Consider the following 72,089-nt stretch of genomic DNA (forward strand, 5'->3'; position numbering starts at 1 on the left):
GAAGGACAGGAGAGAGAGAGTCTTCGGACGAGAATCAGGCAGGATATGAAAAAGAGGCTTAGGACGTAAGTCAGGCAGGACAGGAGAGAGAGGCTTTGGACGAGAGCCAGGCAGGACACGAGAGAGAGTCTTGGGACGAAAGTCATTCAGGACAGGAGAGAGAGGCTTGTGACGAGAGTCAGGCAGGACAAGAGAGAGAGGCTTAGGACGAGAGTCAGGCAGGTCAAGAAAGAGAGGCTTGGGAAGAGAGTCAGGCTGGACATGATAGAGAAGCCTGGGACGAGAATCAGGCTGGACATGAGAGAGAGAGAGAGGGGCTTGGGAGGAGAATCAGGCTCGATAGGAGAGAGAGAGGCTTGTGACGAGAGTCAGACATGACAGGAGAGAGAGACTTTTGACGAAAGTTAGACAGGACAGGAGATAAAATATTGGGACGAAAGTCATGCAAGACACGAGAAAGAGGCTTGGTACGAGAGTCAGGCAGGACAGGAGAGAGAACTTTTGGACAAGAGTCAGGCAGACACGAGAGAGAGGCTTGGGACGAGAGCCAGGCAGGACTGGGGAGAGAGGCTTGGTACGAGAGTAAGGCAGTAGAGAAGAAAGACACTTGGGACGAGTCATCAAGACAGGAGAGAGAGGCTCTGGACGAGAGTCAGGCAGGGCTGGAGAGAGACTTTTGACGAGAATCAGGCTGGACATGAGAGAGAGAGGGGCTTGGGACGAGAGTCAGGGTGGACAGGAGAGAGAGGCTTAGGCCGAGACGCAGGCATGACAGGGGAGAGAGGCTTGGGAAGAGAGTTAGGCAGGAGAAGAGAGAGAGTCTTGGCACGAGAGTCAGGCAGGACAGGAGAGAGAAGCTTGGGACGAGAGCCAGGCTGGACTGGAGAGAAGTAGGGGCTTGGGACGAGAGTCAGGCTTGACACGAAAAAGCGGCCTAGGACGAGAGTCAGGCTGGACAGGACAGGAAAGAGGCTATTGGGACGAGAGTAAGGCTGGACAGGAGAGAGGCTTGGGGCGAGTGTCAGGCTGGACAATAGAGAGAGGCTTATGACGAGAGTCAGGCAGGACAGGAGAGAGAGGCTTGGTAGGAGATTCATGCACGACAGGAAAGAGAGTCTTCAGACAAGAGTCAGGCTGGAAACTAGATAGACGCTTAGGACGAGTGTCAGGCATTACGGCAGAGTGAGGCTTTTGACGTAAGTGAGTCAGGACAAGAGAAAGGGGCTTGGGATGAGATTTAGACAGGATAGGAGAGAGAGATTCTTTGGACGAGAGTCAGGAAGGAATTGAGAGAAGTTCTTGGGGCGAGAGTCAGGCAGGACAAGAGAGAGGGGCTTGATACGAGAGTCATGCAGGCCAGGAGAGAGAGGGACTTGGGACGAGAGTCAGGCAGGACAGGAGAGAGAGGCTTGGGACGAGAGTCAGGCAGGACAGGAGAGAGAGTCTTGGGGCGAGAGTCAGTCAGGACAGGAGAGAAAGGCTTGGGATAAGAATCAGGCTGGACATTAGGGAGAGAGATGGGCTTGGGAGGAGAGTTAGTCGCGACAGGAGAGAGAGGCTTGTGACGAGAGTCAGCCATGACAGGAGAGACTTGGGACGAGAGTCAGGCAGGACAGTAGTGAGAGGGGCTTTGGACGAGAGTCAGGCAGGACAGGATATAGAGGCTTGGGACGAGAGTTATGCAGGATAGAGGAGAAAAACTTGGGACGAGAGTCAGGCAGTGCAGGAGCGCAAGTCTTGGGACGAGAGTCAGGTAGGACAGGAGAGAGAGGCTTGGGACAAGAATCAGGCTAGACATGAGAGAGCGAGGGGCTTGGGACGAGAGTCAGGCTGGACAGGAGAGAGAGGCTTGGGACGAGAGTCAGACATGACATGAGAGAAAGACTTGGGACGAGAGTCAAGAAGGACAGGAGAGAGAGTCTTTGGACGAGAATCAGGCAGGACAGGAAAAAGAGGCTTGGGACGTGAGTCATGCAGGACAGGAGAGAGAGGCTTTGGATGAGAGCTAGGCAGGACAGGAGAGAGAGGCTTAGGACGAGAGTCATGCAGGACAGGAGAGAGAGGCTTGTGACGAGAGTCAGGCAGGACAAGAAAGAGAGGCTTAGGACGAGAGTCAGGCAGGTCAAGAAAGAGAGGCTTGGGACGAGAGTCAGGCTGGACATGATAGAGAAGCCTGGAACGAGAATCAGGCTGAACATGAGGGAGAGAGAGGGGCTTGGAAGGATAATCAGGCTCGACAGGAGAGAGAGGCTTGTCACGAGAGTCAGACATGACAGGAGAGAGAGACTTTTGACGAAAGTCAGGCAGGACAGGAGAGAAAATCTTGGGACGAAAGTCAGGCAAGACAGGAGAAAGATGCTTGGAACGAGAGTTCGGCTGGACAGGAGACAGAGGTTTTGGACAAGAGTCAGGCAGGACACGAGAGAGAGGCTTGGGACGAGAGTCAGGCAGGACTGGGGAGAGAGGCTTGGTACGAGAGTAAGGCAGGAAAGAAGAGAGAGGCTTGGGATGAGTCATCAGGAGAGAAGACAGAGGCTTGGGACGAGAGTCAGGCAGGACTGGAGAGAGACTTCTGACGAGAATCAGGCTGGACATGAGAGAGAGAGGGCCTTGGGACGAGAGTCAGGGTGGACAGGAGAGAGAGGCTTAGGCCGAGACACAGGCCTGTCAGGGGAGAGAGGTTTGGGAAGAGAGTTAGGCATTAGAAGAGAGAGAGTCTTGGCACGAGTGTCAGGCAGGACAGGAGAGAGAAGCTTGGGACGAGAGTCAGGATGGACTGGAGAGAAGGAGGGGCTTGGGACGAGAGTCAGGCTTGACACGAGAAAGCGGTTTAGGACGAGAGTCAGGCTGGACAGGACAGGAAAGAGGCTCTTGGGACGAGAGTAAGGCTGGACAGGAGAGAGGCTTGGGGCGAGTGTCAGGCGGGACAATACAGAGAGGCTTCGGACAAGAGTCAGGCAAGATAGGAGAGAGAGGCTTAGGATGAATCAGGCAGGACAGGAGAGAGAGGTTTTGGACGAGAGTCAGGCAGGACAAGAGAGAGAGACTCTGGACGAGAGTCGTTCAGGACAAGAGAGAGAGACTTGGGGCGAGAGTCAGGCAGGACAGAAGATGAGAGAGGCTCTTCGGACGAGAGTAAGGCTGGAGAGGATAGAGAGGCTTTGGACGAGTCATCAGGACAGGAGAGAGAGGCTTGAGACGAGATTCAGGCAGGACTGGAGAGAGAGCCTTGGGACGAGAGTCAGCCTGGATATGAGAGATAGAGGTGCTTGGGACGAGAATCAGGGTGGACAGGAGAGAGAGGCTTAGGCCGAGAATCAGGCATGACAGGGGAGAGAGACTTTAGACGAGAGTCAGTTAGGACAGGAGAGAGAGTCTTGGGACGAGACCAAGGCAAGACAGGAGAAAGAGGCTTGGGACGAGAGTCAAGCAGCACATGAGAGAAAGACTTGGGAATATAGTCAGGCAGGACAGGAGAGAGAGTCTTGGGACGAAAGTCAGGCAGGACAGGCGAGAGGCTTAGGAAGAGAGTCAGGCAGGACAGGAGAGACAGGCTTAGGACGAGAGTTAGGCAGGACCTGGGAGAGACGCTTATTTTGAGATTCAGGCATGAGGGGTGAGGGAGCCTTTAGGAGAGAGTTAGGCAGGACAGGAGAGGGAGGATTGGGACGAGAGTCAGGCAGGACAGGAGAGAGGGGCTTGAGGAGAGAGTCAGGCAGGACAGGAGAGAAAGGCTTGGGATAAGAATCAGGCTGGACATAAGAGATAGAGGGGCTTGGGACGAGAGTCAGGCTGGAAAGGAGAGAGAGAGGCTTGGGACGAGAGTCAGACATGACAAGAGAGTGAGACTTGGGACGAGAGTCAGGAAGGAGAGGAGAGAGAGTCTTGTGACGAGAATCATGCAGGACAGGAAAAAGTGGCTTGGGACGAGAGTCAGGCAGGACAGGAGAGAGGGGCTTTGGACGAGAGCCAGGCAGGACACGAGAGAGAGGCTTGGAACGAGAGTCAGGCTGGACAGTAGAGAGAGGCTTGGTACGAGAGTTAGGCTGGAAAAGTGAAAGGAGCTTGGGACGAGAGTGATGCAGGACAGGAGAGAGAAGCTTGGGACGAGAGTCAGGCAGGACAGCAGAGAGAGGTTTGGGACGAGAGTCAGGCCGAACAGTAGAGAGAAGCTTACTACGAGAGTCAGGCTGGAAAAGTGAAAGGGTCTTGGGACGAGAGTGATGAAGTACAGGAGAGAGAAGCTTGGAACGAGAGTCAGGCAGGACAGCAGACAGAGGTTTGGGACGAGGGTCAGGCTGGACAGTAGAGAGAGGCTTGGTGCGAGAGTCAGGCAGGACAGGAAAGAAAGGCTTGGAATGAGAGCCAGGCAGGACACGAGAGATAGGGTTAAGACGAGAGTCAGGCTGGACAGGAGAGAGAGGTTTGGGACGAGAGTCAGGCAGGACAGAAGAGAGAGGTTTGGGACGAGATTCAGGTTGGACAGGAGAGAGAGGCTTGGGACGAGAGTCAGGCAGGACTGGAGATAGATGGACTTGGGACGAGAGTCAGGCAGGACAGGACAGAGAGGCTTTGGACTAGAGTCATGAAGGACAGGAGAGAGAGTCTTGGTGCGAGAGTCAGTCAGGACAGGAGAAAAAGGCTTAGGATAAGAATCAGGCTGGATAGGAGAGAGTAGGTTGGGACGAGAGTCAGGCAGGACAGGAGACAGAGGCTTGGGACAAGAATCAGGCTGGACAGTAGAGAGAGAGAGAGGGGCTTGGGAGGAGAGTCAGTCGCGACGGGAAAAAGAGGCTTGTGACGAGAGTCAGCCATGACAGGAGAGACTTGGGACGAGAGTCAGGCAGGACAGGAGAGAGGGGCTTTGGACTAGAGTTAGGCAGGACAGGAGATAGAGGCTAGGGACGAGAGTCAGGCAGGATAGGACAGAGAGGCTTGGGACGAGAGTTATGCAGGACAGAGGAGGAAAGCTTGGGACGAGAGTCAGGCAGGTCAGGAGCGCAAGGCTTGGGACGAGAGTCAGGCAGGACAGGAGAGAGAGGCTTGGGACAAGAATCAGGCTAGACGTGAGAGAGCGAGGGGCTTGGGTCGAGAGTCAGGCTGGACAAGAGAGAGAGGCTTGGGACGAGAGTCAGACATGGCATGAGAGAAAGACTTGGGACGAGAGTCAGGAAGGACAGGAGAGAGAGTCTTGGGACGAGAATCAGGCAGGACAGGAAAAAGAGGCTTGGGACGTGAGTCAGGCAGGACAGGAGAGAGAGGCTTTGGACGAGAGCCAGGCAGGACACTAGAGAGAGGCTTAGGACGAGAGTCATGCAGGACAGGAGAGAGAGTCTTGGGACGAGAATCAGGCAGGACAGGAAAAAGAGGCTTGGGACGTGAGTCAGGCAGGACAGGAGAGAGAGGCTTTGGACGAGAGCCAGGCAGGACACTAGAGAGAGGCTTAGGACGAGAGTCATGCAGGACAGGAGAGAGATGCTTGGGACGAGAGTCATGGTGGACAGTAGAGAAAGGCTTAGGCCGAGACGCAGGCATGACAGGGGAGAGAGGTTTGGGAAGAGAGTTAGGCAGTAGAAGAGAGAGAGTCTTGGCACGAGTGTCATACAAGACAGAAGAGAGAAGCTTGGGACGAGAGTGAGTCTGGACTGGAGAGAAGGAGGGGCTTGGGACGAGAGTCAAGCTTGACACGAGAAAGCGGCTTAGGACGAGAGTCAGGCTGGACAGGACAGGAAAGAGGCTCTTTGGACGAGAGTAAGGCTGGACAGGAGAGAGGCTTGGGGCGAGTGTCAGTTAGGATAATAGAGAGAGGCTTGGGACGAGAGTCAGGCAGGACAGGAGAGAGACCCTTAGGACGAGTCAGGCAGGACAGGTGAGAGAGGTTTTGGACGAGAGTTAAGCAGGACAAGAGAGAGAGACTCTGGGCAAAAGTCATTCAGGACAGGAGAGATAGACTTGGGGCGAGAGTGAGGCAGGACAGAAGAGAGAGGCTCTTGGGACGAGAGTAAGTCTAAACAGGATAGAGAGGTTTGGACGAGATTCAGGCACGGCACAAGAGAGAGTCTTGGGACGAGAGTAAGGCAGGAGAGAAGTGAGAGGCTTGGGACGAGTCATCAGGACAGGAGAGACAGGCTTGGGACGAGAATCAGGCAGGACAGGAGAGGAGAGAGGCTCTCGGGACGAGAGTAAAGCTGGACAGGAGAGAGAGGCTTTGGACGAGGGTCAGGCACGACACGAGAGTCTTGGGACGAGAGTCAGGCACGACAGGAGGGAGAGGCTTGGGACGAGAGTCAGGCAGGATAGGCAAGAGAGGCTTAGAACGAGAGTCAGGCAAGAGTGGAGAGAGAGAGTTTTCGGACGAGAGTCAGGCAGGACAGTAGAGAGAGGCGTGAGACGAGAATCAGGCTAGACATGAGAGAGAGAGGGGCTCGTAATGAGAGTCAGGCAGGGCAGGAGAGAGAAGCTTTCGACGAGACTCAGGCAAGACATGAGAGAGAGGCTTGAGGAGAGACGTAGGAGGGACAGGAGAGAGAGAGGCTTGGGACGAGAGTGAGGCAGGACCAGAGTCAGGCAGGACAATAGAGAGAGGCTTGGTAGGAGATTCATGCAGGACAGGAAAGAGAGTCTTCAGACGAGAGTCAGGCTGGAAAGGAGATAGACGCTTAGGACTAGTGTCATGCATTACAGCAGAGTGAGGCTTGTGACGTGAGTCAGGAAAGGAGAAAGGGGCTTGGGATGAGATTCAGACAGGATAGGAGAGGGAGATTCTTGGGACGGGAGTCAGGAAGGACATGAGAGAAATTCTTGGGTCGAGATTCAGGCGGCACAAGAGAGAGAGGGGTTCGATACGAGAGTCATGCAGGACAGGAGACAGAGAGGCTTGGGACGAGAGTCATGCAGGACAGGAGAGAGAGGGACTTGGGACGAGAGTCAGGAAGGACAGGAGAGAGAGGCTTGGGACTAGAGTCATGCAGGAGAGGAGAGAGTCTTGGGGCGAGAGTCAGTCAGGACAGGAGAGAGAGGCCTCGGACGAGAGTCAGACATGACAAGAGAGTGAGACTTGGGACGAGAGTCAGGAATGAGAGGAGAGAGAGTCTTGGGACGAAAATCAGGCAGGACAGGAAAAAGTGGCTTGGGACGAGAGTCAGGCAGGACAGGAGAGAGGGGCTTTGGATGAGAGCCAGGCAGGACAGGAGAGAGAGGCTTGAAACGAGAGTCAGGCTGGAAAAGTGAAAGGGGCTTGGGACGAGAGTGATGCAGGACAGGAGAGAGAAGCTTGGGACGAGAGTCAGGCAGGACAACAGAGAGAGGTTTAGGACGAGAGTCAGGCTGGACAGTAGAGAGAAGCTTAGTACGAGAGTCAGGCTGGAGAAGTGAAAGGGGCTTGGGACGAGAGTGATGCAGGACTGGAGAGAGAAGCTTGGAGCGAGAGTCAGGTAGGACAGCAGAGAGAGGTTTGCGACGAGAGTCAGGCTGGACAGTAGAGAGAGGCTTGGTACGAGAGTCAGGCAGAACAGGAGAGAGAGGCTTGGGACAAGAATTAAGCTAGACATGAGAGAGCGCGGGGCTTGGGACGAGAGTCAGGCTGGACAAGAGAGAGAGGCTTGGGACGAGAGTCAGACATGACATGAGAGAAAGACTTGGGACGAGAGTCAGGAAGGAAAGGAGAGAGAGTCTTTGGACGAGAATCAGGCAGGACAGGAAAAAGAGGCTTTGGACGTGAGTCAGGCAGGACAGGAGAGAGAGGCTTTGGACGAGAGCCAGGCAGGACACGAGAGAGAGGCTTGGGACGAGAGTCATGCAGGACAGGAGAGAGAGGCTTGTGACGAGAGTCAGGCAGGACAAGAGAGAGAGGCTTAGGACGAGAGTCAGGCAGGTCAAGAAAGAGAGTCTTGGGAAAAGAGTCAGGCTGGACATGATAGAGAAGCCTGGGACGAGAATCAGGCTGGACATGAGAGAGAGAGAGAGAGAGGGGCTTGGGAGGAGAATCAGGCTCGATAGGAGAGAGAGGCTTCTGACAAGAGTCAGATATGACTTTTGACGAAAGTCAGGCAGGATAGGAGAGAAAATCTTGGGACGAAAGTCAGTCAAGACAGGAGAAAGAGGCTTGGGACGAGAGTTAGGGAGGACAGGAGAGAGAACTTTCGGACAAGAGTCAGGCAGACACGAGAGAGAGGCTTGGGACGTGATTCAGGCAGGACTGGGGAAAAAGGCTTGGTACGAGAGTAAGGCAGGAGAGTAAAGAGAGGCTTGGGACGAGTCATCAAGACAGGAGAGAGAGGCTTGGGACGAGAGTCAGGCAGGACTGGAGAGAGAGACTTGTGACGAGAATCAGGCTGGACATGAGAGAGAGGGGCTTGGGACGAGAGTCAGGCTGAACAAGAGAGAGAGGCTTGGGACGAGAGTCAGAAATGACATGAGAGAAAGACTTGGGACGAGAGTCAGAAAGACAGGAGAGAGAGTCTTGGGACGAGAATCAGGAAGGATAGGAAAAAGAGGCTTTGGACGTGAGTCAGGCAGGACAGGAGAGAGAGGCTTTGGACGAGAGTCAGGCAGGAGACGAGAGAGAGGCTTGGAACGAGAGTCAGGCTTGACACGAGAAAGCGGCTTAGGACGAGAGTCAGGCTGGACAGGACAAGAAAGAGGCTCTTAGGACGAGAGTAAGGCTGAACAGGAGAGAGGCTTGGGGCGAGTGTCAGGCAGGACAATAGAGAGAGGCTTGGGACGAGAGTCAGGCAGGACAGGAGAGAGAGGCTTAGGCCGAGTCAGGCAGGACAGGATAGAGATGTTTTGGACGAGAGTCGGGCAGGACAGGAGAGAGAAACTCTCGACGAGAGTTATGCAGGACAGGAGAGAGAGACATGGGGCGAGAGTCTGGCAGGACAGGAGAGGAGAGACGCTCTTGGGGCGAAAGTAATGCCGGACAGGAGAGAGAGGCTTTGGACCAGGGTCAGGCACGACACGAGAGAGAGTCTAGAGACGAGAGTCAGGCACGACAGGAGGGAGAGGCTTGAGACGAGAGTCAGGCAGGACAGGTGAGAGAGGCTTAGAACGAGAGTCAGGCAGGAATGGAGAGAGAGAGGCTTCGGACGAGAGTCAGGCAGGACAGGAGAGAGAGTCTTGGGACGAAAGTCAGGCAGGACAGGCGAGAGGCTTGGGAAGAGAGTCAGGCAGGACCGGAGAGACAAGCTTAGGACGAGAGTCAGGCAGTATAGGGGAGAGACACTTATGACGAGATTCAGGCATGAGGGGTTAGGGGGCCTTTAGGAGAGAGTTAGGCAGGACAGGAGAGGGAGGATTAGGATGAGAGTCAGGCAGGACAAGAGAGAGGGGATTGAGGCGAGAGTCAGGCAGGACAGGAGAGAAAGGCTTGTGATAAGAATCAGGCTGGACATAAGAGACAGAGGGGCTTTGGGACGAGAGTCAGGCAGGACAACAGAGAGAGGTTTAGGACGAGAGTCAGGCTGGACAGTAGAGAGAAGCTTACTACGAGAGTCAGGCTGGAAAAGTGAAAGGGGCTTGGGACGAGAGTGATGCAGGACAGGAGAGAGAAGCTTGGAACAAGAGTCAGGTAGGACAGCAGAGAGAGGTTTGGGACGAGAGTCAGGCTGGACAGTAGAGAGAGGCTTGGTACGAGAGTCAGGCAGGACAGGAAAGAAATGCTTGGGTTGAGAGCCAGGCAGGACACGAGAGACAGGGTTGAGACGAGAATCAGGCTGGACAGGAGAGAGAGGTTTGGGACGAGAGTCAGGCAGGACAGAAGAGAGAGGTTTGGGACGAGATTCAGGTTGGACAGGAGAGAGAGGCTTGGGACGAGAGTCAGGCAGGACTGATAGAGGGACTTGGGACGAGAGTCAGGCAGGACATGAGAGAGAGGCTTGGGACTAGAGTCATGAAGGACAGGAGAGAGAGTCTTGGTGCGAGAGTCAGTCAGGACAGGAGAGAAACCCTTGGGATAAGAATCAGGCTGGACAGGAGAGAGAAGCTTGGGACGAGAGTCAGGCAGGACAGGAGACAGAGGCTTGGGACAAGAATCAGGCTGGACATTAGAGAGAGAGAGGGGCTTGGGAAGTGAGTCAGTCGCGACAGGAGAAAGAGGCTTATGACGAGACTCAGCCATGAGAGAAGAGACTTGGGACGAGAGTCAGGCAGGACAGGAGAGAGAGGCCTTGGACGAGAGTCAGGAAGGACAGGAGAGAGAGGCTTGGTACAAGAATTAGGCTAGACATGAGAGAGCGTGGGGCTTGGGACGAGAGTCAGGCTGGACAAGAGAGAGAGGCTTGGGACGAGAGTCAGACATGACATGAGAGAAAGACTTGGGACGAGAGTCAGGAAGGAAAGGAGAGAGAGTCTTTGGACGAGAATCAGGCAGTACAGGAAAAAGAGCCTTTGGACGTGAGTCAGGCAGGACAGGAGAAAGAGGCTTTGGACGAGAACCAGGTAGGACACGAGAGAGAGTCTTGGGACGAGAGTCATGCAGGACAGGAGAGAGAGGCTTGTGACGAGAGTCAGGCAGGACAAGAGAGAGAGGCTTAGGACGAGAGTCAGGCAGGTCAAGAAAGAGAGTCTTGGGAAAAGAGTCAGGCTGGACATGATAGAGAAGACTGGGACGAGAATCAGGCTGGACATGAGAGAGAGAGAGGGGCTTGGGAGGAGAATCAGGCTCGATAGGAGAGAGAGGCTTCTGACAAGAGTCAGATATGACTTTTGACGAAAGTCAGGCAGGATAGGAGAGAAAATCTTGGGACGAAAGTCAGTCAAGACAGGAGAAAGAGGCTTGGGACGAGAGTTAGGGAGGACAGGAGAGAGAACTTTTGGACAAGAGTCAGGCACACACGAGAGAGAGGCTTGGGACGTGATTCAGGCAGGACTGGGGAAAGAGGCTTGGTACGAGAGTAAGGCAGGAGAGAAAAGAGAGGCTTGGGACGAGTCATCAGGACAGGAGAGAGAGGCTTGGGACGAGAGTCAGGCAGGACTGGAGAGAGAGACTTGTGACGAGAATGAGGCTGCACTTGAGAGAGAGAGAGGGGCTTGGGACGAGAGTCAGGCTGGAAAAGAGAGGCTTGGGACGAGAGTCAGACATGACATGAGAGAAAGACTTGGGACGAGAGTCAGGAAGGACAGGAGAAAGAGTCTTGGGACGAGATTAAGGCAGGACATGGAAAAAGAGGCTTTGGACGTGAGTCAGGCAGGACAGGAGAGAGAGGCTTTGGACGAGAGTCAGGCAGGAGACGAGAGAGAGGCTTGGGACGAGAGTCAGGCTTGACACGAGAAAGCGGCTTAGGACGAGAGTCAGGCTGGACAGGACAAGAAAGAGGCTCTTAGGACGAGAGTAAGGCTGGACAGGAGAGAGGCTTGGGGCAAGTGTCAGGCAGGACAATAGAGAGAGGCTTGGGACGAGAGTCAGGCAGGACAGGAGAGAGAGGCTTAGGACGAGTCATGCAGGACAGGATAGAGATATTTTGGACGAGAGTCGGGCAGGGCAGGAGAGAGAAACTCTGGACGAGAGTTATGCAAGACAGGAGAGAGAGACGTGGGGCGAGAGTCTGGCAGGACAGGAGAGGAGAGACGCTCTTGGGGCGAAAGTATTGCTGGCCAGGAGATAGAGGCTTTGGACCATGGTCAGGCACGACACGAGAGAGAGTCTAGAGACGAGAGTCAGGCACGACAGGAGGGAGAGGCTTGGGACGAGAGTCAGGCAGGACAGACGAGAGAGACTTAGAACGAGAGTCAGGCAGGAATGGAGAGAGAGAGGCTTCGGACGAGAGTCAGGCAGGACAGGAGAGAGAGTCTTGGGACGAAAGTCAGGCAGGACAGGCGAGAGGCTTGGGAAGAGAGTCAGGCAGGACCGGAGAGACAAGCTTAGGACGAGAGTCAGGCAGTATAGGGGAGAGACACTTATGACGAGATTCAGGCATGAGGGGTGAGGGGGCCTTTAGGAGAGAGTTAGGCAGGACAGGAGAGGGAGGATTGGGATGAGAATCAGGCAGGACAAGAGAGAGGGGATTGAGGCGAGAGTCAGGCAGGACAGGAGAGAAAGGCTTGGGATAAGAATCAGGCTGGACATAAGAGCTAGAGGGGCTTTGGGACGAGAGTCAGGCAGGACAACAGAGAGAGGTTTAGGACGAGAGTCAGGCTGGACAGTAGAGAGAAGCTTACTACGAGAGTCAGGCTGGAAAAGTGAAAGGGGCTTGGGACGAGAGTGATGCAGGACAGGAGAGAGAAGCTTGGAACAAGAGTCAGGTAGGACAGCAGACAGAGGTTTAGGACGAGAGTCAGGCTGGACAGTAGAGAGAGGCTTGGTACGAGAGTCAGGCAGGACAGGAAAGAAAGGCTTGGATTGAGAGCCAGGCAGGACACGAGAGACAGGGTTGAGACGAGAATCAGGCTGGACAGGAGAGAGAGGTTTCGGACGAGAGTCAGGCTGGACAGAAGAGAGAGGTTTGGGACGAGATTCAGGTTGGACAGGAGAGAGAGGCTTGGGACGAGAGTCAGGCAGGACTGGAGATAGAGGGGCTTGGGACGAGAGTCAGGCAGGACATGAGAGAGAGGCTTGGGACTAGAGTCATGAAGGACAGGAGAGAGAGTCTTGGTGCGAGAGTCAGTCAGGACAGGAGAGAAACCCTTGGGATAAGAATCAGGCTGGACAGGAGATAGAAGCTTGGGACGAGAGTCAGGCAGGACAAGAGACAGAGGCTTCGGACAATAATCAGGCTGGACATTAAAGAGAGAGAGGGGCTTGGGAGGAGAGTCAGTCGCGACAGGAGAGAGAGGCTTGTGACTATACTCAGCCATGAGAGAAGAGACTTGGGACGAGAGTCAGGCAGGACAGGAGAGAGAGGCTTTGGGCGAGAGTCAGGCAGGACAGGAGAGAGAGGCTTGGGACAAGAATTAGGCTAGACATGAGAGAGCGCGGGGCTTGGGACGAGAGTCAGGCTGGACAAGAGAGAGAGGCTTGGGACGAGAGTCAGACATGACATGAGAGAAAGACTTAGGACGAGAGTCAGGAAGGAAAGGAGAGAGAGTCTTTGGACGAGAATCAGGCAGGACAGGAAAAAGAGCCTTTGGACGTGAGTAAGGCAGGACAGGAGAGAGAGGCTTTGGACGAGAGCCAGGCAGACACGAGAGAGAGGCTTGGGACGAGAGTCATGCAGGATAGGAGAGAGAGGCTTGTAACGAGAGTCAGGCAGGACAAGAGAGAGAGGCTTAGGACGAGAGTCAGGCAGGTCAAGAAAGAGAATATTGGGAAAAGAGTCAGGCTGGACATGATAGAGAAGCCTGGGACGAGAATCAGGCTGGACATAAGAGAGAGAGAGGGGCTTGGGAGGAGGATCAGGCTCGATAGGAGAGAGAGGCTTCTGACAAGAGTCAGACATGACAGGAGAGAGAGACTTTTGACTAAAGTCAGGCAGGACAGGAGAGAAAATCTTGGGACGAAAGTCAGTCAAGACACGAGAAAGAGGCTTGGGACGAGAGTTAGGGAAGACAGGAGAGAGAACTTTTGGACAAGAATCAGGCAGACACGAGAGAGAGGCTTGGGACGTGAGTCAGGCAGGACTGGGGAGAGAGGCTTGGTACGAGAGTAAGGCAGGAGAGAAAAGAGAGGCTTGGGACTAGTCATCAGGACAGGAGAGAGAGGCTTGGGACGAGAGTCAGGCAGGACTGGAGAGAGAGACTTGTGACGAGAATCAGGCTGCACATGAGAGAGAGAGGGGCTTGGGACGAGAGTCAGGATGGACAAGAGAGAGAGAGGCTTGGGACGAGAGTCAGACATGACATGAGAGAAAGACTTGGGACGAGAGTCAGGAAGGACAGGAGAAAGAGTCTTGGGACGAGATTAAGGCAGGACAGGAAAAAGAGGCTTTGGACGTGAGTCAGGCAGGACAGGAGAGAGAGGCTTTGGAGGAGAGTCAGGCAGGAGACGAGAGAGAGGCTTGGGACGAGAGTCAGTCTTGACACGAGAAAGCGGCTTAGGACGAGAGTCAGGCTGGACAGGACAAGAAAGAGGCTCTTAGGACAAGAGTAAGGCTAGACAGGAGAGAGGCTTGGGGCGAGTGTCAGGCAGGACAATATAGAGAGGCTTGGGACGAGAGTCAGGCAGGACAGGAGACAGAGGCTTATGCCGAGTCAGGCAGGACAGGAGAGAGAGGTTTTGGACGAGAGTCGGGCAGGACAGGAGAGAGAGACTCTGGACGAGAGTTATACAGGACAGGAGAGAGAGACGTGGGGCGAGAGTCTGGCAGGACAGGAGAGGAGAGACGCTCTTGGGGCGAAAGTAATGCTGGACAGGAGAGAGACGCTTTGGACCAGGGTCAGGCACGACACGAGAGAGAGTCTAGAGACGAGAGTCAGGCACGACAGGAGGGAGAGGCTTGAGACGAGAGTCAGGCAGGACAGGTGAGAGAGGCTTAGAACGAGAGTCAGGCAGGAATGGAGAGAGAGAGGCTTCGGACGAGAGTCAGGCAGGGCAGGAGAGAGAGTCTTGGGACGAAAGTCAGGCAGGACAGGCGAGAGGCTTGGGAAGAGAGTCAGGCAGGACAGGAGAGACAGGCTTAGGACGAGAGTCAGGCAGTATAGGGGAGAGACACTTATGACGAGATTCAGGCATGAGGGGTGAGGGGGCCTTTAGGAGAGAGTTAGGCAGGACAGGAGAGAGAGGATTGGGACGAGAGTCAGGCAGGACAAGAGAGAGGGGATTGAGGCGAGAGTCAGGCAGGACAGAAGAGAAAGGCTTGGGATAAGAATCAGGCTGGACATAAGAGATAGAGGGGCTTTGGACGAGAGTCAGGCTGGACAGGAGAGAGAGGCTTGGGACGAGAGTCAGACATGACAAGAGAGTGAGACTTGGGACGAGAGTCAGGAAGGAGAGGAGAGAGATTCTTGGGACGAGAATCAGGTAGGACAGGAAAAACTGGCTTGACACGAGAGTCAAGCAAGACAGGAGAGAGGGGCTTTGGACGAGAGCCAGGCAGGACAGGAGAGAGAGGCTTGGAACGAGAGTCAGGCTGGACAGTAGAGAGAGGCTTGGTACTAGAGTCAGGCTGGAAAAGTGAATGGGGCTTGGGACGGGAGTGATGCAGGACAGGAGAGAGAAGCTTAGAACGAGAGTCAGGCAGGAATGGAGAGATTGAGAGGCTTCGGACGAGAGTCAAGCAGGACAGGAGAGAGAGTCTTAGGACGAAAGTCAGGCAGGACAGGCGAGAGGCTTGGGAAGAGAGTCAGGCAGGACAGGAGAGAGAAGCTTAGGACGAGAGAAAGGCAGGATAGGGGGGAGACGCTTATGACGAGATTCAGGCATAAGGGGTGAGGGAGCTTTTAGGAGAGAGTTAGACAGGACAGGAGAGGGAGGATTGGGACGAGAGTCAGGCAGGACAGGAGAGAGGGGCTTGAGGCGAGAGTCAGGCAGGACAGGAGAGAAATCTTGGGATAAGAATCAGGCTGGATATAAGAGATAGAGGGGCTTGGGACGAGAGTCAGGCTGGAAAGGAGAGAGTGGCTTGGGCCGAGAGTCAGACATGACAAGAGAGTGAGACTTGGGACGAGAGTCAGGAAGGAGAGGAGAGAGAGTCTTAGGACGAGAATCAGGCAGGACAGAAAAAAGTGGCTTGGCACGAGAGTCAGGCAGGACAGGAGAGAGGGGCTTTGGACGAGAGTCAGGAAGGACAGCAGAGAAAGTCTTGGGACGAAAATCAGGCAGGACAGGAAAAAGTGGCTTGGGACGAGAGTCAGGTAGGACAGGAGAGAGGGGATTGAGGCGAGAGTCAGGCAGGACAGGAGAGAAAGGCTTGGGATAAAAATCAGGCTGGACATAAGAGATAGAGGGGCTTTGGGACGAGAGTCAGGCAGGACAACAGAGGGAGGTTTAGGACAAGAGTCAGGCTGGACAGTAGAGAGAAGCTTAGTACGAGAGTTAGGCTGGAAAAGTGAAAGGGGCTTGGGACGAGAGTGATGCAGGACAGGAGAGAGAAGCTTTGGACGAGAGTCAGGCAGGACAGCATAGAGAGGTTTGGGACGATAGTCAGGCTGGACAGTAGAGAGAAGCTTAGTACGAGAGTCAGGCTGGAAAAGTGAAAGAGGCTTGGGACGAGAGTGATGCAGGACAGAAGAGAGAAGCTTGGAACGAGAGTCAGGCAGGACAGCAGAGAGAGGTTTGGGACGAGAGTCAGGCTGGCCAGTAGAGAGAAGCTTGGTACGAGAGTCAGGCAGGGCAGGAAAGAAAGGTTTGGAATGAGAGCCAGGCAGGACACGAGAGACAGGGTTAAGACGAGAGTTAGGCTGGACAGAAGAGAGAGGTTTCGGACGAGAGTCAATTTGGACAGGAGAGAGAGGCTTGGGACGAGAGTCAGGCAGGACAGGAGATAGAGGGACTTGGACGAGAGTCAGGCAGGACATGAGAGAGAGGCTTGGTAGGAGATTCATGCAGGACAGGAAAGAGAGTCTTCAGACGAGAGTCAGGCTGGAAAGGAGATAGACGCTTTGGACGAGTGTAAGGCAATGCAGCAGAGTGAGGCTTCTGACGTAAGTGAGTCAGGAGAGGAGAAAGGGGCTTGGGATGAGATTCAGACAGGATAGGAGAGAGAGAGATCTTAGGATGAGAGTCAGGAAGGACATGAGAGAAATTCTTTGGGCAAGATTCAGGCGGGACAAGAGAGAGGGGCTCGATACGAGAATCATGCAGGACAGGAGACAGAGAGGCTTGGGACGAGAGTCATGCAGGACAGGAGAGAGAGGGACTTGTGACGAGAGTCAGGCAGGACAGGAGAGAGAGGATTGGGACTAGAGTCATGCAGGACAGGAGAGAGAGTCTTGGGGCGAGAATCAGTCAGGACAGGAGAAAGAGGGTTCGGACGAGAGTCAGACATGACAAGAGAGTGAGACTTGGGACGAGAGTCAGGAAGGACCGGAGAGAGAGTCTTGGGACGAAAATCAGGCAGGAGAGGAAAAAGTGGCTTGGGACGAGAGTCAGGTAGGACAGGAGAGAGGGGCTTTGGACGAGCCAGGCAGTACACGAGAGAGAGGCTTGGAACGAGAGTAAGACTGGGCAGTAGAAAGAAGCTTGGTACGAGAGTCAGGCTGGAAAAGTGAAAGGGGCTTAGGACGACAGTGATGCAGGACAGAAGAGAGAAGCTTGGAACGAGAGTCAGGCAGGACAGCAGAGAGAGGTTTGGGACGATAGTCAGGCTGGACAGTAGAGAGAGGCTTGGTACGAGAGTCAGGCAGGACAGGAAAGAAAGGCTTGGAATGAGAGCCAGGCAGGACACGAGAGACAGGGTTAAGACGAGAGTCAGGCTGGACAGAAGAGAGAGGTTTCGGACGAGAGTCAGGTTGGACAGGAGAGAGAGGCTTGGGACGAGAGTCAGGCAGGACATGAGAGAGAGGCTTGAGACTAGAGTCATGCAGGACAGGAGAGAGAGTCTTGGTGCGAGAGTCAGTCAGGACAGGAGAGAAAGGCTTGGGATAAGAATCAGGCTGGACAGGAGAGAGAAGCTTGGGACGAGAGTCAAGCAGGACAGGAGACAGAGGCTTGGGACAAGAATCATGCTGGACATTAGAGAGAGAGGGGGGATTGGGAGGAGAGTCAGTCGCGACAGGAGAAAGAGGCTTGTGACGAGAGTCAGCCATGACAGGAGAGACTTGGGACGAGAGTCAGGCAGGACATGATAGAGAGGCTTTGGACGAGAGTCAGGCAGGACAGGAGATAGAGGCGAGGGACGAGTGTCAGGCAGGATAGGAGAGAGATGCTTGGGACGAGAGTTATGCAGGACAGAGGAGGAAAACTTGGGACGAGAGTCAGGCAGGTCAGAAGCGCAAGGCTTTGGACGAGAGTCAGGCAGGACAGGAGAGAGAGGCTTGGGACAAGAATTAGGCGAGACATGAGAGAGCGCGGGGTTTGGGACGAGAATCAGGCTTGGCAAGAGAGAGAGGCTTGGGACGAGAGTCAGACATGACATGAGAGAAAGACTTGGGAAGAGAGTCAGGAAGGTCAGGAGAGAGAGTCTTAGGAAGAGAATCAGGCAGGACAGGAAAAAGAGGCTTTGGACGTGAGTCATGCATTAAAGGAGAGAGAGGCTTTGGACGAGAGCCAGGCAGGAGACGAGAGAGAGGCTTGGGACGAGAGTCAGGCTTGACGCGAGAAAGCGGCTTAGGACGAGAGTCAGGCTGGACAGGACAAGAAAGAGGCTCTTGGGACCAGAGTAAGGCTGGACAGGAAAGAGGCTTGGGGCGAGTGTCAGGCAGAACAATAGAGAGAGGCTTTGGACCTAGAGTCAGGCAGGACAGGAGAGAGAGGCTTAGGCCGAGTCAGGCAGAACAGGAGAGAGAGGTTTGGGACGATAGTCAGGCTGGACAGTAGAGAAAAGCTTAGTACGAGAGTCAGGCTGGAAGAGTGAAAGGGGCTTAGGACGAGAGTCAGGCAGGACAGGCGAGAGAGGCTTAGAACGAGAGTCAGGCAGGACTGGAGAGAGAGAGGCTTCGGACGAGAGTCAGGCAGGACAGGAGAGAGAGTCTTGGGACGAAAGTCAGGCAGAACAGGCGAGAGGCTTGGAAAGAGGATCAGGCAAGACAGGAGAGAGAGGCTTAGGACGAGAGTCAGGCAGGATAGGGAGAGACGCTTATGACGAGATTCAGGCATGAGGGGTGAGGGAGCCTTTAGCAGAGAGTTAGGCAGGACAGGAAAGGGAGGATTGGGACGAGAGTCAGGCAGGACAGGAGAGAGGGACTTGAGGCGAGAATCAGGCAGGACAGGAGAAAAAGGCTTGGGATAAGAATCAGGCTGGACATAAGAGATAGAGGGGCTTGGGACGAGAGTCAGGCTGGACAGGCGAGAGAGGCTTGGGACGAGAGTCAGACATGACAAGAGAGTGACACTTGGGACGAGAGTCAGGAAGGAGAGGAGAGAGCGTCTTTGGACGATAATCAGGCAGGACAGGAAAAAGTGGCTTGGCACGAGAGTCAGGCAGGACAGGAGAGAGGGGCTTTGGACGAGAGCCAGGCAGGACAGGAGAGAGAGGCTTGGAACGAGAGTCAGGCTGGACAGTAGTAAGAGGCTTGGTACGAGTGTCAGGCTGGAAAAGTGAAAGGGGCTTGGGACGAGAGTGATGCTGGACAGGAAAGAGAAGCTTGGGACGAGAGTCAGGTAGGACAGCAGTGAGAGGTTTGGGATGAGAGTCAGGATGGACAGTAGAGAGAGGCTTGGTGCGAGAGTCAGGCAGGACAGGAAAGAAAGGCTTGGAATGAGAGCCAGGCAGGACACGAGAGACAGGATTAAGACGAGAGTCAGGCTGGACAGGAGTGAGAGGTTTGGGACAAGAATCAGGCTGGACCTTAGAGAGACAGAGGGGCTTGGGAGGGGCTGGACAGTAGAGAGATGCTTAGTACGAGAGTCAGGTTGGAAGAGTGAAAGGGGCTTGGGACGAGAGTGATGCAGGACAGGAGAGAGAAGCTTGGCACGAGAGTCAGGCAGGACTGCAGAGAGAGGCTTCCAGACACACATGAGATTGCATCCCCCCAGTCCACCGACGTAGTGCAAGGGAAAGACAAAAAAGGTGACATTCGTTCACACTCAGTGTCTAGCTCTCATGTGTAATGCACCGAAACCACAGCTCGCTTTCCACATTCATGCTCCACAGACCTTTCCGTGGTTTATCTCAGACCCTTCAAATGCCATGCTTCAATTCATTGACAGCATTTCGACTCCGGTATACCACATCTTTCCAATTCACTCTACTCCTTGCACGCATTTCACACACCTGTATGTCTAGGCCTCGATCCCTGGATATCTCTTTCACTTCACTCCTTCCTCCTCTGGTTTCTCCTTGTTCCTCCACCTCTGACACATATTATCTCATTGTGAGTCTTTTCTCACTCATTTTCTCCATTTCTCCAAACCAATTTAACACACCCTCTTCTGCTCTCTCAACCACACCTTCATCATCACATATATCTCTTGACATTTCATTATTTTCTCGATCAAACCACCTCGCACAACATATTGTCCTCAAATATTTCATATCCAACACATCCACTCTCTTCCGCATTTTTCGAGCCACTCTTCTTTCAAATGTTTCCATTTTTGCTCTCCGAGATAATGTTCTCGCCTTCCACACATTCTTCAACGCTCCCAGAACCTTCGTCCAATCCCCCACCCTGTCACTCACGTCCGCTTCGATAGTTCCATCCACTTCTACGTCCACTCCCAGTTATCTAAGACACTTTATTTCATCCATATTTCCCCACATAAACTTACCTCCCAATTAACTTGTCCCTCAACCCTACTGAACCTAACAACCTTGTCTCTTATTCATATTTACTCTCAGTTTTCCTCTTTTACACACTTTTCCAAATTCAGTCACCAACCCTTGCAGTTTCTCACCTGAATCAGTCACCTGCGTTATATCATCAGCGAACTACAACTCACTTCTCAGGCCCTCTCATCCAGAATAGACTGCATACTTGCTCCTCTTACCAAAACTCTTGCATTCACCTCCCTAACCACCCCATCCATAAACATATCAAACAACCATGGAAACATCAAGCACCCTTGCCGCAAACCGACATTCAGTGGGAATCAACCACTTTCCTCTCTTACTATTACGCATCCCTTACATCCTGGGTAAAAACTTTTCACTGATAACAACTTGCCTCCCACACCATATACTCTTAAAAGCTTCCTTAAAGTATCTCTATCATCCTTGTCATATGCCTTCTCCATATCCATAAATGCTGCATACAAATCCATCTGTTTTTCTAAGTATTTCTCACATACAGTCTTCAAAGCAAACACCTGATCCACACATCATCTACCACTTCTGAAACCACACTGCTCTTCCCCAGTCTGATGTTCCCATATAATTTCCCAGGTATTCTCAACAAACTTATACCTCTGTAATTTGAACTCTAACCTTTATCCCCTCTGCCTTTGTACAATGTGTTGCATTCTTGCCTCCACCCCTAAATAAAAGGGCGCATAATCAGCCCATAGGCCCATTAAAACAGATAAATCAACAACTTTGTATTACATCCTTACTCTATGGCCATATTCCAGTTTCGTTACAAATTCTTCTTATCACTTTCTCTTTTTTCTTACACATGTTTATTCTTTCCATAATTTGTAAAAATATGAAAAATGTTCACTCTTTGTTTGTTTACACTTTAATAAACAAAATCTCTTAAATTAATATACAATAATGAGACCCACAAAATAATATAATTGAAACTGGACATATCAGTCCTCAAAGAAAACTGAATAAGATGTGATGGATAACTATAACATTTCATTGGTAAATAGGGGAGATATCTGTAACATCATCCTCCCAAAAGAGACATATGTCTGCCACTAGTTGACTCAAGACTAACTGGTATACAAGACAATGCATCAGTTATAACATTATCCTTTACTCTTATATGCTTAATAATCAAATCATAATCTTGTAACAAAAGACTTCACCTTGTCAAACGTTGGTTAACATTTTTCATCTTATGCAAAAATACAACGGGATTGTGATCCATAAACACTTGGATCGGCCTACCTTCTCCTCTCAAATAAACATCAAAATCACGCAAACTTAAGATCAAGGCCAATGTTTCCTTTTCAGTAGTACTGTAGTTTTTCTGATAAGACATTAATTCTTTGAAAAACAGCAGATTGGAAAATCAATATCATGTTTCTTCTTCATTAAGACTTCACCAACCCGAAAATCACTCGCATCTATATACAATCTAAGTGGTATATCATAATTTGGAGTAGAAAGTATAGGTGTGCATACAATTATCTTTTTCAATTTCTTAAAGGCCTCATCACATTGATCACTCCATACAAATTCTAATTTCTTTGACAATAAGGTGGTTAATGGTAAAGCAATGTTTGAAAAATTCTTACGAAAACTACGATGATATTCAGCCATACCCAGAAATCTCAATAGCTCTTTCTAATTTGTAAGTGCTGGGAATTTTACAGTGCTTTCCAACTTAGCATTGATTGGTTATACATCCCTAACCAACAACATAACCTAGATATTCTACAGCTGCTCTAGCAAATTTACTCTTTACAAGGTTTACCGTTAAATTTCCTTTGTCCAACCTATTAAGCACTTCTGTCATTAAGTATAGATGTCCTTCCTAAGTTTTTGAATACAATACTATATCATCTATATATACAGGACAATCTTTAACATCATACAATACTTGATTTGCTAACCTTTGGTAAGTGCTACCACTGTTTTTCATACCAAAGGGCATCACTTTATAGTGATACAAACCATCCATAGACACAAATGTAGAAATTACTTTTGCTCTTTGAGTGAAAGTTTCTTCCCAATACCCTTACAATAAGTCTAACTTAGTTACAAATTTAGCATCTCCCATCTGATCAATACAAACATCTACTCTTGGAATAGGATACGAGTCAGATTTAGTGATTTTATTTACCTTTCTGAAATCAATGCAAAATCTGTAAGAAATACCATCAGGTTTAGTTATTGACTATATGGATGCTGCTTGGTAGGTGCTGCATCGTCAATTTCAACATCATGCAGCAATACATCAGTTCTCCAGGAACATAAGAAAACAAACACCTAATCTCATTCATTATTTGTATGATCTCATATCTTCTCTCAGTTTCTAAATGATCAAGCTTCTTTTCCAAATTATCTAACACATCTGAATTTCTTAGCAATTTGTCTTCACATCTCTCCAACTTTGTATAAATCACTTCCATCCACATCCTCTGCATCATCAGACATAACACATGCACAATGCATATTTGTAACCTCATCATACTTTGCAGAATTTCTATCATGACAACGTTTTATCATGTTTATGTGACACAATGGGCTTGGCTTGCGCCTTTCTGGAGTATTCACAATGTAGCTCAAATCATCTACTACTTTCTCAATAACCCAGTGACCATAAAACCTTGCTCCCAGAGGATTTCCTGCCTGAGGCAATAATATCAACACTAGATCACATGGTTTGAAGTCTCTGCTTCTAGATTTTTTGTCATACCATACCTTCATATCTTCTTGAAACCCTTTCAGATTTTCTGCAGCAATCTCTCTAACTCTACACAATCTGCTTTTAAAATCTGATACATACTTCACTAATCCAGGAGATTCACTCTTCCCTAACCATTTCTCTTTCAACTCAGTGGACCTCTTATTTCATGTCCACATACTAACTCAAATGGACTAAAACCTCGTTTACTGAAAACTCGTTTACTGAATCTCTAATGGCAAACAATGCTAAAGGCAGACCCTCATGCCAATCTACTGACAATTCCTCACAATACATTCTCAAAGTAATTTTCAACGTCTGATGAAATCTCTCCACAACCCTTTGGCTCTGTGGACGATAAGCACTTGACATCTTGTGTGTTATTGTCACCCCTTTAGAATTTTCTTGAACATTCCTAAAGTTAGACTACTTCCCTGGTCTGACTGTATAATTTCAAGCATACCCACCCAGGAGAAATATTTCACTAACTCTCTTACAATATTTTCAGAATGTATGATACGTAATGGTAGCGCTTCTAGAAATCTGGTAGATGCACACATTATAGTTAATTAATACTGATTTCCTTTACACGTTTTAGGTAGAGGACCTACACAATCAATTACAATTTTGCTAAAAGGTTTACAAAAAGCAGGAATTGGCTGCAATGGTGCTGGCTGCATAGTCTAGTTGGGTTTACCTACTCTCTGACATAATTCACAAGTCTTACAATACTGGGACACATCTTTCTTCATATTTGGCAAATAAAAGTGAATTATTATTCTATCATTTGTCTTCCTAACACCCAAATGTTCATATAAACAAGAACTATGAGACAGAGCTATTGCACGTACCCTATGATTCTTTGGAAAAACAATTAGCTTTCTGACCTCTCAGTAATCAGATGATGGAACGTGAGCAGGCCTCCGTTTTATCATCATCACACCATTTTGTACGTAAAATCCAACTGACACATCACTCTCATTCCCATTTCTAGCAGCCTTTTCCCACATTCTTTCAAAATCTCATCACCCTTCTGTAACTTTGTCAACTCTTCCTTGTCCACAACAAAATCTGGAAATACTTCAATTTATAATTCCACAGTGCTCTTCTTATTTCCAATTTCTATTGTACTATTTCTAGTTACATTCTCTCTATTAAATGATTCACCTAAATCATAATCAACTTCTACTCTCCTTAACACTAACCTGGTTACAACACAAGCTGGATAAACAGTTTCACTACACTATACATTACTATCAGTCTGATTCTCTACATCAAATGGATTATTGCTCATAATAAGCTCTGGGACTAATTCGTCACTCAAATCATTCTCCAATAGCATGTGTACTCCAGGCATACGAAATTCCTCACATATCCCAACCTTTACACGGCCACTCACAAACCCACTCTCAAGATTGATATAATGCAATGGGATAGGTTTGCCAGACCACAACACTTTAACATTGATTTTTTTTCCAAGAGTAAGACTCCTTTGTCCACTCTGATACATTTTTCAGAATTAAACTCTGACTGGCTCCATTATCCCACAATATTAAAATTTTCTTCCCAGGACTACCTTAGCAGTAATATATGGATCATAAATTGCACATTTTGGTTACCCACATCATACTCATTACTTCTTACATCACTGATACCATGTCCTGTTTCCAAGCAACATTTTATCCCATAGTCTTTGGTGATTTTTGACACTGATATTTACCATGACCAGATTTTCCACATCCCATATATTTCATTGGTGGTCTCTCCTGTCTACTAGCATAAGGGTTATGACCAAACTGAGGTCGTGAATACCTGTATTGTGTATGTCTTTGGAATCTATTTCCTATATTGTTTTGTGGCTCATAGTTATGTGAACCTTCCAAAAAATACTGCAGACTAGACTGGTGAGCATTTGAATAGTGTGGATATTTATAAGGTTTGTCATACTTCTTTCTATTACTCTGTCTTGAATAACGTAGATATTTACAAGGTCTGTCGTAATTCTGTCTATCACTCTGTCTTATTATACTTTGTTTTCGTGTTACTTCTTTCTTACAGTATTCGTTGCTAATCCTAACTGGTCAGCCATCCTGGCTGCTTCCAACACATTTTATTCTACTCTTGCATATTTCATAATATATTTCAGGTTGTAAGCCACTTTTGAGCTGTTCCAACAGAATTAGTTGTCTCCTGTTCTTCCATTGTATCTACTTTTACAAATTTGCACTACCCATCAAAAGTCATTCCACACTCTCCAGATGAGTTCGTCCGCTAATTTTCTTGACGTCCATAAATCTTCTCCTGTATGCTTCTGCGTCCGATTCCACACTTTTGAATACTGCTTCCTTAACAGCCTTATAATCTACTGATTCCACCAAACTAAGACATCCATAAGCCTCTCTAGCCTTACCCCTAAATTTACTCCCACTAACATAGCCCAGTCAATTTCATCCCATTCCTTAATAGTTGCAAGTTTTTCAAATTGAATAAAGAAGTCCTCAGCTTCTTCTTCTTATATAAATTCAGGTATCTGACTCACTCTATCATTATCTACGACTCTTCTTCTTGTACCTGTCCTTTCCTCAATTTCTAAATGTCTAAGCATGGATTCTCGCTCTTTCTATTTCTGCCTGTATTCTCTCCTTTTCAGCCTCTATTTGTATTTTCTTAAGCTCAAATTTTAATCTAAATTTTTCCATTGCAACTGTTTTACTACTATCAACATCTTGAGGTTCATTCAGTATTGATAAGGACACCAACTGATCAATTGATTCTCTCCGCATGTCACTTTTGATATGCGTCAGTAGAGAAATTCCATAATCAACTGCCACCTGGTTCAGTTCATCTTTATTACAGTGGTACAGAAAATGCATATCCTGGGTTTCAATAAACTTCTTAACGTTATCTGCCATGTTTAAACACAGCACATTTACAAGTATGAATACTTATTTGTCCACAGAATTCCCCATGTATTTCAAGAGAGCACATTTGAGTACTAACCCTCAACACTTCGGACAGCTTGAATTACATGGTTTCACAATATCAGCTCAGTGGTCTGCATTTTCACATATTCATACCCTGGACAGCAGGCTTCCACATATTCAGCTCTCTGACGGCAGGTTTCACAGTTCAAAAATCCTGGGCCGCAGGTTTCACAGTTCAAGATCCTGGACGGCAGGTTTCACAATTCAAGCTCCTGGACTGGTCCAACGTTACGTTCTTGCCTCCACCCCTTACATCAAAGGGTGTATAATTAACTCATACGCCCATTAAACCATAACTCAGAAACTTTTTATCGTATCCTTCCTCTATGGCCATTCTATGAGAGAAAGTTGACCTTGGCCTTATTCCAGTTTCTATACAAATTCTTCATATCACTTTCTCTTGTCTCTTATATAATTTGTATTAATATTTAAAGCATTTACTCTTAATTTGTTTTTACTTTAATAAACAAATCTCTTATATCAACGTACAATAATAGGTCCCTCCAAACAATATAGTGTACACTGGACATATCATTCCTCAAAAGGAAACTGAATAAGATATGACGGAAGACTATGATTTTTTGTTTTGGTAAATAGGGGAGATCAGTGTAACAAACGGCACTATTCAAGCATTCCGCCAATCCTCAAGCACTTCACCACGATCCGTACATACACTGAATATCCTTACCAACCAGTCAACAACACAGTCACCCCCTTTTTTGATAGATTCCACTACAGTACAATCCAAAGTAACCACCTTGTCGGCTTCCATCTTCCGCAAAGCTTTCACTACCGTCTCTCTGTACCAAACCATTCTCCCTGACCCTCTCACTTCGGACACCACCCGTGCCAAAACACCCTATATCTGGCACTCTATCATAAAACACATTCAACAAACATTCAGAATGCTAATGCTATCTCCTTCTCACTTCGTCATTACTTGTTATTACCTCCCCACATGCTCCCTTCATCGATGTTCTCATTTGTTCTCTTGTCTTACGCACGTCACTTACCTTCTTCTAAAACATCTGTTCATCCTCCCCAAAATTCAATGACACTCTCTGACACCAACTCTCATTTTCCCGCTTTTCCACCTCTAATGCCTTTCTCTTAAGGTTCTGCCGCTTTCTTTTATACATCTGTTATTCATTTGCACAACTTCCCTGCAAAAATCATCCAAACGCCTCTCTCTTCTCTTTCACTAACTATCATACTTCTTCATCCCACCACTCACTACACTTTCTAATCTGCCCATCTCCCACCTTTCTCATGCCACAAGCATCTTTTGCGCAAGCCATCAATGTTTCCCTAGCTACATCCCATTCCTCCTCCACTCCCCTTACGTTATTTGCTCTAACCTTTTGCCATTCTACACTGAATCTCTCCTTGTACTTTCTCACAAAAGTCTCCTTTCGAAGCTCACTTACTCCCACTACTCTCTTCTCTCCAACATTCTTTCTCCTTTTCTGAAAACCTCTACAAATCTTTATCCTCGTCTTCACTAGATAGTGATCGGACATCCCTCCGGCTGCCCCTCTCAGCACATTAACATCCAAAAGTCTCTCTTTACATGCCTATCAATTTATACGTAATCCAATAACACTCTAACCATCTCCTACTCACATATGTATGCTTATGAATATCTCTCTTCCCAAACCTGGTATTCCCAATCACCAGTCCTTTTTCAGCACACAAATCCACAAGCTCTTCAGCATTTCCATTTACAACACCAAACACCCCATGTACACCAATTATCCCCTGAGCTGCCATATTACTCACATTCGGATTCAAATCACCCATCACTATAACCCGGTCTCGTTCATCAAAGCTGCTAACACACTCAGCTGTTCCCAAACACGTGCCTCCCATGATCTTTCTTCTCATGACCAGGTGCATAGGCAGCAGTAATCACTGTTCTCTCTCCATGCACTTTCAGTTTTACCCACGTCAATCTCGAATTTTTGTCTCTTACACTCTTTCACAGACTTCTACAGCTTTTGCTTCAAGAGTAGTGTTGCACCTTCCTTTCCTTTGTCCTCTCACCAACCTCTGACTTTACTCCCAAGACATTCTCAAACGACTCTTACCCTTTACCAGTGAGCTTCATTTCACTCGGAGCCAAAATATCTAGGTTCCTTTCCTCAAACATACTACTTATCTCTCACTCCCGAGACATTCCCAAACCAGAAGAGAGAAAACTGATTGGCTCCTAGTGAATGTCGGTTTGCGGTAGGGGCGTGTGATGTCTCCACGGCTGTTTAATTTGTTTATGGATAGGGTGGTTTGAGAGGTGAATGCAAGAGTTTTGGAGAGAGGAGCAAGACTACAGTCTGTTATGTATGAGAGGGCTTATGAAGAGAGTCAGTTGTTGTTTGTTGATGATACAGCGCTGGTGGCTGATTAAGGTAAGAAAACGCAGAAGTTCGTGTGTGAGTTTGGTAAAGTGTGTGAAAGAAGAAAGTAGAGCGTAAATGTGAATAAGAGCAAGGCTATTAGGTACAGTAGGGTTGAGAGACAAGTCAATTGGGAGGTAAGCTTGAATGAGGAAAAACTAGAGGAAGTGAAGTGTTTTAGATATCTGGAAGTGGACTTAGCAGCGGATGGAACCATGGAAGTGGACATGAGTCGCAGGGTGGGGGAGGGGGCGAAGATTCTGGGAGCGTTGAAGAATTTGTGGAAGGTGAGAACGCTATCTCGGAGAGCAAAAATGGGTATGTTTGAAGGAATAATGGTTCGAACAATGTTATTTGGCTGTGAGGCGTGGGCTATAGGTCGGATTGTGTGGAGATGGGCGGATATATTGGAAATGAAATGTTTGAGGACAATATTTGGTATGAGGTTTGATCGAGTAAGTAATAATAGGGTGAGAGAGAAGTGTGGTAATAAAAAGAGTGTGGTTGAGAGAGCAGAAGTGGGTTAATTGAAATAGTTTGGAGACATGGAGAGAATGAGTGAGGAAAGATTGACAGAGGATATATGTGTCAGAGGTGGAGGGAACGAGGGGAAATAGGAGACGAAATTGGAGGTGGAAGGATAGAGAGAAAAAGATCTTAAGCGAATGGGGCCTGAATATACAAGAGGGTGAAAGGCGCGCAAGGAATAGAGTTGAAAAGATGTGGTATACCGGGGTCGACGTGCTGTCAATCGATTGAACCAGGGCGTGTGAAGCGTCTGGGGTAAAGCATGGAAAGTTTTGAGGGGCCTGGAGACATCACGCACGCCTGCCGCAAACCAACATTCACTGGGAACCAATCACTTTCCTCTCTTCCTTATCGTACACGTGCCCTACATCCCCCATAAAAACTTTTCACTTCTTTTAGCAACTTGCCTCAAGACAATATACTCATAACATCTTCCACAGAGCATCTCTATCAACTCTATCATATGCCTTCTCCAGATCCATAAATGCTACATAAAAACCCATTTGTTTTTCTAAAAGAGACTTTTGGATGGTAATGTGCTGAGAGGTGCAACTGGAGGGATGTTTAATCATCACCCTGTAGAGGCGAAGGTGAAGATTTTGTAAAGGTTTTCGGAAAAGAAGAGAAAATGTTGGGATGAAGAGAGTGGTGAGAGTAAGTGAGTTTGGAAAGGAGACTAATGTGAGGAAGTACCTGGAGAGACTGAGTGCAGAATGGAAAAAGGTGAGAGCAAAGGACGTAAAGAGAGTGGGGTAGGAATGGGACGTATTTAGGGAAGCAGTGATGGCTTCCGAAAAAGATGCTTGTGGTATGAGAAGCGTGGGAGGTAGGCAGATTAGAAAGGGTAGTGAGTGATGGGACGAAGTAAGATTATTAGTGAAAGAGAAGACAGAGGTATTTGGACGATTTTTGTAGGGAAATAGTACAAATGACTGATAAAGGTGCAAGAGGTGAAAAAGATGGCGAATGAGAGTTGTGGTGGGAGAGTATCATTAAATTTAAGGGAGAAGACAAAGATTTATTTTAAGGAGGTAAATAAAGTGCGTAAGAAGAGAGAACAAATGGGAAAATCGGTGAAGGGGGCTAATGGGGAGGCAATGTGAGAAGGAGATGGAGTGAGTATTCTGAAAGTTTGTGGAACGTGTTAGATGATAGAGTGGCATATAAAGCATGTTTTGTTCGAGGTGATGTGCAAAGTGAGAGGGTTAGGGAGAATGATTGGGTAAACAGAGAAGAGGTAGTAAAAGTTTTGCTGGAGATGAAAGCCGGCAAGGCAGCGGGTTTGGATGGTATTGCAGTGGAATTTATTAAAAAAGGGGGTGACTGTGTTGTTGACCGCTTGGTAAGGATATTTAATGTATGTAAGACTCATGGTGAGGTACCTGAAGATTGGCGGAATACATGCATATTGCTATTGTACAAAAGCAAAGGGGATAAAGGTGAGAGTTCAAAATACAGATGTATACATTTAGTGAGTATTCCTGGGAAATTATATGGGAGGGTATTGATTGAGAATGTGAAGAGTGTACAGAGTGTACAGAGAGTGTACAGAGCATCAGATTGGGGAAGAGCAGTGTGGTTTCAGAAGTGGTAGAGGATATGTGGATCACGTGTTTGCTTTGAAGAATGTATGTGAGAAATACTTAGAAAAGCAAATGGATTTGTATGTAGCCTTTATAGATCTTGAGAAGGCATATGACAGAACTGATAGAGATGCTTTGTGAAAGTTATTAAGAATATACGTTATGGGAGGCAAGTTGCTAGAAGCAGTCAAAAGTTCTTATCGAGGATGTAAGGCATGTATACGAGTAGGAGGAGAGGAAAGTGATTGGTTGTCAGTGAATGTCGTTTTGCGGAAGGGGTGTGTTATGTCTGCATGCTTGTTTAATTTGTTTATGTATGAGGTTGTTAGGGAAGTGAATGCAAGAGTTTTGGAGAGAAGGGCTAGTATGCAGTCTGTTGTGGATGAGAGTGCTTGGGATGTGAGTTAGTTCTTGTTCGCTGATGATACAGCGCTGGTGGCTGATTCCGGTGAGAAAATGCAGAAGCTGGTGATTGACTTTGGTAAAGTGTGTGAAAGAAGATGCGAATATATGTGAAGATGAATAAGGTACAGTAGGGTTGATAGACAAGTCAATTGGGAGGTAAGTTTGAATGGAGAAAAACTGGAGGAAGTGAAGTGTTTTAGATATCTGAGAGTGGATTTGGCAGCGGATGGAACCATGGAAGCGGAGCTGAGTCACAGGGTGGGGGAGGGGGCGAAAGTTCTGAGAGCGTTGAAAAATGTGTGGAAGGCGAGAACAATATCTCTGAAAGGAAAAATGGGAATGTTTGAAGGAATAGTGGTTCCAACAATGTTATATAGTTGTGAGGCGTGGGCTATAGATAGAGTTTTGCAGAGGAGGGTGGATGTACTGGAAATGAGATGTTTGAGAACAATATGTGGTGTGAGGTGGTTTGATCGAGTAAGTAATGAAAGGGTAAGAGGGATGTGTGGTGATAAAAAGAGTTTGTTTGAGAGAGCAGAAGAAGGTGTATTGAAATGGTTTGGTCACTTGGAGAGAATGAGTGAGGAAAGAATGAAAAAGAGGATATATGCGTTAGAGGTGGAGGGAACGACGTGAAGAGGGAGACCAAATTGGAGGTGGAAGGATGGAGTGAAAAAGATTTTGAGTGATCGGGGCCTGAACATACAGGAGAGTGAAAGGCGTGCAAGGAATAGAGGGAATTGGAATGATGTGATATACAGGGGTCGATGTACTGTCAATGGATTGAACCAGGGCGGGTGAAGTGTCTGGGGTAAACCATGAAAGTTTTTTGCTGGGCCTGAATGTGAAAAGGGAGCTGTGGATTGGGTGCATCATATGACTGCTAGAGACTGGGCGTGAACGAATGTGGCCTTTGTTGTCTTTTCCTTGCTCTACTTGGCGCTCGTGCGGGGGAGGGGGTTAACATTTCATATGTGGCGCGGTGGCGACGGAAAAAAATAAAGGAAGCAAGAATAAATTATATCAATATGTATATATGTATATGTATATAGGTATATATATAAACATCGAAAGGTATAGGTATGTATAAGAGCGTGTTTCGATATGTTTTTATATACATATGTATGTGGGTGGTTTGGACCATTCTTTCGTCTGTTTACTTACGCTACCTTGCTAACGAGGGAGACAGCGACAAACTATAATATATGAATAAATGATAAACGAATGAATATATATACATATATATAGATATATATATGTATATATATTATTTTTTTTTATAATTTGTCGCTGTCTCCCGCGTTTCCGAGGTAGCGCAAGGAAACAGACGAAAAAAATGGCCCAACCCCCCCCATACACATGTATATACATACGTCCACACAAACAAATATACATGCCTACACAGCTTTCCATGGTTTACCCCAGACGCTTCACATGCCTTGATTCAATCCACTGACAGCACGTCAACCCCGGTATACCACATCACTCCAATTCACTCTATTCCTTGCCCTCCTTTCACCCTCCTGCATGCTCAGGTACCGATCACACAAAATCTTTTTCACTACATCTTTCCACCTCCAATTTCGTCTCCCTCTTCTCCTCGTTCCCTCCACCTCCGACACATATATCCTCTTGGTCAATCTTTCCTCACTCATTCTCTCCATGTGCCCAAACCACTTCAAAACACCCTCTTCTGCTCTCTCAACCACGCTCTTTTTATTTCCACACATCTCTCTTACCCTTACGTTACTTACTCGATCAAACCACCTCACACCACACATTGTCCTCAAACATCTCATTTCCAGCATATCCATCGTCCTGCGCACAACTCTATCCATAGCCCACGCCTCGCAACCATACAACATTGTTGGAACCACTATTCCTTCAAACATACCCATTTTTGCTTTCCGAGATAATGTTCTTGACTTCCACACATTCTTCAAGGCCCCCAAAATTTTCGCCCCCTCCCCCACCCTATGATCCACTTCCGCTTCCATGGTTCCATCCGCTGCCAGATCCACTCCCAGATATCTAAAACACTTCACTTCCTCCAGTTTTTCTCCATTCAAACTCACCTCCCAATTGCCTTGACCCTCAACCCTACTGTACCTAATAACCTTGCTCTTATTCACATTTACTCTTAACTTTCTTCTTCCACACACTTTACCAAACTCAGTCACCAGCTTCTGCAGTTTCTCACATGAATCAGCCACCAGCGCTGTATCATCAGCGAACAACAACTGACTCACTTCCCAAGCTCTCTCATCCCCAACAGACTTCATACTTGCCCCTCTTTCCAAAACTCTTGCATTTATCTCCCTAACAAACCCATCCATAAACAAATTAAACAACCATGGAGACATCACACACCCCTGCCGCAAACCTACATTCACTGAGAACCAATCACTTTCCTCTCTTCCTTCACGTACACATGCCTTACATCCTCGATAAAAACTTTTCACTGCTTCTAACAACTTTCCTCCCACACCATATATTCTTAATACCTTCCACAGAGCATCTCTATCAACTCTATCATATTCCTTCTCCAGATCCATAAATGCTACATACAAATCCATTTGCTTTTCTAAGTATTTCTCACATACATTCTTCAAAGCAAACACCTGATCCACACAACCTCTACCACACATATATATATATATATATATATATATATATATATATATATATATATATATATATATATATATATATATATATATATATATATATATATATATATATATATATATATATAACTGAAAGTTGATGGAGAGAGATTGGTGATTATTGGTGCATATGCACCTGGGCATGAGAAGAAACATAACGAGAGGCAAGTGTTTTGGGAGCAGCTAAATGAGTGTGTTAGTGGTTTTGATGCACGAGACCGGGTTATATTGATGGGTGATTTGAATGCAAAGGTGAGTAATGTGGCAGTTGAGGGAATAATTGGTATACATGGGGTGTTCAGTGTTGTAAATGGAAATCGTGAAGAGCTTGTAGATTTATGTGCTGAAAAAATACTGGTGATTGGAAATACCTGGTTTAAAAATCGAGATATACATTAGTATACGTATGTAAGTAGGAGAGATGGCCAGAGAGCGTTATTGGATTACGTGTTGATTGACAGGTTCTCGAAAGAGAGACTTTTGGATGTTAATGTGCTGAGAGGTGCAACTGGATGGATGTCTGATCATTATCTTGTGGAGTCTAAGGTGAACAATTGCATGGGTTTTCAGAAAAGAAGAGTGAATGTTGGAGTGAAGAGGGTGGTGAGAGTAAGTGAGCTTGGGAAGGAGACTTGTGTGAGGAAGTACCAGGAGAGACTGAGTACAGAATGGAAAAAGGTGAGAACAATAGAAGTAAGGGGAGTGGGGGAGGAATGGGATGTATTTAGAGAATCAGTGATGGATTCGCAAAAGATGCGTGTGGCATGAGAAGAGTGGGAGGTGGGTTGATTAGAAAGGGTAGTGAGTGGTGGGATGAAGAAGTAAGATTATTAGTGAAAGAGAAGAGAGAGGCATTTGGACGATTTTTGCAGGGAAAAAATGCAATTGAGTGGGAGATGTATAAAAGAAAGAGACGGGAGGTCAAGAGAAAGGTGCAAGAGGTGAAAAAGAGGGCAAATGAGAATTGGGGTGAGAGAGTATCAATAAAAATTAAAGAGAATAAAAAGATGTTCTGGAAAAAGGTAAATAAAGTGCGTAAGACAAGGGAGCAAATGGGAACCTCAGTGAAGGGCGCAAATGGGGAGGTGATAAGAAGTAGTGGTGATGTGAGAAGGAGATGGAGTGAGCATTTTGAAGGTTTGTTGAATGTGTTTGATGATAGAGTGGCAGATATAGGGTGTTTTGGTCGAGGTGGTATACAGAGTGAGAGGGTTTGAGAAAATGATTTGGTAAACAGAGAAGAGGTAGTAAAAGCTTTGCGGAAGATGAAAGCCGGCAAGGGAGAAGGTTTGGATGTGATTGCAGCGGAATTTATCAAAAAAGGGGTTGACTGTATTATTGACTGGTTGGTAAGGTTATTTAATGTATGTATGACTCTTGGTGAGGTGCCTGAGGATTGGCGGAATGCGTGCATAGTGCCATTGTACAAAGGCAAAGGGGATAAGAGTGAGTGCTCAAATTACAGATTTATAAGTTTGTTAAGTATTCCTCTTAAATTATATGGGAGGGCGTTGATTGAGAGGGTGAAGGCATTTACAGAGCATCAGATTGGGGAAGAGCAGTGTGGTTTCAGAAGTGGTAGAGGATGTGAGGATCAGGTGTTTGCTTTGAAGAATGTATGTGAGAAATACTTAGAAAAGCAAATGGCTTTGTATGTAGCATTTATGGATCTGGAGAAGGCATATGAAAGAGTTGATAGAGATGCTCTCTGGAAGGTATTAAGAATATATGGTGAGGAAGGCAAGTTGTTTGAAGCAGTGAAAAGTTTTTATCGAGGATGTAAGGCATGTGTACGTGTAGGAAGAGAGGAAAGTGATTGGTTCTCAGAGAATGTAGGTTTGCGGCAGGGGTGTGTGATGTTTCCATGGTTGTTTAATTTGTTTATGGATGTGGTTGTTAGGGAAGTGAATGCAAGAGTTTTGGAAAGAAGGGCAAGTATGAAGTCTGTTGGGGATGAGAGAGCTTGGGAAGTGAGTCAGTTGTTGTTCGCTGATGATACAGCGCTGGTGGCTGATTCATGTGAGAAACTGCAGAAACTGGTAATTGAGTTTGGTAAAGTGTGTGAAAGAAGAAAGTTAAGAGTAAATGTGAATAAGAGCAAGGTTATTAGGTACAGTAGGGTTGAGGGTCAAGTCAATTGGGAGGTAAGTTTAATGGGATAAAAACTGGAGGAAGTAAAGTGTTTTAGATATCTGGGAGTGGATCTGGCAGCGGATGGAACCATGGAAGCGGAAGTGGATCATAGGGTGGGGGAGGGGGCGAAAAATGTGGGAGCCTTGAAGAATGTGTGGAAGTCGAGAACATTATCTCGGAAAGCAAAAATGGGTATGTTTGAAGGAATAGTGGTTCCAACAATGTTGTATGGTTGCGACTCGTGGGCTATGGATAGAGTTCTGCGCAGTAGGATGGATGTCCTGGAAATGAGATGTTTGAGGACAATGTGTGGTGTAAGGTGGTTTGATCGAGTAAATAACCTAAGGGTAAGAGAGATGTGTGGAAATAAAAAGAGCGTGGTTGAGAGCGCAGAACTGGGTGCTTTGAAATGGTTTGGGCACATGGACAGAATGAGTGAGGAAAGATTGACCAAGAGGATATATGTGTCCGAGGTGGAGGAAACGAGAAGAGGGAGACCAAATTGGAGGTGGAAAGATGAAGTGAAAAAGATTTTGTGTGATCGGGGCCTGAACATGCAGGAAGGTGAAAGGAGGGCAAGGAATAGAGTGAATTGGATCGATGTGTTATACTGGGGTTGACGTGCTGTCAATGGGTTGAATCAGGGCATGTGAAGCGTCTGGGGTAAACCATGGAAAGCTGTGTAGGTATGTATATTTGCGTGTCTGGACATATGTATATACATGTGTTTGGGGGTGGGTTGGGCATTTCTTTCTTCTCTTTCCTTGCGCTACCTCGCGAACGCGGGAGACAGCGACAAAGCAAGAAAAAAAAAAAAAAAAAAATATATATATATATATATATATATATATATATATATATATATATATATATATATATATATATATATATATATCTTTCTTTTCTTTCAACCTATTCACCATTTCCCGCGTTAGCGAGGTAGCGTTAAGAACAGAGGACTGGGCCTTGGAGGGAATATCCTCACCTGGCCCCCTTCTCTGTTCCTTGTTTTGGAAAACTAAAAAAAAAAACGAGAGGGGAAGATTTCCAGCCCCCCGCTCCCTCCCCTTTTAATCGCCTTCTACGACACGTGGGAAGTATTCTTTCTCCCCTATCCCCAGGGATAATATATATATATATATATATATATATATATATATATATATATATATATATATATATATATATATATATATATATATATATATATATATATATATATATATATATATATATATATATAATATATATATATATATATATATATATATATATATACATATATATATATATATATATATATATATATATACATACATATATATATATATATATATATATATATATATATATATATATATATATATATATATATATATATATATATATATATATATATATATATATATATATATATATATATATATATATATATATATATATATATATATATTCTTTTTTTTTTTTTTCTTATACTTTGTCGCTGTCTCCCGCGTTTGCGAGGTAGCGCAAGGAAACAGACGAAAGAAATGGCCCAACCCCCCCCCATACACATGTATATACATACGTCCACACACGAAAATATACATACCTACACAGCTTTCCATGGTTTACCCCAGACGCTTCACATGCCTTGATTCAATCCACTGACAGCACGTTAGCCCCGGTATACCACATCGCTCCAATTCACTCTATTCCTTGCCCTCCTTTCACCCTCCTGCATGTTCAGGCCCCGATCACACAAAATCTTTTTCACTCCATCTTTCCACCTCCAATTTGGTCTCCCTCTTCTCCTTGTTCCCTCCACCTCCGACACATATATCCTCTTGGTCAATCTTTCCTCACTCATCCTCTCCATGTGCCCAAACCACTTCAAAACATACTCTTCTGCTCTCTCAACCACGCTCTTTTTATTTCCACACATCTCTCTTACCCTTACGTTACTCACTCGATCAAACCACCTCACACCACACATTGTCCTCAAACATCTCATTTCCAGCACATCCATCCTCCTGCGCACAACTCTATCCATAGCCCACGCCTCGCAACCATACAACATTGTTGGAACCACTATTCCTTCAAACATACCCATTTTTGCTTTCCGTGATAATGTTCTCGACTTCCACACATTTTTCAAGGCCCCCAGGATTTTCGCCCCCTCCCCCACCCTATGATCCACTTCCGCTTCCATGGTTCCATCCGCTGCCAGATCCACTCCCAGATATCTAAAACACTTCACTTCCTCCAGTTTTTCTCCATTCAAACTCACCTCCCAATTGACTTGACCCTCAACCCTACTGTACCTAATAACCTTGCTCTTATTCACATTTACTCTTAACTTTCTTCTTCCACACACTTTTCCAAACTCAGTCACCAGCTTCTGCAGTTTCTCACATGAATCAGCCACCAGCGCTGTATCATCAGCGAACAACAACTGACTCACTTCCCAAGCTCTCTCATCCCCAACAGACTTCATACTTGCCCCTCTTTCCAAAACTCTTGCATTTACCTCCCTAACAACCCCATCCATAAACAAATTAAACAACCATGGAGACATCACACACCCCTGCCGCAAACCTACATTCACTGAGAACCAATTACTTTCCTCTCTTCCTACACGTACACATACCTTACATCCTCGATAAAAACTTTTCACTGCTTCTAACAACTTTCCTCCCACACCATATATTCTTAATACTTTCCAGAGAGCATCTCTATCAACTCTATCATATGCCTTCTCCAGATCCATAAATGCTACATACAAATCCATTTGCTTTTCTAAGTATTTCTCACATACATTCTTCAAAGCAAACACCTGATCCACACATCCTCTACCACTTCTGAAACCACACTGCTCTTCCCCAATCTGATGATCTGTACATGCCTTCACCCTCTCAATCAATACCCTCCCATATAATTTACCAGGAATACTCAACAAACTTATACCTCTGTAATTTGAGCACTCACTCTTATCCCCTTTGTCTTTGTACAATGGCACTATGCACGCATTCCGCCAATCCTCAGGCACCTCACCTTCAGTCATACATACATTAAATAACCTTACCAACCAGTCAACAATACAGTCACCCCCTTCTTTAATAAATTCCACTGCAATACCATCAAAACCTGCTGCCTTGCCGGCTTTCATCTTCCGCAAAGCTTTCACTACCTCTTCTCTGTTTACCAAATCATTTTCCCTAACCCTCTCACTTTGCACACCACCTCGACCAAAACACCCTATATCTGCCACTCTAACATCAAACACATTCAACAAACCTTCAAAATACTCACTCCATCTCCTTCTCACATCACCACTACTTGTTTTCACCTCCCCACTTGCGCCCTTCACCGAAGTTCCCATTTGCTCCCTTGTCTTACGCACTTTATTTACCTCCTTCAAGAACATCTTTTTATTCTCCCTAAAATTTAATGATACTCTCTCACCCCAACTCTCATTTGCCCTTTTTTTCACCTCTTGCACCTTTCTCTTGACCTCCTGTCTCTTTCTTTTATACATCTCCCACTCAATTGCATTTTTTACCTAATATATATATATATATGTATGTACATGCTTATATATATTTATCCCTGGGGATAGGGGATTAAGAATACTTCCCACGTATTCCCTGCGTGTCGTAGAAGGCGACTAAAAGGGGAGGGAGCGGGGGCCTGGAAATCCTCCCCTCTCGCTTTTTTTTTTTTTTTTTAATTTTCGAAAAGAAGGAACAGAGAATTGGGCCAGGTGAGGGTATTCCCTCAAAGGCCCAGTCCTCTGTTCTTAACGCTATCTCGCTAATGCGGGAAATGGCGAATAGTTTGAAAGAAAGAAAAAGATATATATATATATATATATATATATATATATATATATATATATATATATATATATATATATATATATATATATATATATATATATATATATATATTATCCCTGGGGATATGGGATTAAGAATACTTCCCACGTATTCCCTGCGTGTCGTAGAAGGCGACTAAAAGGGGAGGAAGCGGGGGGCTGGAAATCCTCCCCTCTCGTTTTTTTTTTTTTTAATTTTCCAAAAGAAGGAACAGAGAATTGGGCCAGGTGAGGGTATTCCCTCAAAGGCCCAGTCCTCTGTTCTTAATGCTACCTCGCTGACGCGGGAAATGGCGAATAGTTTAAAAGAAAAGAAAAGATATATATATATATATATATATATATATATATATATATATATATATATATATATATATATATATATATATATATATATATATATATATATATATATATATATATATATATATATATATATATATATATATATATATATATATATATATATATATAAGTATATATACACCCTCTTCTGCTCTCTCAACCACACTCTTTTTATCTCCACACATCTATCTTACCCTTACATCACTTACTCGATCAAACCACCTCACACCACATATTGTCCTCAAACATCTCATTTCCAGCACATCCACCCTCCTCCGCACAACACTATACATAGCCCACGCCTCGCAACCATACAACATTGTTGGAACCACAATTCCTTCAAACTACCCATTTTTGCTTTCCGAGATAATGTTCTCGACTTCCAAACATTCTTCAAGGCTCCCAGAATTTTCGCCCCCTCCCCCATCCTATGATTCACTTCCGCTTCCATGGTTCCATCCGCTGCCAGATCCACTCCCAGATAGCTAAAACACTTTACTTCCTCCAGTTTTTCTCCATTCAAACTTACCTCCCAATTGGCTTGACCCTTACCACTACCGTACCTAATAACCTTTCTCTTATTCACATTTACTCTTAACTTTCTTCTTTTACACATTTTATCAAACTCATTCACCAGCTTCTGCAGTTTCTCACATGAATCAGCCACCAGCGCTGTATCATCAGCGAACAACAACTGACTCACTTCCCAAGCTCTCTCATCCAGAAAAGACTGCATACTTGCCCCTCTTTCCAAAACTCTTACATTCACCTCACTAACAACCCCATCCATAAACAAATTAAACAACCATGGAGACATCACACACCCCGGCCGCTAACCTACATTCACTGAGAACCAATCACTTTCCTCTCTTAATACACGCACACATGCCTTACATCCTCGATAAAAACATTTCACTTCTTCTAACAACTTGAATCCTACACCATATATTCTTAAAACCTTCCATAGAGCATCTCCATCAACTCTATCGTATGCCTTCTCCAGATCCATAAATGCTACATACAAATCCATTTGTTTTTCTAAGTATTTCTCACATACATTATTCAAAGCAAACACTTGATCCACACATCCTCTACCACTTCTGAAACAACACTGCTCTTCCCCAATATGATGCTCTATACTTTCCTTCACCCTCTCAATCAATACCCTCCCATATAATTTAACAGCAATACTTAACAAACTTATACCTCTGTAATTTCAGCACTCACTGTTATCCCCTTTGCCTGTGCATGCATTCCGCCAATCTTCAGGCACTTCACCATGAATCATACATACATTAAAAAACCTTACCAACCAGTCAACAATACAGTCACACCCTTTTTTAATAAATGCCACTGCAATACCATCCAAACCTGCTGCCTTGCCGGATTTCATCTTCCGTAAAGCTTTTACTACCTCTTCTCTATTTACCAAATCATTTTCCCTAACCCTCTTACATTGCACACCACCTCGACCAAAACACCCTATATCTGCCACTCTATCATCAAACACATTCAACAAACCTTCAAAATACTCACTCCATCTCCTTCTCACATCACCACTACTTGTTATCACTTCCCCATTAGCCCCCTTCACTGAAGTTCCCATGTGCTCCCTTGTCGTACGCACTTTATTTACCTCCTTCCAAAATATCTTTTAATTCTCCCTGAAATTTAATGATACTCTCTCACCCCAACTCTCATTTGCCGTCTTTTTCACCTCTGGCACCTTTCTCTTGACCTCCTGCCTCTTTCTTTTATACCTCTCCAATTCATTTGCATTTTTTTTCCCAACAAAAATCGTCCAAATGCCTCTCTCATCTCTTTCACTAATAATCTTACTTCTTTATCCCACCACTCACTACCTTTTCTAATCAACCCACCTTCCACGCTTCTCATGCCACAAGCATCTTTTGCGCAAGCCATAACTGCTTCCCTAAATGCATCCCATTCCTCCCCCACTCCCCTTACCTGCTTTGTTCTTACCTTTTTCCATTCTGTACTCAGTCTCTCCTGGTACTTCCTCGCACAAGTCTCCTTCCCAAGCTCACTTACTCTCACCACTCTCTTCACCCAAACATTCTCTCTTCTTTTCTGAAAACCCCCACATCTTCACCTTCGACTCCACAAGATAATGATCAGACATCCCTCCAGTTGCACCTCTCAGCACATTAACATCCAAAAGTCTCTCTCTCGTGCGTCTATCAATTAACGCGTAATCCAATAACGCTATCTGGCCATCTCTCCTACTTACATACGTATACTTATATATATCTCGCTTTTTAAACCAGGTATTCCCAATCACCAGTCCTTTTTCAGCACATAAATCTACAAGCTCTTCACTATTTCCATCTACAACACTGAACACTCCATGTATACCAATTATTCCCTCAACTGCCACGTTACGCACCTTTGCATTCACATCACCCATCACTATAACCCGGTTTTGTGCATCAAAACCACTAACACACTCATTCAGCTGCTCCCAAAATACTTGCCTCTCATGATCTTTCTTTTCATGCCCAGGTGCATATGCACCAATAATCGCCCATCTCTCTCCGCACACATTTAGACAACCAAATCTGAGCCTTCGAGGAGGATGAGCACTCCTCGCGTGACTCCTTCTTCTGTTTCCCCTTATAAAAAGTTAAAATACAAGGAGGGGAGGGTTTCTGGCCCCTCGCTCCCGTCCCCTTTAGTCGCCTTCTACGACACGTGAGGAATGCGTGGGAAGTATTCTTTCTCCCCTATCCCCAGGGATATATATGCATATATATATATATATATATATATATATATATATATATATATATATATATATATATATATATATATATATATATATATATATATATATATATATATATATATATATTATCCCTGGGGATAGGGGAGAAAGAATACTTCCCATGTATTCCCTGCGGGTCGTAGAAGGCGACTAAAAGGGAAGGGAGCGGGGGGCTGGAAATCCTCCCCTCTTGTTTTTTTTGTTTTTTTTTTTTTCCCCAAAGAAGGAACAGAGAAGGGGGCCAGATGAGGATATTCCCTCAAAGGCCCAGTCCTCTGTTCTTAACGCTACCTTGCTAATGCGGGAAATGGAGAATAGTATGAAAAAAAGATATATATATATATATATATATATATATATATATATATATATATATGTATATATATATATATATATATATATACATATATATATATATATATATATATATATATATATATATATATATATATATATATATATATATATATATATATATATATATATATATATATATATATATATATATATATCACCAGCTTCTGCAGTTTCTCACATGAATCAGCCACCAGCAGTGTATCATCAGTGAACAACAACTGACTCACTTCCCAAGCTCTCTCATCCACAACAGACTGCATACTTGCCCCTCTTTCCAAAACTCTTGCATTCACCTCCCTAACAACCCCATCCATAAACAAATTAAACAACCATGGAGACATCACACACCCCTGCTGCAAACCTACATTCACTGAGAACCAATCACTTTCCTCTCTTCCTACACGTACACATGCCTTACATCCTCGATAAAAACTTTTCACTGCTTCTAACAACTTGCCTCCCACACCATATATTCTTAATACCTTCCAAAGAGAATCTCTATCAACTCTTATCATATGCCTTCTCCAGATCCATAAATGCTACATACAAATCCATTTGCTTTTCTAAGTATTTCTATGTATTGGTAAGGTGTGTCAATGAAGAAAGTAGAGAGTAAATGTAAATAAGAGCAAGGTTATTAGTTACAGTAAGGTTGAGGGTCGTCAACTGGGAGGTAAGTTTGAATGGAGAAAAACTGGAGGAAGTGAAGTGTTTTAGATATCTGGGAGTGGATCTGGCAGCGGATGGAACCATGGAAGCGGAAGTGAATCATAGGGTAGGGGAGGGGGCGAAAATTCTGGGAGCCTTGAAAGGTGTGTGGAAGTCGAGAACATTATCTCGGAAAGCAAAGGTGGGTATGTTTAAAGGATTAGTGGTTCCAACAATGTTGTATGGTTGCGAGGAGTGGGCTATGGTTAACAGTTGTGCGCAGGAGGGTTGATGTGCTGGAAATGATATGTTTAAGGACAATATGTGGTGTGAGGTGGTTTGATTGAGTAAGTAATAATTGGGTAAAAGAGATGTGTGGTAATAAAAAGAGTGTGGTTGAGAGAGCAGAAGAGGGTGTTTTGAAATGGTTTGGTCACATGGAGAGAATGAGTGAGGAAAGATAGACCAAGAGGGTATATATGTCAGAGGTGGAGGGAACGAGGAGAAGTGGGAGACCAAATTGGAGGTGGAAAGATGGAGTGAAAAAGATTTTGAGTGATCGGGGCCTGAACATGCAGGAGGGTGAAAGGCATGCAAGGAATAGAGTGAACTGGAACGATGTGGTATACCGGGGTCGACATGCTGTCAATGGATTGAACCAGGGCATGTGAAGCATCTGGGGTAAACCATGGAAAGTTCTGTGGGGCCTGGATGTGGAAAGGGAGCTGTAGTTTTGGTGCATTATTACATGACAGCTAGAGACTGAGAGTTAACGAATGTGGCCTTTGTTGTGTTTTCGTAGAGCTACCTCGCACACATGAGGGGGGGAGGGGGTTGTTATTCCATATGTGGTGGGGTGGCGATGGGAATGAATATAGGCAGACAGTATGAATTTTGTACGTCTGTATATCTGTATATGTCTGTGTGTATGTGACTGTATTGTTGACTGGTTGGTAAGGTTATTTAATGTATGTATGACTCATGGTGAGGTGCCTGAGGATTGGCGGAATGCGTGCATAGTGCCATTATACAAAGGCAAAGGGGATAAGAGTGAGTGCTCAAATTACAGAGGTATAAGTTTGTTGAGTATTCCTGGTAAATTATATGGGAGGGTATTGATTGAGAGGGTGAAGGCATGTACAGAGCATCAGATTGGGGAAGAGCAGTGCGGTTTCAGAAGTGGTAGAGGATGTGTGGATCAGGTGTTTGCTTTGAAGAATGTATGTGAGAAATACTTAGAAAAGCAAAGGGATTTGTATGTAGCATTTATGGATCTGGAGAAGGCATATGATAGAGTTGATAGAGATGCTCTGTGGAAGGTATTAAGAATATATGGTGTGGGAGGCAAGTTGTTAGAAGCAGTGAAAAGTTTTTATCGAGGATGTAAGGCATGTGTACGTGTAGGAAGAGAGGAAAGTGATTGGTTCTCAGTGAATGTAGGTTTGCGGCAGGGGTGTGTGATGTCTCCATGGTTGTTTAATTTGTTTATGGATGGGGTTGTAAAGGAGGTAAATGCAAGAGTCCTGGAAAGAGGGGCAAGTATGAAGTCTGTTGGGGATGAGAGAGCTTGGGAAGTGAGTCAATTGTTGTTCGCTGATGATACAGCGCTGGTGGCTGATTCATGTGAGAAACTGCAGAAGCTGGTGACTGAGTTTGGTAAAGTGTGTGGAAGAAGAAAGTTGAGAGTAAATGTGAATAAGAGCAAGGTTATTAGGTACAGTAGGGGTGAGGGTCAAGTCAATTGGGAGGTGAGTTTGAATGGAGAAAAACTGGAGGAAGTGAAGTGTTTTAGATATCTGGGAGTGGATCTGTCAGCGGATGGAACCATGGAAGCGGAAGTGGATCATAGGGTGGGGGAGGGGGCGAAAATTTTGGGAGCCTTGAAAAATGTGTGGAAGTCGAGAACATTATCTCGGAAAGCAAAAATGGGTATGTTTGAGGGAATAGTGGTACCAACAATGCTGTATGGTTGCGAGGCGTGGGCTATGGATAGAGATGTGCGCAGGAGGATGGATGTGCTGGAAATGAGATGTTTGAGGACAATGTGTGGTGTGAGGTGGTTTGAGCGAGTAAGTAACGTAAGGGTAAGAGAGATGTGTGGAAATAAAAAGAGCGTGGTTGAGAGAGCAGAAGAGGGTGTTTTGAAATGGTTTGGGCACATGGAGAGAATGAGTGAGGAGAGATTGACCAAGAGGATATATGTGTCGGAGGTGGAGGGAACGAGGAGAAGAGGGAGACCAAATTGGAGGTGGAAAGATGGAGTGAAAAAGATTTTGTGTGATCGGGGCCTGAACATGCAGGAGGGTGAAAGGAGGGCAAGAAATAGAGTGAATTGGAGTCATGTGGTATACAGGGGTTGACGTGCTGTCAGTGGATTGAAGCAAGGCATGTGAAGCGTCTGGGGTAAACCATGGAAAGCTGTGTAGGTATGTATATTTGCGTGTGTGGACGTGTGTATGTACATGTGTATGGGGGGGGGGGGCCATTTCTTTCGTCTGTTTCCTTGCGCTACCTCGCAAACGCGGGAGACAGCGACAAAGTATAAAAAAAAAAAAAAAAAAAAAAAAATATATATATATATATATATATATATATATATATATATATATATATATATATATATATATATATATATATATATATATATATATATATATATATATATTCTTTTTTTTTTTTTTTTATTCTTTGTCGCTGTCTCCCGCGTTTGCGAGGTAGCGCAAGGAAACAGACGAAAGAAATGGCCCAACCCCCCCCATACACATGTATATACATACGTCCACACACGCAAATATACATACCTACACAGCTTTCCATGGTTTACCCCAGACGCTTCACATACCTTGATTCAATCCACTGACAGCACGTCAACCCCGGTATACCACATCGCTCCAATTCACTCTATTCCTTGCCCTCCTTTCACCCTCCTGCATGTTCAGGCCCCGATCACACAAAATCTTTTTCACTCCATCTTTCCACCTCCAATTTGGTCTCCCTCTTCTCCTCGTTCCCTCCACCTCCGACACATATATCCTCTTGGTCAATCTTTCCTCACTCATTCTCTCCATGTGCCCAAACCACTTCAAAACACCCTCTTCTGCTCTCTCAACCACGCTCTTTTTATTTCCACACATCTCTCTTACCCTTACGTTACTCACTCGATCAAACCACCTCACACCACACATTGTCCTCAAACATCTCATTTCCAGCACATCCATCCTCCTGCGCACAACTCTATCCATAGCCCACGCCTCGCAACCATACAACATTGTTGGAACCACTATTCCTTCAAACATACCCATTTTTGCTTTCCGAGATAATGTTCTCGACTTCCACACATTCTTCAAGGCCCCCAGAATTTTCGCCCCCTCCCCCACCCTATGATCCACTTCCGCTTCCATGGTTCCATCCGCTGCCAGATCCACTCCCAGATATCTAAAATACTTCACTTCCTCCAGTTTTTCTCCATTCAAACTCACCTCCCAATTGACTTGACCCTCAACCCTACTGTACCTAATAACCTTGCTCTTATTCACATTTACTCTTAACTTTCTTCTTCCACACACTTTTCCAAACTCAGTCACCAGCTTCTGCAGTTTCTCACATGAATCAGCCACCAGCGCTGTATCATCAGCGAACAACAACTGACTCACTTCCCAAGCTCTCTCATCCCCAACAGACTTCATACTTGCCCCTCTTTCCAAAACTCTTGCATTTACCTCCCTAACAACCCCATCCATAAACAAATTAAACAACCATGGAGACATCACACACCCCTGCCGCTAACCTACATTCACTGAGAACCAATCACTTTCCTCTCTTCCTACACGTACACATGCCTTACATCCTCGATAAAAACTTTTCACTGCTTCTAACAACTTTCCTCCCACACCATATATTCTTAATACCTTCCACAGAGCATCTCTATCAACTCTATCATATGCCTTCTCCAGATCCATAAATGCTACATACAAATCCATTTGCTTTTCTAAGTATTTCTCACATACATTCTTCAAAGCAAACACCTGATCCACACATCCTCTACCACTTCTGAAACCACACTGCTCTTCCCCAATCTGATGCTCTGTACATGCCTTCACCCTCTCAATCAATACCCTCCCATATAATTTACCAGGAATACTCAACAAACTTATACCTCTGTAATTTGAGCACTCACTCTTATCCCCTTTGCCTTTGTACAATAGCACTATGCACGCATTCCGCCAATCCTCAGGCACCTCACCATGAGTCATACATACATTAAATAACCTTACCAACCAGTCAACAATACAGTCACCCCCTTTTTTAATAAATTCCACTACAATACCATCCAAACCTGCTGCCTTGCCGGCTTTCATCTTCCGCAAAGCTTTCATTACCTCTTCTCTGTTTACCAAATCATTTTCCCTAACCCTCTCACTTTGCACACCACCTCGACCAAAACACCCTATATCTGCCACTCTATCATCAAACACATTCAACAAACCTTCAAAATACTCACTCCATCTCCTTCTCACATCACCACTACTTGTTATCACCTCCCCATTTGCGCCCTTCACTGAAGTTCCCATTTGCTCCCTTGTCTTACGCACTTTATTTACCTCCTTCCAGAACATCTTTTTATTCTCCCTAAAATTTAATGATACTCTCTCACCCCAATAGAGGGGGGCCAGGTGAGGATATTCCACAAAGGCCCAGTCCTCTGTTCTTAACGCTACCTCGCTAACGCGGGAAATGGCGAATAGTTTAAAAGAAAGAGAAAGAATATATATTTTTAATACTATTCGCCATTTCCCGCGATAGCGAAGTAGCGTTAAGAACAGAGGACTGGGCCTTTGAGGGAATATCCTCACCTGGCCCTCTCCTCTGTTCCTTCTTTTGGAGAAAAAAAAAAAAAAAAACGAGAGGGGAGGATTTCCAACCCGCAGCTCCCTTCCCTTATAGTCGCCTTCTACGACACGAAGGGAATACGTGGGAAGTATTCTTTCTCCCCTATCCCCAGAGAATATATATATATATATATATATATATATATATATATATATATATATATATATATATATATATATATATATATATATATATATATATATATATATATATATATATATATATATATATATATATATATATATATATATATATATATATATATATATATATATATATATATATATATATATATATATATATATATATATATATATATATATATATATATATATATATATATATATATATATATATATATATATATATATATATATATATATATATATATATATATATATATATATATATATATATATATATATATATATATATATATATATATATATATATATATATATATATATATATATATATATATATATATATATATATATATATATATATATATATATATATATATATATATATATATATATATATATATATATATTCTCTGGGGATAGGGGAGAAAGAATACTTCCCACGTATTCCCTTCGTGTCGTAGAAGGCGACTATAAGGGAAGGGAGCTGCGGGTTGGAAATCCTCCCCTCTCGTTTTTTTTTTTTTTTTCTCCAAAAGAAGGAACAGAGGAGAGGGCCAGGTGAGGATATTCCCTCAAAGGCCCAGTCCTCTGTTCTTAACGCTACTTCGCTATCGCGGGAAATGGCGAATAGTATTAGGTTTGCGGCAGGGGTGTGTGATGTCTCCATGGTTGTTTAATTTGTTTATGGATGGGGTTGTAAAGGAGGTAAATGCAAGAGTCCTGGAAAGAGGGGCAAGTATGAAGTCTGTTGGGGATGAGAGAGCTTGGGAAGTGAGTCAATTGTTGTTCGCTGATGATACAGCGCTGGTGGCTGATTCATGTGAGAAACTGCAGAAGCTGGTGACTGAGTTTGGTAAAGTGTGTGGAAGAAGAAAGTTGAGAGTAAATGTGAATAAGAGCAAGGTTATTAGGTACAGTAGGGGTGAGGGTCAAGTCAATTGGGAGGTGAGTTTGAATGGAGAAAAACTGGAGGAAGTGAAGTGTTTTAGATATCTGGGAGTGGATCTGTCAGCGGATGGAACCATGGAAGCGGAAGTGGATCATAGGGTGGGGGAGGGGGCGAAAATTTTGGGAGCCTTGAAAAATGTGTGGAAGTCGAGAACATTATCTCGGAAAGCAAAAATGGGTATGTTTGAGGGAATAGTGGTTCCAACAATGCTGTATGGTTGCGAGGCGTGGGCTATGGATAGAGATGTGCGCAGGAGGATGGATGTGCTGGAAATGAGATGTTTGAGGACAATGTGTGGTGTGAGGTGGTTTGATCGAGTAAGTAACGTAAGGGTAAGAGAGATGTGTGGAAATAAAAAGAGCGTGGTTGAGAGAGCAGAAGAGGGTGTTTTGAAATGGTTTGGGCACATGGAGAGAATGAGTGAGGAGAGATTGACCAAGAGGATATATGTGTCGGAGGTGGAGGGAACGAGGAGAAGAGGGAGACCAAATTGGAGGTGGAAAGATGGAGTGAAAAAGATTTTGTGTGATCGGGGCCTGAACATGCAGGAGGGTGAAAGGAGGGCAAGAAATAGAGTGAATTGGAGTCATGTGGTATACAGGGGTTGACGTGCTGTCAGTGGATTGAAGCAAGGCATGTGAAGCGTCTGGGGTAAACCATGGAAAGCTGTGTAGGTATGTATATTTGCGTGTGTGGACGTGTGTATGTACATGTGTATGGGGGGGGGGGGTTGGGCCATTTCTTTCGTCTGTTTCCTTGCGCTACCTCGCAAACGCGGGAGACAGCGACAAAGTATAAAAAAAAAAAAAAAAAAAAAAAAAAAAAAAAAAAAAATATATATATATATATATATATATATATATAAAAAGAGAGGGGAGGATTTCCAGCCCCCCGCTCCCTCCCCTTTTAGTCGCCTTCTACGACACGCAGGGAATACGTGGGAAGTATTCTTAATCCCCTATCCCCAGGGATAATATATATATATATATATATATATATATATATATATATATATATATATATATATATATATATATATATATATATATATATATATATATATATATATATATGTATATATATATATATATATATATATATATATATATATATATATATATATATATATATATATATGTATATATATATATATATATATATATATATATATATATATATATATATATATATATATATATATATATATATATATATATATATATATATATATATATATATATATATATATATATATATATATATATATATATATATGTATATGTATATATATATATATATATATATATATATATATATATATATATATATATATATATATATATATATATATATATATATATATATATATATATATATATATATATATATATATATATATATATATATATATATATATATATATATATATATATATATATATATGTATATATATATATATATATATATGTATATATATTATCCCTGGGGATAGGGGATTAAGAATACTTCCCACGTATTCCCTGCGTGTCGTAGAAGGCGACTAAAAGGGGAGGGAGCGGGGGGCTGGAAATCCTTCCCTCTCTTTTTTTTTTTTTTTTTTTTTCAATTTTCCAAAAGAAGGAACGGAGAATTGGGCCAGGTGAGGGTATTCCCTCAAAGGCCCAGTCCTCTGTTCTTAACGCTACCTCGCTAATGCGGGAAATGGCGAATAGTTTGAAAGAAAAAAGAAAGATATGTATATATATATATATATATATATATATATATATATATATATATATATATATATATATATATATATATATATATATATATATATATATATATATATATATATATATATATATATATGCATGCCACATCGTTACAATTCACTCTATTCCTTGCACACCTTTCACCCTCCTGCATGTTCAGGTCCCGATCACTCAAAATCTTTTATACACCATCTTTCCACCTCCAATTTGGTCTCCCACTTCTCATCGTTCCCTCCACCTCCGACACATATAACCTCTTTGTCAATCTTTCCTCACTCATTCTCTCCATGTGACCAAACCATTTCAAAACACTCTCTTCTGCTCGCTCAATCACACTCTTTTTGTTACCACACATCTCTCATACCGTATTATTACTTACTCGATCAAACCACCTCACACCTCAAACATCTCATTTCCAGCACATCCACCCTCATCCGCATAACTCTATCCTTAGCCCACGACGCGCAACCATACATCATTGTTGGAACCACTACTCCTTCAAACATACACATTTTTGCTTTCCGAGATAATGTTCTCGACTTCCACACATTCTTCAAGGCTCCCAGAATTTTCGCCCCCTCCCCCACCCTATGATTCACTTCCGCTTCCAATGTTCCATCCGCTTCCAAATCCACTCCCAGATGTCTAAAACACTTCACTTCCTCCAGTTTTTATCCATTCAAACTCACCTCCCAATTGACTTGACCCTCAACCCTACTGTACCTAATAACCTTGCTCTTATTCACATTTACTCTTAACTTTCTTCTTTCACACACTTTACCAAACTCAGTCACCAGCTTCTGCAGTTTCTCACATGAATCAGCCATCAACGCTGTATCATCAGCGAACAACAACTGACTCCCTTCCCAAGATCTCTCCTCCACAACAGACTGCAAACTTGCCTCTCTTTCTAAAACTCTTGCATTCACCTCCCTAACAACCCCATCCATAAACAAAATATACAACCATGGAGACATCACACACCCCTGCCGCAAACCTACATTTACTGAGAACGAATCACTTTCCTCTCTTCGTACACGTACACATGCATTACATCCTCGATAAAAACATTTCACTTCTTCTACAAACTTGTCTCCCACTCCATATATTCTTAATACCTTCCACAGAGCATCTCTATCATCTCTATCATATGCCTTCTGCAGATCAATTAATGCTACATGCAAATCCATTTCCTTTTCTAAGTATTTCTGACATACATTCTTCAAAGCAAACACCTGATCCACACACCCTCTACCACTTCTGAAACCACACTGCTCTTCCCAAATCTGATTCTCTGTACATGCCTTCACCCTCTCAATCAATACCCTCCCATATAATTTCCCAGGAATACGCAAAAAAACTTATAAATCTGTAATTTAAGCACTCACATTTGTCCCCTTTGCTTTTCTACAATAGCACTATGCAAGCATTCCGCCAATCTTCAGGCACCTCACCATGAATCATACATACATTAAATAACCTTACCAACCAGTCAACAATACAGTCACCCCCTTTTTTCAATGAACTCCATTGGAAAACAATCCAAAACCATTGCCTTCCTCTCTGTTTACCAAATAATTTTCCCTAACCCTCTCACTTTGCCCACCACCTCGACCAGTACACCATATATCTAGCACTCTATCATCAAACACTTTCACAAACCCTCAAAATGCTCACTGCATCTACTTCTCACATCACCACTACTTGTTATCACCTCCCCATTAGCCGCCTTCACTGAAGGTCCCATTTGTTCCCTTGTCTTACGCACTATATTTACCTCCTTCAAATACATCTTTTTATTCTCTCTTTGTTCTCACCTTTTTCCATTCTGTACTCAGTCTCTCCTGTTACTTCCTCACACAAGTCTCCTTCCCAAGCTCACTTACTCTCACCACCCTCTTCACACCAACATTCTCTTCTTTTCTGAAAACCTTTACAAATCTTCACCTTCGCCTCCACAAGATAATGATCAGACATCCATCCAGTTGCACCTCTCAGCATATTAACATCCAAAAGTCTCTCTTTTGCGCGCCTATCAATTAACACGTAATCCAATAACGCTCTCTGGCCATCTCTCCTACTTACATACGTATACTTATGTATATCTCGCTTTCTAAACCAGGTATTCCCAGTCACCAGTCTTTTTTCAGCACATAAATCTACTAGATCTTCACCATTTCCATTTACAACACTGAACATCCGATGAATACCAATTATTCCCTCAACTGCCACATTAATCACCTTTGCATTCAAATCACCCATCACCATAACCCGGTCTTGTGCATCAAAACCACTAACACTCTTTCATCTGCTCCCAAAACACTTGCCTCTCATGATCTTTCTTCTCATGCCCAGGAGCAAATACACCAATAATCACCCATCTCTCTCCATCAACTTTCAGTTTTACCCATATCAATCTAGAATTTATTTTCTTAGGCTCACATACTCCCACAACTACTGTTTCAGGAGTCGTGCTACTCCTTCCCTTGCTCTTGTGCTCTCGCTAATCCCTGAGTTTACTCACATGACATTCTCAAACCACTCTTCCCCTTTACCCTTGAACTTCGTTTCACTCAAAGCCAAAACATCCAGTTTCCTTTCCTCAAACAAATTACCTATCTCTCCTTTTTTCTCATATTAGTTACATCCACACACATTTAGACACCCCAATCTGAGCCTTTGAGGAGGATGAGCCACTCCCCGCGTGACTCCTTATTCTGTTTCCCCTTTTAGAATGTCAAAATACAGGGAGGGGAGGGTTTCTGGCCCCCCGCTCTCTTCCCGTTTAGTCGCCTTCTACGACATGTGAGGAATGCGTGGGAAGTATTCCTTCTCGCCTATCCCCAGGGATATATATATATACACACACACATATATATATATATATATATATATATATATATATATATATATATATATATATATATTTTCTTTTTTTTTTTGCTTTATCGCCGTCTCCCGCGTTTGCGAGGTAGCGCAAGGAAACAGACGAAAGAAATGGCCCTAACCACCCCCATACACATGTATATACATACGTCCACACACGCAAATATACATACCTACACAGCTTTCCATGGTTAACGCAAGACGCTTCACATACCCTGATTCAATCCACTGACAGCACGTCAACCCCGGTATACCACATCGATCCAATTCACTCTATTCCTTGCTCTCCTTTCACCCTCCTGCATGTTCAGGCCCCGATCACTCAAAATCTTTTTCACTCCATCTTTCCACCTCCAATTTGGTCTCTCACTTCTCCTCGTTCTCTCCACCTCCGACACATATATCCTCTTGGTCAGTATTTCCTCACTCATTCTCTCCATGTGCCCAAACCATTTCAAAACACCCTCTTCTGCTCTCTCAACCACGCTCTTTTTATTTCCACACATCTCTCTTACCCTTACATTACTTACTCGATCAAACCACCTCACACCACACATTGTCCTCAAACATTTCATTTCCAGCACATCCATCCTCCTGCGCACAACTCTATCCATAGCCCACGAGTCGCAACCATACAACATTGTTGGAACCACTATTCCCTCAAACATACCCATTTTTGTTTTCCGAGATAATGTTCTCGACTTCCACACATTCTTCAAGGCTCCCAGGATTTTCGCCCCCTCCCCCACCATATGATCCACTTCCGCTTCCATGGTTCCATTAGCTACCAGATCCACTCCCAGATATCTAAAACACTTTACTTCCTCCAGTTTTTCTCCATTCATACTTACCTCCCAATTGACTTGACCCTCAACCCTACTGTACCTAATAACCTTGCTCTTATTCACATTTACTCTTAACTTTCTTCTTTCACACACTTTACCAAACTCAGTCACCAGCTTCTGCAGTTTCTCACATGAATCAGCCACCAGCGCTGTATCATCAGCGAACAACAACTGACTCACTTACAAAGCTCTCTCATACCCAACAGACTTCATACTTGCCCCTCTTTCCAAAACTCTTGCATTCACCTCCCTAACAACCCCATCCATAACCAAATTAAACAACCATGGAGACATCACACACCCCTGCCGCAAACCTACATTCACTGAGAACCAATCACTTTCCTCTCTTCCTACACGTACACATGCCTTACATCCTCGATAAAACTTTTCACTGCTTCTAACAACTTGCCTCCCACACCATATATTCTTAATACCTTTCACAGAGCATCTCTATCAACTCTATCATATGCCTTCTCCAGATCCATAAATGCTACATACAAATCTATTTGCTTTTCTAAGTATTTCTCACATACATTCTTCAAAGCAAACACCTGATCCACACATCCTGTACCATTTCTGAAACCACACTGCTCTTCCGCAATCTGATGCTCTGTGCATGCCTTCACCCTCTCAATCAATACCCTCCCATATAATTTACCAGGAATACTCAACAAACTTATAAATCTGTAATTTGAGCACTCACTTTTATCCCCTTTGCCTTTGTACAATGGCACTATGCACGCATTCCGCCAATCCTCAGGCACCTCACCATGGGTCATACATACATTAAATAACCTTACCAACCAGTCTATAATACAGTCAACCCCTTTTTTAATAAATTCCACTGCAATACCATCCAAACCTGCTGCCTTGCCGGATTTCATCTTCCGCAAAGCTTTTACTACCTCTTCTCTGTTTACCAAATCATTTTCCCTAACCCTCTCACTTTTCACACCACCTCGACCAAAACACCCTATATCTGCCACTCTATCATCAAACACATTCAACAAACCTTCAAAATACTCACTCCATCTCCTTCTCACATCAACACTACTTGTTATCACCTCCCCATTTGCGCCCTTCACTGAAGTTCCCATTTGCTCCCTTGTCTTACGCACTTTATTTACCTCTTTCCAGAACATCTTTTTATTCTCCCTAAAATTTAATGATACTCTCTCACCCCAACTCTCATTTGTCCTCTTTTTCACCTCTTGCACCTTTCTCTTGTCCTCCTGTCTCTTTCTTTTATACATCTCCCACTCAATTGCATTTTGTCCCTGCAAAAATCGTCCAAATGTCTCTCTCTTCTCTTTCACTAATAATCTTATTTCTTCATCCCACCACTCACTACCCTTTCTAATGAATCCACCTCCCACGCTTCTCATGCCACAAGCATCTTTTGCGCAGGCCATCACTGTTTCCCTAAATACGTCCGATTCGTTCCCCACTCTCCATTCCACCTTTGTTCTCACCTTTTTCCATTCTGTACTCAGTCTCTCTTGGTACTTCCTCACACAAGTCTCCTTCCCAAGCTCACTTACTCTCACCACCATCTTCAACCCAACATTCTCTCTTCTTTTCTGAAAACCCATACAAATCTTCACCTTCGCCTCGACAAGATAATGATCAGACATCCATCCAGTTGCACCTCTCAGCACATAAACATCCAACAGTCTCTCTTTCGCGCGCCTGTCAATTAACACGTAATCCAGTAACGCTCTCTGGCCATCTCTCCTACTTACATACGTATACTTATGTATATCTCGCTTTTTAAACCAGGTATTCCTAATCACAAGTCCTTTTTCAGCACATAAATCTACAAGCTCTTCACCATTTCCATTTACAACACTGAACAACCCATGAATACCAATTATTCCCTCAACTGCCACATTACTCACCTTTGCATTCAAATCACCCATCACGATGACCCGGTCTTGAGCATCAAAAACACTAACGCACTCATTTAGATGCACCGAAAACATTTGACTCTCATGATCTTTTTTCTCATGCCCCGGTGCATATGCACCAAAATCACCCATCTCTCTTCATCAACTTTCATTTGTACCCATATTAATCTAGAGTTTACTTTCTTACATTCTATCATATACTCCCACAACTCCTGTTTCAGGAGTAGTGCTATTCCTTCCCTTGTTCTTGTCCTATCAATAACCCCTGACTTTACTCCCAAGACATTCCCAAACCACTATTCCCCTTTACCCTTAAGCTTCGTTTCACTCAGAGCCAAAATATCTAGGTTCCTTTCCTCAAACATACTACGTATCTCTCCTTTTCTCACACCTTGGTTACATTCACACACATTTAGACACCCCAATATGAGCCGACGAGGAGGATGAGCACTCCCCGCTTGACACCTTCTTCTGATTCCCATTTTAGAAAGTTAAAATACAATGAGGGGAGGATTTCTGGCCCCCCGCTCCCGTCCCCTCTAGTCGCCTTCTACGACAAGTGAGGAATGCGTGGGAAGTATTCTTTCTCCCCTATCCCCAGGGATGTATATGAGAAATGCTTAGAAATGCAAATGGATTTGTGTGAAGCATTTATGGATCTGGAGAAGGCATATGATAGAGTTGATATAGATGCTCTGTGGAAGGTACTAAGAATATATGGTGTAGGAGGAAAGTTGTTAGAAGCAGTGAAAAGTTTTTATCGAGGATGTAAGGCATGTGTTCGTGCAGGAAGATAGGAAAGTGATTGGTTCTCAGTGAATGTAGGTTTGCGGCAGGGGTGTGTGATGTCTCCATGATTGTTTAATTTGTTTATGGATGGGGTTGTTAGGGAGGTGAATGCAAGAGTTTTGGGAAGAGGGGCAAGTATGAAGTCTATTGGGGATGAGAGAGCTTGGGAAGTGAGTCAGTTGTTCTTCGCTGATGATACAGCGCTGGTGGCTGATTCATGTGAGAAACTGCAGAAGCTGGTGACTGAGTTTGGTAAAGTAGAAAGAAGAAACTTAAGAATAAATGTGAATAAGAGCAAGGTCATTAGGTACAGTATGGTTGAGGGTCAAGTCAATTGGGAGATGAGTTTGAGTGGAGAAAAACTGGACGATGTAAAGTGTTTTAGATATATGGGAGTGGATCTGGCAGTGGATGGAACGATGTAAGAGGAAGTAAATCATAGGCAGGGGGAGGGGGCGAAAATCTTGGGAGCCTTGAAGAATGTGTGGAAGTCGAGAACATTATCTCGGAAAGCAAAAATGGGTATGTTTGAAGGAATAGTGGTTCCAACAATGTTGTATGGTTGCGAGGCGTGGACTATGGATGGAGTTTTGCGCAGGAGGGTGGATGTCCTGGAAATGAGATGTTTGAGGACAATATGTGGTGTGAGGTGGTTTGATAGAGTAAGTAATGTAAGGGTTAGAGAGATGTGTGGAAATAAAAAGAGCGTGGCTGAGAGAGCAGAAGAGGGTGTTTTGAAATGGTTTGGGCACATGGAGAGAATGAGTGACGAAAGATTGACCAAGAGGATATATGTGTCGGAGGTGGAGGGAACGAGAAGTGGGACACCAAATTGGAGGTGGAAAGATGGAGTGAAAAAGATTTTGTGTGATCGGGACCTGAACATGCAGGAGGGTGAAAGGAGGGCAAGGAATAGAGTGAATTGAATCTATGTGGGATACCGGGGTTGACGTGCTGTCAGTGGATTGAATCATGGCATGTGAAGCGTCTGGGGTAAACCATGGAAAACTGTGTAGGTATGTATATTTGCGTGTGTGGACGTATGTACATACATGTGGATGGGGGTGGGTTGGGCTATTTCTTTCGTCTGTTTCCTTGCGCTACCTCGCAAACGCGGGAGACAGCGACTAAGCAAAAAAAAAAAAAAAAAATATATATATATATATATATATATATATATATATATATATATATATATATATATATATATATATATATATATATATATATATATATATATATATATACATACATATATATATATATATATATATATATATATATATATAAATATATATATATATATATATATATATATATATATATATATATATATATATATATATATATATATATATATATATATATATATATATATATATATATATATATATATATATATATATATATATATATATATATATATATATATATATTATATATATATATATATATATATATATATATATATATATATATATATATATATATATATATATATATATATATATATATATATATATATATATATATTATCCCTGGGGATAGGGGAGAAAGAATACTTCCCACGTATTCCCTGCGTGTCGTAGAAGGCGACTAAAAGGGAAGGGAGCGGGGGGCTGGAAATCCTCCCCTCTCGTGTTTTTTTTTTTTTTTTTTTTTTCCAAAAGAAGGAACAGAGAAGGGGGCCAGGTGAGGATATTCCCTCAAAGGCCCAGTCCTCTGTTCTTAACGCTACCTCGCTATCGCGGGAAATGGCGAATAGTATGAAAAAAAAAAAAAAAAAAAAAAAAAATATATATATATATATATATATATATATATATATATATATATATATATATATATATATATATATATATATATATATATATATATATATATATATATACGTGTAGGAAGAGAGGAAAGTGATTGGTTCTCAGTGAATGTAGGTTTGCGGCAGGGGTGTGTGATGTCTCCATGGTTGTTTAATTTGTTTATGGATGGGGTTGTTAGGGAGGTGAATGCAAGTGTTTTGGAAACAGGGGCAAGTATGAAGTCTGTTGGGGATGAGAGAGCTTGGGAAGTGAGTCAGTTGTTCTTCGCTGATGATACAGCGCTGGTGGCTGATTCATGTAAGAAACTGCAGAAACTGGTGACTGAGTTTGGTAAAGTGTGTGAAAGAAGAAAGTTAAGAGTAAATGTGAATAAGAGCAAGGTTATTAGGTACAGTAGGGTTGAGGGTCAATTCAATTGGGAGGTGAGTTTGAATGGAGAAAAACTGGAGGAAGTGAAGTGTTTTAGATATCTGGGAGTGGATCTGGCAGCGGATGGAACCATGGAAGCGGAAGTGGATAGATGGATAGAATTGTGCGCAGGAGGATGGATGTGCTGGAAATGAAATGTTTGAGGACAATGTGTGGTGTGAGGTGGCTTAATCGAGTAAGTAACGTAAGGGTAAGAGAGATGTGTGGAAATAAAAAGAGCGTGGTTGAGAGAGCAGAAGAGGGTGTTTTGAAATGGTTTGGTCACATGGAGAGAATGAGTGAGGAAAGATTGACCAAGAGGATATATGTTTCGGAGGTGGAGGGAACGAGGAGAAGAGGGAGACCAAATTGTAGGTGGAAAGATGGAGTGAAAAAGATTTTGTGTGATCGGGGCCTGAACATGCAGGAGGGTGAAAGGAGGGCAAAGAATAGAGTGAATTGGAGCGATGTGGTATACCGAGGTTGACGTGCTGTCAGTGGATTGAATCAAGGCATGTGTATGGGGGTGGGTTGGGCCATTTCTTTCATCTGTTTCCTTGCGCTACCTCGCAAACGCGGGACACAGCGACAAAGCAAAAAAAAAAAAAAATATATATATATATATATATATATATATATATATATATATTCCTATGAGTCCAGGGGACTCATAGGAATATCTTCAACACGTGCAAAATTGTGATCCTTTGCAATATATATATATATATATATATATATATATATATATATATATATATATATATATATATATATATATATATATATATATATATATATATATATATATATATATATATATATATATATATATATATATATATATATATATATATATATATATATATATATATGTATGTGAGGAAGTACAAGGAGAGACTGAGTACAAAATGGAAAATGGTGAACACAATGGAAGTAAGGGGAGTTGGGAGGAATGGGATGTATATAGGGAATCAGTGATGGATTGCGCAAAAGATGCTTGTGGCATGAGAAGCGTGGGAGGTAGGTTGATTAGAAAGGGTAGTGAGTGGTGGGATGAGGAAGTAAGATTATTAGTGAAAGAGAAGAGAGAGGCATTTGGACGATTTTTACGGGGAAAAATGCAATTGAGTGGGAGATGTATAAAAGAAAGAGACAGGAGGTCAAGAGAAAGGTGCAAGAGATGAAAAAGAGGGCAAATGAGAGTTGGGGTGAGAAAGGATCATTAAATTTTTGGGAGAATAAAAAGATCATCTGGAAGGAGGTAAATAAAGTGCGTAAGACAAGGGAGCAAATGGGAACTTCAGTGAAGGGCGCTAATGGGGAGGTGATAACAAGTATTGGTGATGTGAGGAGATGGAGTGAGTATTTTGAAGGTTTGTTGAATGTGTTTGATGATAGAGTGGCAGATAAAGGGTATCTTGGTCGAGGTGGTTTGCAAAATGAGAGGGTTAGGGAAAATGATTTGGTAAACAGAGAAGAGGTAGTAAACGCTTTGCGGAAGATGAAAGCCGGCAAGGCAGCAGGTTTGGATGGTATTGCAGTGGAATTTATTAAAAAAGGGAGTGATTGTATTGTTGGACTGGTTGGTAAGGTTATTTAATGTATGTATGACTCATGGTGAGGTGCCTGAGGATTGGCGGAATGCGTGCATAGTGCCATTGTACAAAGGCAAAGGGGGTAAGAGTGAATGCTCAAATTACAGAGTTATAAGTTTGTTGAGTATTCCTGGTATATTATATGGAAGGGTATTGATTGAGAGGGTGAAGGCATGTACAGAGCATAAGATTGGGGAAGGGCAGTATAGTTTCAGAAATGGTAGAGGATGTGTGGATCAGGTGTTTGCTTTGAAGAATGTATGTGAGAAATACCTAGAAAAGCAAATGGATTTGTATGTAGCATTTATGGATCTGGAGAAGGCATATGATACAGTTGATTGAGATGCTCTGTGGAAGGTAATAAGAATATATGGTGTGGGAGGCAAGCTGTTAGAAGCAGTGAAAAGTTTTTTATCGAGGATGTAAGGCATGTGTACATGTAGGAAGAGAGGAAAGTGATTTGTTCTCAGTGAATGTAGGTTTGCGGCAGGGGTGTATGATGTCTCCATGGTTATTTAATTTGTTTATGGATGGGGTTGTTAGGTAGGTGAATGCAAGAGTTTTGGAAAGAGGGGCAAGTATGAAGTCTGTTGTGGATGAGAGAGCTTGGGAGTGACTCAGCTGTTGTTCGCTGATGAAACAGCGCTGGTGGCTGATTCACGTGAGAAACTGCAGAAGCTGGTGACTGAGTTTGGTAAAGTGTGTGAAAGAAGAATGTTAAGAGTAAATGTGAATAAGAGCAAGGTTATTAGGTACAGTAGGGTTGAGGGTCAAGTCAATTGGGAGGTAAGTTCGAATGGAGAAAAACTGGAGGAAGTAAATTGTTTTAGATATTTGAAGAATGTGTGGAAGTCGAGAGCATTATCTCGGAAAGCAAAAATGGGCATGTTTGAAGGAATAGTGGTTCCAACAATGTTGTATGGTTGCGAGGCGTGGGCTATGGATAGAGTTGTGCGCATGAGGGTGGATATGCTGGAAATGAGATGTTTGAGGACAATGTGTGGTGTGAGGTGGTTTGATCGAGTAAGTAATGTAAGGGTAAGAGAGATGTATGGAAATAAAAAGAGTGTGGTTGAGAGAGAAGAAGAGGGTGTTTTGAAATGGTTTGGGCACATGGAGAGAATGAGTGAGGAAAGATTGACCAAGAGGATATATGTGTCGGAGGTGGAGGGAACGAGAAGTGGGAGACCAAATTGTAGGTGGAAAGATGGAGTGAAAAAGATTTTGAGTGATCGGGGCCTGAACATGCAGGAGGGTGAAAGGTGGGCAAGGAATAGAGTGAATTGGATCTATGTGGTATACCGGCGTTGACGTGCTGTCAGTGGATTGAATGAGGGCATGTGAAGCGTCTGGGTTAAACCATGGAAAGTTGTGTGGGGCCTGGATGTGGAAAGGGAGCTGTGGTTTCGGGCAATATTGCATGACAGCTGGAGACTGAGTGTGAACGAATGAGGCCTTTGTTATCTTTTCCTAGCGCTACCTCGCACACATGAGGGGGGAGGGGGATGGTATTCCATGTGTGGCGAGGTGGCGATGGGAATGAATAAAGGGAGACAGTGTGAATTGTGTGCACGTGTATACATGTATGTGTCTGTGTGTGTATATATATGTGTACATTGAGATGTATAGGTATGTATTTTTGCGTGTGTGGACGTGTGTGTATATACATGTGTATGGGGGTGGGTTGGGCCATTTCTTTCTTCTGTTTCCTTGCGCTGCCTCGCAAATGCGGGAAACAGCGACAAAGCAAAATAATAAAAAATATATATATATATATATATATATATATATATATATATATATATATATATATATATATATATATATATATATATATATATATATATATATATATATATCCCCTATCCCTGGGGATGGGGGATAAAGAATATTTCCCACGCATTCCTCAAGTGTTGTAGAAAGCGACTAAAGGGACGGGGGCCGGGGACTAGAAATCCACCCCTCCTTGTATTTTAACTTTCTAAACGGGGAAACAAAATAAGGAGTAACGCGGGAAGTGCTCATTCTCCTCGATGGTTGGTTTGTCTAAGTGTGTGTGGATGTAACCAAGATGAGTAAAAAGGAGAGATAGGTAGTATTTTTGAGGAAAGAAACATGGATGTTTTGGCTCTAAGTGAAACGAAGCTCAAGGGCTAAGGGGAGAAGTGGTTTGGGAATGTCTTAGGAGTAAAGTCCGGGTTAGTGAGGGGGCAAGAGCAAGGGAAGGAGTGGGACTACTCATGAAACAGGAGTGGTGGGAGTATGTGATAGAGTATAAAAAAGTAAACTGTAGATTGATATGGCTAAAACTGACGGTGGATGGAGAGAGATGGGTGATTATTGGTGCGTATGCATCTGGGTATGAGAAAAGAAATCTTGAGAGGCAAGTGTTTTGTAAGCAGCTTAGTGAGTGTGTTAGTAGTTTTGATGCACGAGACAGGGCTATAGCGATGGGTGATTTGAATGCAAAGGTGAGTAATGTGGCTGTTGAGGGAATAATTGGTGTACATGTGGTGTTCAGTGTTGTAATTGGAAATAGTGAAGTGCTTTTAGCTTTATGTGCTTCCTTTATCTTTTATAGAGTTGAACCAAAACCTCCTATTGATACCAAGAATTTTTTTTTTCTCTCTTTTGATAATACTTTCACTGTACTTCCCATGTTACGTAAATCCTTTGATGTAAATGTTGCCTTAAGCAACAATAATACTATGAAGAATATCTTAATCAGGAATTCACCGGAAAATTCTCTTGGATGCATCTATAAAGTGCCTTGTGGAAATTGTGACAAATTCTATGTTGGTCAGACTGTTAAGGATCTCTCTGTTAGACTTAAGCAACATAAATATAGTATAAGAACGGGACAAGAATCAAATGCCTTGTTTAATTACGCTAAAAACTATGATCATTGTATTGACTGGAGTAATGCCATCTCAGTTATTAACTCAAATTTTATTGCCAAGAGAAATATCATTGAATCTTCTATTATCAAATACACAAAGATCTATAATCTTAATATTAGTGATGCGCTATACAAATTAGATAACTTTATTGTTGATAAAATTTGTAAAATGATAAGTTTATGAACGCTCGTTGTATGTTTTGGACAATCACATGTTTACCAAATGACGTCCTTGATTTATATTTCTCTATTGTGTCTCCCCTGATGATGCCGGGGATGAAAAAGGCGTTAATGAGAGCTGAATTAAACGATTATTTTAAGCTTCAGAAAGTATAAGAAGTTTTGGAAGGAGGCTGATAGTGTGAGTAAAACAAAAGGACAAATGAGAACTTTGGTGAAGGGGGCAAATGTGGAAGTGGTAAGAGGTAGTGATGGACTGAGACTAACTGAGTAATCTGAAGGACTGTTAAATGCGGTTGTTGATAGGATGTAGGATGTAGGAGGTTTTGGTCAGGTTGTCATGCGACGTGAGAAAGTCATGGAAAGTGATTTGCTGAAGAGAGAAGAGGAAGTGAAAGCTTTGCATTAGATGAAATGTGGGAAGTGTGGATAGTATTGCATTTGAATTTCTTAACAAAATAGTTGACCGTATTGTTGACTGCTTAGAATTTCTATTGTGTCTGGATCATAGCGAGATGCTCAAGAATTGTTGGGCTGCATCTATAGTGCCAAGACGTCATAATAGATGGCCTGGCTTGCAGGATCCTTCCTAGCCAAACAGGTCACAGCTTGACTGCTTCAGTTTTACCTGACAATAAACCTCTCTCAAATAAGTCATAGATATCCTTTACCCTAGTTCATTTTAGCGAAGCAACGATAGTTCTCATGAATAATGAAAGAAATAACGTTGCTTCCTTCGCTGCTTTATACACGACTGGTGATACGCAAGATCATTTTATCTCCAGGTTCCTTGCACTGCGTAGACAGCCTTATTTACTTAGTATCACTCTGAAAATATCTTGAGATTTTCTTTTATGCTAAGAAAACAGGATCCCTATACCGTAGTGGGTGAAAGTTATCGACTAAATAATTTAACAGTATCTGGAAGAAGGAGAGTAACTCGGTGCTTATGTAGTCTTGTGGCCTATACCATACGCCTTTTCTTCAAATACTTTGATCTCTGCGAGATTATTCTTTTTTAGCAGTTATCATTATCTGCAAATTATAGACGTGATCTCTCTCTCTCTCTCTCTCTCTCTCTCTCTCTCTCTCTCTCTCTCTCTCTCTCTCTCTCTCTCTCTCTCTCTCTCTCTCTCTCTCTCTCTCTCTCTCTCTCTCTCTCTCTCTCTCTCTCTCTCTCTCTCTATCTATCTATCTATCTATCTCTTGTATTTGTAAGACATATCAATAAAGTCTACAGTTGCAGAGTTATGTTCGACAGTACTTTGGTTTCTATCTCAAAAAAAGAAAAAAACTGTTATCCATTTTACTCTTTTTTTCTACAAGGAACCAAAGCCTGAATTGTACTGTGTGAAACAAGTTACAAAAATGCTCGACACTTAAACGTTATAGTTTACAATTCAAACGATTTATTAGTTGTGACAAACGGGGAGAGAGATAATGATCACGACGAGATATTGCCAAAAGGCCAGGCTAGCGAGTAGCGCTCAACGCAGGAAAATCTACAGTGTCGAAGAATGAGACCTGTGAGTTAGGTGTTGTCAAGTGTTATGTGTGAGATGGATAGATTTTGTGTACGGAATGAACACTAAGCAGAAAGAATACATAGCAACTTGAACAGAGAGATGAAACTTAGCAATCACTGAGGGCCGAAAGAAAGATGAAACCTAACACTCACTGAAGTGCTGGCTCATTACGCAACCGTTGCTAAACCCTCCGATGGCCATGTGATTTGCACTTGTAATACGCTGCTGTGGTTGGTGGCTGTCTACCACTTATTACGTACCCGATAGAAAGAGAGAGAGAGAGAGAGAGAGAGAGAGAGAGAGAGAGAGAGAGAGAGAGAGAGAGAGAGAGAGAGAGAGAGAGAGAGAGAGAGAGAGAGAGAGAGAGAGAGAGAGAGAGAGAGAGAATGTATTTACTTGAATGACTATCATTTGCTATACATTAGCAAAAACAATTACAGGACTACTTCTACGGCAACAGCTCTTCTACTACTACTGCTGATGTTACAACACAAAAACAACAACAAAGAACTACTACTACTACTACCACTGCTACTACAGCTGCTGTTGCTGCTGCTACTGCTGCTGCTACTGCTGCTGCTTTTGTTACCACTATTAAACTCACTAGCTTCATACTACAATCACCACAATATCTACTACTACTACTACTACTACTTCTACTACCACTACTACTACTACCACTAATATCAGTAATACTGCTGCTGCCGCTTTTGTCACAGCTATTGCTACTCACTATATTAATGTTACTATCATTACAACACCTACTGTTGCTATACCACATATGGAATCACCACTGTTATTACCATTTTAAGGGAAGGATGTTGCTGTAAGATTATATTCTTTTGTAATACCAAAAACAAAATAGTCTGAAATCCTCTATACTTTTTTATTTTCAACGTCTATCAATTTTTTCCTGTTCAGGATATTGTTCCCCAAATCCATATCCAAACCAAAACATATGATTGCAACTACTGATAGAAAAGGAAAATACACAACACTAGCCAAGCAGGCACCAACTTCGTTCACAACCACCAGATGGTATTTCTCATTTCCTCCCTCCTCCGGCACTTGTGCTTCACATTTCATTAATCTCACCATCCGACAATATTAGAGGCAAAGAAAGTTTGATTAATGATTTCTGCAGCTGCTGTCAGGGTGCAGTTCGACTTGTAGTCTGCACTGACATCTGCTGCCACCCTCAAGATATTTCAATACCAAACTTTTTATTTAATGTGAGTAGTAATGACTGATAAGTAAGGTATTTTGAGGAATGTGAGAGAGGTTTGCCAGTAGAGGTGAAATGTGTTTTCCAGACTGGTGGAGTGAAGCTCAGGATTTTTCAATGTAATGGTAGAAGATATAGGCTTACAGGGGTTATGCGACTTGATATTGCTAATATCGTATAATGTTCTGGTGATGTGAGCCAGGCGCTTTGTTGGGAGGAAGACATATGCAGTGTTGCTGATGGCGTGAGAGAGATTTGATGTATTTGTGCGTGGTGCACTTGTCCATGACTGCAGGATTTATTTCATCTTCCATCCAACTGATAATAAGCTGAAGATGGTAAGTAAGAAAGGTTGGTACAACCAAGACAACAAGGAAAAGAAAATCATACTTTTTTGATTTTGGTTTAAAGATAATGTCATCTGGTTCTGGGGTAATGGGAGGGAAGAGGAAGTTGATCTAGTTTGACAGGTGCAGCTGCTGAAGCTGTGAGATTAGTTTGAGTGAATACAAAACCTCCCGCCCAAACTCTCTCCTGTGCCTGCTGGGCCGCTGCTGGAAGGGATAAAATTTGTGCCGGAGAAGGAAGCGGACAAAGCCAAACGAGTTGTTTGTGCAGCATCTGGAGCACTTCTTAAGCACCAGTTGTTTCAAGAGGCCGAGAAAACATCCCTCGTTACATATTTCTCATTTCTCCTCATGTTTTTGCAAATAAATCTCGAATCTCATCACTTATTATTCAATGTGTCTCCTCTCTTTTACGCTGTGCTGTCTGAAGACACATACCTTTAGCAAGAGCCGTATCATTATTGCCGCACCCTTACTGACATGAGGCAAGTAACCCAGTGTTTTCCTAATGTTGAAAACCGGACCTTGTGGTGACACTTGGACCCTGTACCGATAACAGGATGCTGGTGATAGTAGGAAGTAGTGGTAATAACCGGACGTAGTGATGATTACCGGATGTAGCAATTATAACCGGGAGTGTGTTAGTTCACTGCTTGTCCAGTAATTTTGATGAGTATTTGTTTTACAATTGCTGGATTTTTTTGGTTGGTGGGATCTAAGTATTGGTTGATGAAATGTAAATTATGGCACCATTCCGACTCGGCACCGAGGAATTATCCACTGAATCTACTTCCAATATTTTTTCATTACGGAAAGTGGGAAAAAACTTAAATTTTGATTTAAAAGGTGTGTGATTAGCGTGTTATAAGGCTTTATGTTTGAGATAGGTAGAGTGTTTGTGGAACAAATGCTAAGAACAGTACGTTCAACATTGCATACAGTGTTTCACCATCATAGAGAAACATTATACTGACGTCAAAGAATGAGTTACCAGATAGGTATGGAACAAATTACAGGAGGCGGGAATATGTAATACGTTATTAGAATATTCTATACGTTATATCGCTATGATTTATATACAATATCACTGCACGCCACTGGTCCTGAAACAATGCATGATATTTTCCAGCATGGCCTTTCTGGCAACCGTAATACATCCATCAAGAATAGTCTGGAACCTATGATACACCATAGCATTAAACATCCAGCATGAGCTGTCTGGCAACCATAATACATCAAGCAGGAATCATTTGGCAACCATGATACGTCAAGCAGGAACTGTCTAGCACAGATGATTTTTAAAGTAAACTGTCTGACACCCTTGATACGTTCAGCATGAATTATCTGGTAGCAATGATACATCCAGAAGGAACTGTCGCGCAACCGTAATACATCCTGGATAAACTGTGAGACGCCTACGATACATCCAGCATGAACTGTCTGGCACCTCTATCAAATTCAGGAGTAGCAGTCTGGGAACCAAGATACATCCAACATGAACAGTATGGCACCTATAATACATCCAGCAATAGCAATATAGCAACCATGATACATCCAGCATGAACAGTATGGCACCTATAATACATCCAGCAATAGCAGTCTGGCACCTATGATACATCCAGCAATAGCAGTCTGGCACCTAGGATACATCCAGCAACAGCAGCCTGGCAACCATGATACATCCAGCATGAACAGTATGGCACCTGTAATACAACCAGCAACAGCAGTCTGGCACCTATGATACAACCAGCATGAACAGTATGGCACCTATAATTCATCCAGCAATAGCAGTCTGGCACCTATAATATATCCAGCAATAGCAGTCTGGCAACCATGATACATCCAGCATGAACAGTATGGCACCTATAATTCATCCAGCAATAGCAGTCTGGCACCTATAATATATCCAGCAATAGCAGTCTGGCACCTATGATACAACCAGCAACAGCAGTCTGGCAACCATGATACATCCAGCATGAACAGTATGGCACCTATAATTCATCCAGCAATAGCAGTCTGGCACCTATGATATATCCAGCAATAGCAGTCTGGCACCTATGATACAACCAGCAACAGCAGTCTGGCAACCATGATACATCCAGCATGAACAGTATGGCACCTATAATTCATCCAGCAATAGCAGTCTGGCACCTATAATATATCCAGCAATAGCAGTCTGGCAACCATGATACATCCAGCATGAACAGTATGGCACCTATAATTCATCCAGCAATAGCAGTCTGGCACCTATGATACAACCAGCAACAGCAGTCTGGCAACCATGATACATCCAGCATGAACTGTCCGACACACAAGATACATTCAACAGGATCTTTTGCCGACCACGATACATTCAGCACGAACTGCCTGACATCCATGATAAACTAACAGAAACTGTTTGACAACCATGCTACATCCAACAGGAACTGTCATAATACATCCAGCAGGAACTGCTTGGCAACCATGATACATCTAACATGAACTATGTGGCAACAATCCAAGAGAAACTGTTTGGTAACATCCAGCACGAACTCTTGGGCAACAAATATACATTCAACAGGAACATCCTGACAATCATGATATATGCAGCAGGAACTGTTTGGCAACAGTGATACATCCAGCAGGAACTGTCTGGCACCTATGGTACATTCAGCAGGAACTGCCCAGCAACCATGACACATCCAGCAAGAACTGTCTGGGAACCATGATACATGCAGCTTGAAATATCTGGAAACCATGGTACATCCAACAGAAAAGTTCTTGTAACCATGATATAACCTGTATGCATTGTCTGGCAGTCATAATACATCCAGCAGAAACTAGCTGGAGCCCAGGGTATATCACTATCAACTGTCAGGCGACCATCCTACATGCAGAAGAAACTGCCTGCCACTCATGATACGTCAAGCAGAAACTGCCTGGCAACCATAGTAAATCCAGCTGGAACTGTCTAGCACCTATGATACATGCAGTAGAGACTCTCTGGTACCCATGTTACATCCAGCATAAACGGTCTGCCATCCTTGATACGTCCAACATAAACTGTCTGGTACCCATGATACATCCTGCAGGAACTGTCTGGCACCAATGATAAATCCAGCAAAAGATACTTGGCACTCATGATACATCCAGCATGAATTGCCTGGCAACCATGATATATTCAGTAGAAAATGGTTGGAAACCATTACACATCAAGCAGGAACCGTCTGGCAACCATGATGCTTCCAGCATGAACTAAACGGAAGCACAAATGGGTCGTCTCCTTCCTGAATTATTAATCTCATTTCATTTGTTTCCAATTTATTCAATGTTTGCAACATTTCGCATTTGGTTTTATACGTCGCCAACATTGTCAGAAATTCTTATCTTACGACATGAATGACAGTCAAAACAAGATTACGTGAAAAGGCTGATATACTATCATGACAAGCATACGCACACATATGTGTTCAACATTAAGCTGCACAGTGCTCTCAGTATGTGGGCACACATGAATTATCTATCATTATAATCCATTGTATTCATCTGAATTTAATATACCCATTCTGATAATATGCGAATGAAAACATGTATTATGTCAAATGTCAGGAAATGTCACTCTCAAACTACATTTCACCATATCAAGAGAGCAGTGATACCGATGCTTGACAGGACCCTAAAGTATTTGTCAAATGCTATCGTCTGTAGTGTCATATTTTGTGACAAAATTTTGAGGATACTTTTTTGACTGTGTGCACAAGAAATATTTAGACATTTATATAACATCTATTATTCTAGTGCTCAACACACTTATAGGAAAAGAAGCTTTTTCTCACGTCCATACTATATCTTTTAGCTTTGAGTTTTATTCCATTTGTCCTGGTAACCGTATTTTCTTGTATTTCGAAAAGATGTTTGTGACTCACTTTAAGTCGCCGCGAAATCTATGCTTTTTTCAAGGGGGAAGATTTGCAATCGCTTCAGCCTGTCTTCGTATACGATATTTCTGAGGAATGGTTTCACTTTTTTCGCACGTCTTTCTACTTGCTCTAAGTTTTCTTAATCTTCTTTATAGTTTGGGGAATAAAAGTGTACTGCATATTCAAGGTGTCGTCTTATTGGAAAATTATGAAATGTGAAAATTGTTTTTGGCGTCATGCAATCTATGTTCCTAGCATGAAACCTAAAATTTGGTTGCCTTTTAACTTATTGCTTGACACTGTTTAGCGTATTTGTTGCTAGTGAGAGTTCTAAGGTCCTTTTCTTTATTTACTT

This window comes from Panulirus ornatus, chromosome 13 (assembly GCF_036320965.1).
Source record: "Panulirus ornatus isolate Po-2019 chromosome 13, ASM3632096v1, whole genome shotgun sequence".
Classification (NCBI taxonomy): Eukaryota; Metazoa; Arthropoda; class Malacostraca; order Decapoda; family Palinuridae; genus Panulirus; species Panulirus ornatus.